At 36.5% G+C, this 72089-nt stretch overlaps 1 protein-coding gene and 1 long non-coding RNA gene across 9 annotated transcripts in view; both read right to left on the reverse strand.

The window, feature by feature from the left end:
- Nucleotides 1–330: 330 nt before the first annotated feature.
- On the reverse strand, nt 331–29831 carry LOC137862185 (uncharacterized). Of its 2 annotated transcripts, XR_011100078.1 has the most exons (4): nt 29682–29831; nt 29035–29135; nt 820–882; nt 331–506 (listed from the first exon to the last, which is right to left on the reverse strand). It is a non-coding gene; the product is annotated as an uncharacterized lncRNA (long non-coding RNA). The 2 variants fall into 2 exon arrangements; XR_011100079.1 differs by lacking the exons at nt 331–506; nt 820–882 and adding an exon at nt 9832–9952.
- Nucleotides 29832–62853: 33022 nt separating this feature from the next.
- Nucleotides 62854–72089, reverse strand: part of PHKB (phosphorylase kinase regulatory subunit beta) — a 74886-nt gene continuing 65650 nt past the window's right edge. For all 7 annotated transcript variants that reach the window (XM_068693627.1, XM_068693626.1, XM_068693630.1 and 4 more), the window contains 5 exons: nt 70231–70365; nt 68201–68330; nt 67661–67768; nt 66266–66406; nt 62854–63910 (listed from right to left, as the gene is read on the reverse strand). In XM_068693627.1, the coding sequence (XP_068549728.1) occupies nt 63773–63910; nt 66266–66406; nt 67661–67768; nt 68201–68330; nt 70231–70365 (652 nt within the window). In that variant the 3' untranslated portion in view covers nt 62854–63772. The remainder of the gene's footprint in view (nt 63911–66265; nt 66407–67660; nt 67769–68200; nt 68331–70230; nt 70366–72089) is intronic.

Raw genomic sequence — 72089 nt, forward strand, 5'->3', positions numbered from 1 at the left:
TCAGCAGCTCACTGGATTACTTCAGCATTTTATTTCTTTCAGCTTATTCCCTATAAGATGCAGAAATAATACTGCACTTGCGACTCACATAGGTATTATAAAACCCAACATTCCAAATGCTCTGATCATCTTAGAGGAAAGGTGCTAATGAGCTGAGAAGCATGATTATCATCTCAGGCATGACCTGTTGCATTTTCGCTGCTCATACTAGCATCTGCTTCACACCCATTACAGGAAGCTTTATCAGTGAAGCTTCCTACCCAGCTGTAGCACCAGTAAGGGAGCAGTGCTGTATTTAGAAGAGCACACTGCACATCAAGTCTGCTTTTTTAAAATGTAGGTTTATTTTTCACAGGCAAAAGACTTTCAATGCGCTATTTGGTACAGCTGCCTAAACAGCATATACAAGTGTGGCAGACAAGAACGCAGATCAGGTGAAAGCTACTTCCAATTCTTTTCCAGTATTTCTACATGTCACAATTTGGAACAGTTCTTGCATTTTTTACCTGTGAAGCTCCAAATAGAGTACCTATTAGATCAAAATCACTTTTAAAAAAATGAACTTGTTTACTGCAGCATGCTTTTTATGTTTAATATAACAAAATTAAAAGGAAGTTACTGATTCAACATCTATTTTGCATTTTTTTCTCTACAGATGCAAATTACCTCCGAGGCAGCACCATTCACACCAAAAGAATCATAAAACATGATACATATCCAGTACAAATACAACTGGCATACGATTATGATGATTGTATCACCTTCTCTACGATCCATTACATACCAATCACATGCATATCAAACAGCCACATCACTTACAGAAAAAGAGTAGTCCTCCAGTGCAAGTTTCTGCAATTCCAGACCTACATTACATTCTGTATTCTGGAAGAAAAAAAAAAAAAAAGAGCACATTCTTTAACAGATTATCAGCATACCTATAAATAAATAAATAAATAAATAAAAACGAAAACAAAACAAGCAGTTGCTAAAAATGCAGAGGAACGAGGAGATAACCTCAAGCAGTCAAAATCCAAAGGCTTCAATACAGAAGTCAAACTGTCAAAGATCTTGGGGCCAATATTAAATTAAATAGAAACCAGAACTTCTCTTACTTCCATTTAATTATTCACTGAAACAGAACATCATGTAAATCAAGCAAGATGGATTCAGTTTGAATTGTGGTGATCTTCAAATCTTGGTATACTCATTACTGTACTATCCACACGCACAGCCATACACTCCCATTGCAAAGGTAAGGAACGTTACCACCACGTTCAAGAAGTTCCAAGCTTGCACTTCAAGAAGCCCTCCCTAAATGCAGCTAACACATTTAGCACAGCCAATGCAGCATTCTCCAAGATTATCAATGCTACCTGTTCTGAGTAAAGATCAGCAACTCAGGATTGGCTCTAGTTAAACAGTAGCTGCTTATTGCAACATTGAGAAATCATACTTCTGTTTTGTTTGTTTGTGTTTTTTAAAAGAACTTCTTCCTAACTACTCCTCATGCAAAGCCTGCATTTCCCCTAGGCACAGTATGCTTTAGCACTTCATTAGATGGACAACATTGAGCTTATTTAAAAATAGGCAAGCAGTGTCACAGCTCATTTGCTCTGATGCAATTGTCAGAAGGTAGTTACAGCCCGCATGCCCAACCACAGGGAACATTTGGCATAAAACGACACAGCAGGAACAGTGTTTTTTAATATAACAAAACACATTGGTTTGGCAGAAGGAGGCTTTCATGCTGCAGGCAAATGGGAACCTATGCCCCTCTCGTTTCTTGCAATGAATTTCTGCTGAAGTTCAGGAGATGTGGCACTTAGCCAGTTTTAGGAGTTTTAATGAAGTCACAGTCACCCAAGTTCAGTTTCTTTTTGAGTAGTAAAAACATCCTGCATGAAGTGGTACTAACGTAAATGAACCCAAGCAGTGTTAAGAATTATCCTCGGTTACTTCAAGAGCCTCAACAAATCCCTAAGGGAGTAATAACCACAGAGACCCACAAAACAGCAGCTCAGTGGCATGGCAAACGTTTAAATTTGAAGTGTCATTATTTGGAATCAAATCTGTAACAGCGTATATACCTATTTCCTACCTGCGTTTTGTGCCATTCTTCCTTGCTTTCATTATACTACTAATGCAGAACTGACACCATCACATAACAGTACCGTGTATCTGAAGCGTCTGTGAACTGTTTAGCCAGCTCTGCAGATACCTGGCTAAGTGGATAAGAATGAATGACAGGAGAGGAAAGAAGAAAAAACAACAGAATACTAGGGGAAGTTGCAAGGATTTTGAAGACATTTAGCAAGTCTCCAGGGAGTAAGAAGATACAGATCCAAGGATACACAATGCATAAATAAATAAATATCCACACCATGGTCTACTTCACATCAGTACTCTAATAAAGAAGGGCAACACTACAATAGCTTAATAAATATTCCCTTTACACAGCAGCTTTTCAGATTATTAAAAAATCACCCTTTCAATTCAATGAACCTTCCATAATTTCATTGGGTTTTCCCACACAGCAGTACTAGGAGACTACTCAGCAGTTATGCATCTGACAAGATCAATGTAAAACTTGAAAACTTGGAGCATTTAATTGAAAAAAGCAGTGTGAATGTTTCTCTGCCCTACTATACATACACACAACAGATGTATTTCCTCTATTTCCTAATATGATTTAAAATCTATTGCAGATTCACTTTAAAATATGTATCTTATGTCCTTAATGCCTTCTGTACTATGTCATGGTACAGAAATATTGCCTAGTAAACTGTAACATCAAATTCCTTAGTAAAGTTGGTTTTCAATATCATGTTTTTTTTTTAGTACTGCCTCAGGCATTTTTTCCCCAGATTGATCAATGTGTAGGTCAGTTCCTTCATTCTGCAGTGAGCATGAAATGTCTGCCCAATGAGAAAAACATGAAGAATTACAAGAGCTTAGTAAACAGTATGAAAATACAGCTGCAGGTAAGATTTTAGACAGCAACACCAATGATAATCCTCTAAAAGTAAGTTAAAAAGAAAAAAAAAAAGATTTAAAGATATTGTGAATGTAGCTTCAGAGCAGAGAAAATACAAAGAAAAAGGAATGAAACCTGACAAAATGCAAAAAGATAGGGAACCCCTGAGGTCATGCATTGTAACAGAGCCCCAGGAACTCTTAGCATCACAGGAGGAAATGAGAGTGAACAGTGATGACAGCCATCAATCTGTAACACATTTAGTTGCCACGTTTATTCAGGCATAATGACCTGTGGTCATTTTTAAATCAGTAGTTTGAAGATCTGAGGAATAGTGAGAAATAGCTATCCGATCCAAAGCCAGAGAAGGGGAAACATTAGCAAGCTTCTCAAAATTAGAGGAAAGCATGTTAGTCAAGATCCTAAAATTCTGAAACACAAGTTCTCCTTAATACTGTTTTTTTTTTTTTTTTTTTTTTTACAACTTCAAGGCACAGATTCAAAAACCTCTCTGGGAAACACGATCCAGACTCTCCCACTCTCCAACCTTCCCCAAAACTTGCAACTCAGCAACCGTAACAGTGAACAGCCTCACAAGAACATCAGACACTTCTCTCAGCACCAATGCATCCCATTCGGACCTATAGGTCAAGATTTCTCAAGAGTTACTCAAATATACGCTTTTCATTTGTCTGGAAAAAAGTAGCCCTGGGTGATACAGTGACCCTACAGAGCAAAGAATTAGATCAAAAGTTAGCTTCTCTTGCTAAAATATAAAGCCCTATTTGGCAGCGGGAAACAGTGCTCTATCATCTTCAATGCTAATGTTGAGGGAATCAAGATGATTTCTCTTATGAGATAGCACCTCATCAACAAGCTGTCTAAACACAGGAAACACTATTTCAGCAAGGCATAAACTTACACGTTTTATGCCTGGTAAGATTAAGACTAAATACAGAAAGCATCTGTAAAGTGTTTTTAAGTTCATATTTCTAAAAAAAATGTTGATTTTTAAGACCAAGTTTGTTGTAACACTTCTACAAGTCACTAAACAGCGAAAGCTCTAACAAAAGCCAGGCTAAACCTCTAGATATTATCAATCTCTGATACAGTACAGTCTCCAATAAGGTGGGATAAAACGCTATCAATTAGAGTACAAATAGCTTGCTAATTTGAATAACCTGACTTTACATATGTAAAAAGAAAAGCTCTCTGCGCACAGAAGAGAAGGCTGAGGAGGGACCTCATTGCAGCCTGCAGCTTCCTCAGGAGAGGAGCAAAGGGGCAGATGCTGAGCTCTGCTCTCTGGGGACAGCAACAGGACCTGAGGGAATGGCATGGAGCTGGGACAGGGGAGGGTCAGGCTGGGGGTTAGGGAAAGGGTCTGCTCTGAAAGGGTGGTAGGGCACTGGGACAGGCTCCCTGGGGCAGTGGCCAGAGCCTGCCAGAATTCCAGAAACATTTGGACAGTGCTGTCCAACAGAGGGTTTGATTTTTAGACAGTTTTCTGTAGATCCAGGAGTTGGAGCCAATGCTCCCGTGGATCCCTTCCAACTCGGGATATTCTATGATTCTATAAAGATTACCCAGAAAGGAAATTTTTTGTAGTGGCATAAAGCAGTAGGACATGTAGTGCATAGGCCTGAATTTTAATTGGAAAATAGTCTTCATCTTCTTCCAGAACAAAGTTTAAGTTCAGGAAGAAACCAGGACAGAGGCTACTGATCTTAGAATTAGCATGTAACCAGTAAGACAACTAGACAGGCTTGGGTGCCTCCAGGTGTCACACCTTCAATGCATGTAATTTTACTACCTACATGTATAAACTACATTGGTATTCTTCAGTAATTCTGGCAGTAGGCAAGTAGCTTCTCCTCGCAACCACAGACTTTTGTTTTGCTGATTTACATGCCATCGAAACTACTATTAGTATATCTAGTAATATCTATATCAGAATCTAAAATTGCATCCACATATTACCTCCGTAAATATATTTTTCTAAATGTAATTTGAAGTATACAAACAGCAAGAAGTCCGAATCCCTACTGAACAGCCAACACTTCGTATATGCTGCAATAGAAAACTAAGTCATCCAAACATGGTTTGTCTTACAGCTATAGCTTGAAGTAGTACCTTTAAATTACAGCTGACATGCAAGCAAAAGACTTGCAAATTTAACCATACAAACTACCTCCAGCTCTCCCAAGTCCCAGAACATCAGCACTAACAGTGATGCTATCATCAGTGCTATCAAGGCTCAACAGATCAACAGTGAATGGTAGATCTATCAGCAAAGGTGGAAAGAGCTATTAAAACCTAAAAGAGCAAGATGTCCCAGTGAGGTAAATTGTATGCAGAGATTGAAAATAAAATAGAATTTTAGAACCAATCTTTTCACACATATTTGACCCATACTTTTAATTGCTTCCCTGAAAAAAAAATAAATCAGAAAAATAAAGGATAAGAATAACATACAGTCCAGAATATGGATTTTATTTTTTGTTAAGAACTGCATCTGACAGCAGTCACTGACATGAGACAACCCCCACCCACAGTATCAAATACTGTAAAACCTTGAAGATGTAGCCCTTTTAAGAATGTTAATACTCTAAATAGAAAAAAAAAATAAAAACCACAGGCATATGCAAGAGAAAAAGAATATAATACAAGCTAAAGGACTATGGAAGTCTTTAATAAATTCTGCAATTTACTGCTTACTTCATATGTTGATGTGTCCCGTCCCTTCCCTCCCCCCCTCCCGTGAAGCTTTTATGACAGAAGGATAGGGAAATGGAAAGAAAACAGAAGATAAATACACACCATTTCAAGGAAGGGCAAACACCCAAAAAAAGGACAGAAGATTTTTGACCATGAATCAAGAATTACCTTACTCAACAACCACTTGAGATTTTGTTTTGATTTTTTCCACTTTTCCCCCTCCAAAAGTATTCTGAAATATCTGCACAGCCTGAAGCATGGACTGAAAAGTGGCAACCGACCTCAAACCACTGTAACAGGTTTGTGCATACAGGAAGCAGCAGGACAGGCTGCAAAGACAGCGAGGCACTCCAGTGGGTGACTACAGACATTCGCGTACAAAGAGGGGAAAAAAGATTGTACTAATAAAACAAAACTGGGGGCCACAAAAGTAACAGCTGACACCTGTTTGGGCTTTGCAAAGTGTTCAATTTTGGTGCCCACCCCAGAAGTATTTAAGATAGTTAACTTCTATTCATTTTAAGGATTCTTCACTTCCTTTTCTCCTTGCATTTCTTGTCTTCAGCATGGTCATTGTGACAGTATATAAAATGTCCTCAGGAGACTTTTGCAGTGGGAAAGGCCAAGCAATTACACCTGAAATGGAAGGGATCTCGCTGTATCACAGCAAGGCAAAGTAGCAAACAAGCAAAACAGCGCTCAAGTGCTGAAGTTAAACTGAATAAATTGCTGGGTTTTACCACATTAATGTGCATGTTACCTCATCTTTAGAGTCACTAAAATTTCTCAATAATTTTCTAGGTCCTGACCTATAAGAAAAGAGATGCATGAAAAAAAAAAAATTAAGCTGTATGGGACATTGAAGAAATCAAGTCCTAGTAACTGATGAGAAAAAAGAATCTCTCAACACCAAAAACTACAGTAAAATTACAATAAAATAATTCAAAAAGTAATGACTCTTACAGATGGCATGAAAACAATTTTGACATATAATCCAACATAGCATAAACTAAACAAGATCTGTGGGATTTGGAAATGTTACTTCCATATGTCTGCTGTTACACTGAACCACCAGAGATTATTATCAAGTTTGTCAAACGACTTGTAACAATTATCTAAACAAGTAGGTTAAAATATTTTTTCAGAAAGATGAAGAACCTATCAAAAAAATCAAAATTGAATGAGTCTAACATTTGTTAAGCTACAAAGAATACTTCATTGACATTTTTATAAATCAATGCAGTTCAAAGATCATACTAAAGCTGATAAGAGAAGCAGTAACATCGAACAGGTGTTGTAGGGCACTATTACATAAATAACCTCAGAGGAGCAAACCATGTTCAAATTAGCGCAATAAAGCATTCATGCCTCATATGCTGATAACCTGTGGTCCCCTGCTTCTATATAAGAGCTTTTTGTATATGAACACATTACTTTTCCTCAGCAGGGATTCCTATCAGAATCTATTTGGTAACAAGAAGCACTCAACATTACATTTCCTTGACCAGTACATATATATGAAAATGGCAGTGGCCACAAAATTGGAGATAATTTCCCATTTCTTATAAATCCTAATAGAAGAAGAAACCCGAGCAGATTCTTTGGAAAACATTGGCATCAGAAAAGATTGCAGGCAACTACTTTTCTCTAAAAGATATTAAGTAGGTGATGGAACTATAAAGTCTGTTATGAGAGCAGCAGATGGAAAACTGCTATATTTTCTAAACAACATTTTAGATTATGTGCTAAATTGAAACAGCAGGTCAGCAACAAGATTTAAAACAAAACCCAGTCAAGTGATCAAACTTGAATCTAAATTAAAAAACTTCAATAGTTTTGAAACCAGGTTCCTTCTACATGGGAGGTTCAGCACAAAAACAAAAGTTTGTTTGTTTGTTTTTTAATAAATAAATAAAATCTTTTAATCCTCCTTTGAATTTTTCTCTGAATTCTCCACTGTACCATGGAGCACACATACATATAGACGACTACCAAAGAACACACAGAGAATATGCATATAGATGAAAGGTATTCTTTTTCAATTTAGACCTTTACCATAAAAAAGACTGAATACATTGTTTTAGAAGTGATACAAATAGAACTGAAACTAGTTTAAAAAGCCCTGTAAGATTTCAAACCAAATACACTATCAAACTTAAGATCTGCCACAGGATGAGGCCAATGAAAAGCTTTTTGTTGTTGGGTTGGTTTTTTGTTTGTTTTTAAGAGATATAAGAGATTACAGAAATGTCGTTACATCAATATCAGAGAGATAATCAGTGACAGTAACGTTCAGTAACTGGTAGACATGCCACTGTACGTAGGTGAATACTCAGAAGGAAGACAAATTCCTAAATGGGCTAACACAGCTTTTCTTATGTCATACAATTCTGGCACTGCACCATTGTAGGGAGATTTAAGTGGCCATAGATTGGGACTACTTATACAGCAAGACTGATTTGGAAGAAAGTAGAATGCTCTTGATTGATTGCCCTTATTGATCTCCCAAATTAATCCAATCAATGAAGAGCTGACCACAAGCATAATAAACAAATAATTCAAAATCATCACTAAAAACGCTCTAAATAGATCAGTCCATAGTGCCCACATTCACTCTAACTGAACAGCTTAATGTAAACAAGCACCAAGACTACATAATTTTCAGTTCTTATTTTGACTGGAAATATTCTTTCAGAATTAGTACACTGACAAAACACATGTTTAAAGACAAACTTAAGTTTACAGACAAATTTTGAACACTATCTTTGTCCCACAAACTTGAAAGTGTTCATTGATTATTCCTATTCCTTTGAAAATATTTGATTTACTTTACATTCTAGCTATTCTTATTGTCTGAAGACACCCATATTTCCATCAGAAAATCTATTTTTAATACATGTCTTGGTTACCTGGTGGAAAGCCTTGCCAATTTATCTATGGTAACTTTTTCTGCTTTTTAATCCCCTCCTCCCCCCACCCCCTCTTTTTTTTAAACCAGATTTGATGCATGTATTAAAAAGCAACACTACTAAACTTTTTATATGCAGTCTCATCCAGACATGTTAAATAGCAGATGCATGAACCCTGTATGGGATGTTCCAGAAATTAATTGTCTTGACTTCAGATTCAATTCACAGAATTGAAGTGGAATCACAGAACTCATTTATTTCAACACATATGTTGTGATTTTGCTTCTTTAACTACAGATTTAAAGTAACAGGAGTAGCATGATATGGTCTAAAATATACAGTGACTGTCAAGTGTCATCTTGGTGACTCACTACAGCATTCTCAGACATTGTAATTTGGCTGTATTTATACAGAGCAACTAAAAATTCATCTGTCTCAACTTAACAGCTGGAAAATACATGGAAGCCATGAGTAACTAATTGCGGAATGCAATTCCTCTGCCTTGAGAAACACAGTCGTTAATTCAGATAACCAGAATATGCATTCTGGAGAACAGTCCAATCACTTTGGGAAAAAGGTATGAGTTGCATACATCATTCACCACTGGCTATATCCCCAGACAGCAAGCATATTTCACACCTCCATTTCCTTTCACCAGAGAGATCTCATCCACATTTCAAAGGCTGTTCCCACAGCCAAGTGAGGTTTTATGATGCTTTCAGGCCTTACATGCAATATAAAAGAAAATACTCCCATTACACTATTTAGGCACTTCATTTGGCTAGCCAGTTTCCCTAGAATCCTGCAGTATTCATGGAATCAGAGGATCCTCCAGAGAGGAAGGCTGAACCAAGTTCTTAGTCACCATTCAAAAGATCTCTTCTATCTTGTATGCTGGTTATAAAGCAAGCCTCTGAAAACCACTTGGCTAACTTAACAGCAGGGAGCTACCTGGCAGAAGTATTTTCCAAAACATCAACCGAAGATTTTCTGCACAAAGACCAACTACCAACTGATGGGGCAAGAATATAGACAAGGGTGGTATATGAAGATATGCTCAGACACTGTGCAAAACATGGCAGGAATACAGGACAACAGAAGAACTTCTATACTCACACAATGATAAATTTGCTTAACTATTACAAATATTACCATTGCTCAAATAAGTAAACCAGACATTTCTGATAACATGTAATTAACTAAAACATAAGATATAAATTATGTTTTTACCTGTAACTTAAATTCTTTACTACAACTTTTAATCTCACATGGTAAGAACGGAGGTAGTAGAGCAGTGATTGGTTCATTTAGTTCTCCTGTAAGATGTTGTCGACATTCAGAAGTCTTGCCACTGGACAAGGAACAGAACACACATGGGATATCTTGTGATTAGCAATGTAACAGAGCAGATGTGTACTAAATTACAAAGACCATTATGCACTGGAAGCTGATCACTAGCCTGTGAGCCTGAAGTGACTCATCTGTTGAATTATGAACAGTGCTCTGATCAGGAAGCATTGGTAATTTGTTGAATTAACTTTTATTGAGAAACTGTCAGGACTGCTATTTAAAACTGTAACTTCTGATTGCTTCTCAACTATTATTTCCTCTCCCGTCCCATCTCCTCTCAAGAGCAATGACTAATACACAAGGGTCACAGAATGTAACAAGCAACAATTAGATGATGGGAGGGGGAAAAAAAAAAAAAAAGACAAACCCGGGAAAATAGAAATCATTCTCCTTGGCCTAATCTTACATTTCCTTTGACATCAAGCCTTCAATTAATGTTTCAGACTCATATCTCCTCTGTTTCTCTCTGGGCTCCTTGTGACATGAGTGACAGCTTATTTCATTTGGTAAGCCATCATCTTTAAGTGTTTTACTTGACAAGACTGAGCTGCCCTGTCTCCTCTGGTAAATCCCCCGGGGCCAATAAATAAGTGATCATTGTTGGTGAAAATGGGCATATGAAAATAGTAGGACCACAGTTGTAGTCTTTTCTCACTAACAGCTCTTCAGCACAGTGCCAAGCACCCTTCCTGAACAGAACATTATCTAGCATGCAATACAAGAAATTGTCTCCAGACACGCTTAGACTACTGGTTGAAACAACATGAAATAGCTCTTGCAACTGGATACAAATGTATCCTAAACATCTCATCCAACATTAGTGATGAAAAACCAGTAACAGAAAAGGAGACGAGAACGCAGGAATATCTAAGAAGTTTAAAAAAAAAAAAAAAGAATTAGACTGTCACCAAGAATTACCCCACCTGCATTTAACTAGTTTCTTGGAAATTTCTAATTCTGTAATGAAACGTGAAAAAATGCAGCCCACTTCTTCTCATGACATACTGAAGCAGATAAAAATAATTTAGATCCCTCCAGTAAGTAGCTGAATGAGCTCAAATGCTCATTATGGCTTTATAAACCAAAAGCATCAAAAACATTATGTGCAGATGCTTTTTTACCTTTATTTTTGTAGAACCCAAACTGCTACTTACCTATTTGAACAAAAACTCTAGTGCAGTTAAATTCCATGAAATATAAAATCCAGCTCAAAAACAAATATACCAATATCAGGGAATACACTGATAGCAAATATATATTCCATTAAACAAAAACAAACAAACAACAACAAAAAACAACACTATAGTCACTATAACCTTGTTGATTCCTTCCATATCTCTTCCTTTATACCATCATTCAGGCCCTAAGGATTATACAGACAGTGACAGAACACCCAAGCATCACAGACAGCAATAATAATAAAAAAGATAAAGAAGTTACTTTGTCTAAAGAGAGTAATCAATTTTGAAGCTCATTCAAATTTGTCTTTATAAATTCAACATACTTTTTTTTTTTTTTACTTACAAGGGTTTCAAAAATGACCTAATATAGAGAGAGTGTATTACTCTTCAGTGAGATAAGCGTTACATGATAAATTGCTCCAGTGCTGACACAAGACATAAACATGCAGCATCCATCAATCCATAAATCTGAAAAGAGCTAATGTAAGAGTTGTAACTAAGAGCTTCAGAAAGTCATTTCTTCTTCAACAGTTAATATTGCACTACATTATTTGAACATAAAAATGCCTGTCTCTGCAGATACATAACACATTGCATAACCTAGTTCTACCTGTAGGACACTGAATGACAATTTTCATTTAAATGAACAGGAATGCTAACAAAGGTCAGTCACCCATAACTCTGTGATAAAAAAAATAGAGGGTATTTGTGAAGAGACAATCAAAGTCACCAGTACCAATAATACCAAAGAATCTTTACCTTTTCTTAAATTACCAAATCTGTTAAATATTAAGAACAAAATTTCATATTAATATTCAGTTATGTAATACTGTTATCAAATTAATACCTATGGAAAAATCATCTTTAACTTGTTCTGAAAATTCTAGGTTGGTATTAACTCTATTTACACTCAAAACAGTTAATTATTTTCCTTCCTCACCCCCAACTCCTTCTATAAGTACTTGAACAAGGTCCTCTACTGTAACCGAAAAGTAAGTAGAGATTGGAGGAGAAACAAACTGATCCTACCTTCCCTTTGTTCTAGTTCTGTTACGTTGTTTGTCCCTAAAAGGTAAGGCCTTTAAGGTATAAATATTATTATACATCTTAAAGCAGTCTTAAAAAGCCTCACAATCCCATGTGCTGGTATTAACAGACAATTTTACCTACCTTGGCATCTACTGGGCATAAGCTATCTGGAATGTACTACAAAATTTGTCAATGCAAATGATTGATGTAAGAACTAGGGTAGAAGCTCTACATGTAGAAGGACCTGTTAACTATCTCTAAGGGTAGAAGATGAGCAAACTGCAGACTAATCAGCCTAACCTCAGTCCCTAGAAGGGGTACAGAGCAAATCCTCTTAGAAGCAATTTCTAAATACATGAAAATGAACACAGTCGGGGCAGTTAGCCTGGATTTACCAAGAGTCTGAACAAATCCATAGCTTAGCACAGTGAGGTGATAGGTGCTGTGAACAAGGAAGGTAAGGGCAGTGAAAGCCATTTATCTTAACTTTAGATACTCCTTCTACACAGTTTCCTTATCACCAAATTGGTGACATAACGGGTGTATGGACAATAAGATATGGGGAAAACTGGCTAGACTGCCAGGCTGAATGTGCCAGGCATAAAGTCCAGCTGGCAGCCAGTAGCAAATGGCTTCTCTCAGGGATCTGTTAATGCCTTCATTAACATCCTGGATGACTGTACAAAGTGCACTCTCTGCACATGTTCATGACCACCAGGTAGGGGGAGAAGTCAATATACTAGAGAGCAGGGCTGCTACTGAGAAGAACCTGGACAGGCTGGAGAAATGACAACAAGAACCTCATGAAGTACAGCAAAACCAAATATAATCTTTTACGCAGAATGGAATAACTCCGTGCAATATCATAGCTGGAGACTGACTGGGAAGCAGCTCTGAAGAAAAGAAGGCAGGGGTCCTGCTGGACACCCAGTTGAACAACAGCAAGCAACACACCCTCGCAGCAAAGAAATCCAATTTCATCCTGAACTGTATTAGTGAGAGTGTAGCCAGTGTGTCCAGGGAAGGTTTTTCTTCTTGAGGGAGAGCAGCCAATGGGAACCCAGGCTTTGAACTCTAACAAGGACTCCTAGATCTCTAACTTCAAACTGGGGTAATTCTCAAACAAATCCTAGGCCTTATAGAATAAAATTTCATTTCTACAACTCTTCTACCCCGTGTCTCTATAGCCTCCTAAATTTTTTTTCTCCCCAGTTTCAAAGCCTACCAAATTTAGCGTGAAATGGTGAAGTCCAATAATCCTCAGCATTAGGAAGATCCCAAGTCTGCATCTAATGTCTGACCTGATATGAGCTGCAAATATATAAAACACAATGAAGGAATTTTATAGCAACAAAGAGTGTTAATACAGCAGAAAGTAAGGGATTGTTGCCAGAGAAACAGTGATAAGCAAGGACGGCATTGCTATAGCAACCGGGTGACATCAACAGATTTTTCCTATTCAGTGCACTGGGTGATAATGCACTGACAAAACAGCAGCTTCTCTATCTGCCTGCTCCCCGGAGGTGGGCAGAACCCCAAATTTCATTGTTTCACACTTAGAGCATGTAACCTAATTAGGAGGTTTACAGGTTTCTTGACATCACTGTGTTAGATCCTCTAATGTCCATTTCCTGTGTGGGAGTCCAAAGAGAGGCACATGCACTCCAAAATAAAAGAACAGCTCTCACTGTCCCTTCAGAACAAAGCACTCTAAAGAGAATGAGAAGAGTCAAGGAAAAGATGGAAATACGGTCCATCACACAGCAGTGTGCCTCTCAGGGATCATCAGGCCACAGCTGATCAGGCAGCTGCACAGTGAAGTTTAAAACAGGATAAAATAGATTAGGTTTCAACTCCTGCCAAATTATCACTTACTTTTAAGTTTCTAAATTTTCCAAGGATAATGGTACCTTTCTGGACTACCTTATCACATTGTGCAGAATGCTTTGAAAACAGTTAAACTTTTTGGTGGTGTTGGTAGTTTTGTTTTTGTTTTCTAAGACCTTGAATAGTATTAGGTGCTTGATGAACTCGATAGAAATGAGGAAGTACATGGAAAACAACAGATGATAATATAAATAGAAAATAAAAGCTACCTAAGGCTTGGAGGAATAAGAAAAATATTTCAGCGTTTACAAAAACCTCTAATATTTGCATCTCAAATAATACATACAAACCCAGCTAGGGAAATTACACTAGTCTTGCCTGTATCAAAGGAATGAAGAAATTGCCCCTTGAAATTTGTTGCCAACAAACCCACAATGCAACCTGACATTTGTCCTACAAGAAGAAAGGCTGAATCTTTATTTAAAAGCCCAAACCTTCCATCTACTTGACCCTAGAATATCCCTGCTATTTAAGTACACAACAATAAGAAACACATTGATAAGCTGAAAGATTTGTTAAACGAAATGTTTAACTGAGTGGTTACAAGACTGTCTTCTGTGACTATGCCACAGCAAAATGTCTATCCAAGCTACTTTTAAAATGGGTTGCTTAGACACCAGTAGCAAAGCAGCTGCAGGACCAGTGCAATCTACGAACTGTTTCAAGATGCTGAACAAATATTCAAATAGCTCACAGTTAGTTTCTGGCTGAAATAATTAAGATGAGATAGACAAGTAAAATACACACACCCCAAAGCTGGCTAACCTGGGAAGAACTACATTACATCATGGTCACAGTGATGTATCTACCATAGCTAAGAGAGAGTCAAAGCTTAAAGAATTTATATTTTAACAGGATAACCAAAAGATAAAGTCCCATACAAGCCCAGCAATGATCTTGGTAAGCGAGGAACAAGATTAAGGCTTCCCTATTATTTAGATTGTAATAATACTTGGCACTATTTAAGCTTCTGAAATTTTTAATATGTTTGATTTATATGAGATTGTGCAAATGCAACTGAATTTACATAATTCCACGGTATTTGCGACAGCCAAGAGGGCAGATACAGGGAGGAAAAGTATCTGACAAGTTTTGATTTCTGATGTTTGATCTCACAGTTCTGCCTTGCGAGGAAGAAATTATCTACAGCCAGAATTGAATTTCATTCTCAACTCAAAGGTTACAGTCCTGGTGGACATGATATGAATACCTAATGATAAGTCCATCTGTTGGGATCTTGCCTTGTGGAAGAAACACTACTTTGGGGCAAAACTCTCCTTGGATCCAACTACCCTGTGACAACAGTATGTTAGCATTTCAAGCTTGTAACAGAGGTGGAATTATCTCCCATATAAAATCACAAACAAGGACAAAAGCACTTTGCAATATTAAAAATATGAACCACCAGCAGTAAGATAGTTTCAGTTTACAGATTAAGTCTGAAAGCATTCAACACTCTTGCACATTTAAGATCAGAAAATAACAAGTGGCTCTTACAAAACATGAAAAGTAGCAGTACCCCTATTTGTGCAGTTTCACTGTTTCAGATAAAATTTGGGAAGACAAAGAAAGAACTTAGCACAGAAATGAAATTCAACACTAGGACTGTACATAAACCAATTATAACTACAAATTGTTTATCAGATGCTCCTCTGTAAGCATCAACAAATTATTGTATGCTCATGTATCTCTGTACAAACCCAACAGAAGTATTGAGCTGCACTCTCTTCAAGTTCTAGTAAGAATGGTTTGTATTGCTCTATACTGCAGTTTCTAAGGGTACAAGTAAGAGGACAGGTCTCTTACATCCTAACTTCAAAGTTACTACTAAGTTACTACTAAGTAACTTTTGAAATTGAAGATTACATCCTACATCTTCACAGGGTACCGGAATTACTTAATCATAAGGGTTTAGTAATCCAAGTAAGAAACTTGTTTTTATATTTGTTCCTGGTACCATGGAGTCATTTCACTGCCAAAGACCTGGGTCCTGCCAGCACACACTAGCAAGAACCAACGTAACCACTGAATTTTAGAGGCCACACTAAAACAGCCACTAGACTAATGAATTGCCTAATCAGCTTGAGGAAAGAAAGGCTTTGCAGAGGGATCTGAAGAGGCTAGATCGATGGGCCAAGTCCACTCAGGGGGTACAGTTTGAGCAAGACCCCATAAACACAGATCACATTGAATACCATTTGTTCTCAAGACAATGCTTTCATATATAACGTTTGCACCATTATGCAAGTTGCTCAGAATAGACAGTAAACTCAAGAAGCACAGTAGAATTTATGGTTTTCTCTATATGCCTATGAAATCACGTAGAGCCTTTCAGTTACATCAACAGGCTTTTGGTCAGGGCCCTACAGAATTTCTCCATTTGTGAAGCAGGTGACACGTTGAGCAATTTAGAAAAGATGAAGCCTAGCATTCACCACCTGCAAACCATCTGTATCTAATTACCACAACACTAATTAGAATCATTATCAAGAGAGATTAAAGCAACAAACCCCTGACTCTTACAGTACACTTCACTCTTTTGGAAATTAAAAGACAGGCCACTTACAATGCAGTTTAAATTAATTTGTTTCAGTTACCTCTCTAGCACCAGACATTTACTGAATGAGTTATGTTTGTCTCTGTGCCACAGCCTCTTGAATTTTTCATTGAAATAATAACCTATACAGGCCATCTGAAAACAAAAGTGACAAAAAAACAAGTACCCAATGAATGATATCATAATTTCAGATACTAATGTGCACCAAAATGAAAATTCTCATTTTCTACAAGGAAAAATATCTTTGTAAGTTGCTAAATGAGATCCATTTCATGCATGATAAAATTCATTCTGTGTACATTTCATTAAAACATTGCCCTTTTTGACAGTTAAAAAGGAGTACAATCAAAAAAGTCGTTTAATTTACAGAGTAAGTACAGATGTAGCATCACTTTTATAATTTCTTCAAGTTCAGATCCATACAAACATGTCCAAATGCAACCTATAAAAGCACACTTACACATTGTGAACAGACCTGCACCTAAAACCTTGTCATTGTTCTGGGATATTTTATCTGCACAGGTGTTGAGTAAACACCCCACTGTTTATATCCTCCAGAACCACAGAATTTAGGTTGGAGAAGACCCTCCTGGGGTCTTCTCCATGGATCTTCTCTTAGGATCATGAAGTCCAACCATCAACCTAACACTACCAAGTCTACCACTAAACCACATCCCTAAGTGCCACATCCACACTTCAAACATCTACAGTTATTATTCAGAAGACAGTACACTATTTTTCTTGCACTTACCACACACATATTGCAATATAGTTCTAATAAAAAGACAATTTTATTTTCTGATAGGAAGCTTATTTCATTTTTATTAACTTCTCTAGAAGTGGCAGTTCAGTTAATCCTTATTCACATTTTTGAGTAAGCAAGCAACCAGAACTTTTAATAAGAAAGTTTACCCAGCTGGAATGAATCAACGGTTCTAATGCACTTACTGAAAAGGTGAAACAAAACAAAAAGCACAAGAGAAAATATCCATTAATGATGCACATATTTACTAGTGCCCTACAGCCCACATTTCTCACCTTTCGCTTTCACCATGAGGAATCCCTCTAGAACACTCTACCCAGTTTTGGAAAAATACTTTTGGCCAAGAGAATGCAATATAGACAATACAAAGAAATGCATGAGTTGGTGAGAAAAGTTTTAAAATTCAGTTACAAGTAGAATTTTAAGGTGTATAAAGGTGAAAATATACAAATTTTAACTCCTGATGGCACTTTCTGATGGTGAGCTGCAGAAAAAAAAAAAAAAATAAAAGTATAGTTTGCTCAAATGGGATAAATCATACACACACACACACACACACAAATAAATAAATAAATAAATCAGCCTCACAAAGGCATCCCAGACTTGAAATCTATGAGGTTAGAGGCTGTTTGAAGAAAAAAAGCTAAAAGAGATTCCTTGAGAAACTTCAGAACAATAGACAATATATAGTAATATTAAGCAATTATTCAGCAGTTGAACAGATGAGAAGAATTCAGTTGGGCCTTTCAAATTTCTAGTGGCTTTTATCTTACTTCTAGTTTTTCAAAAAATTACAAAATATTTATTTGCATTGGACTCTTGCTAAAGTAATTAGTATCTTGAGGATACTTGATTGTTTTTCTGTAAACTTGACCACATGTCAAGCATTTGTAGTAATAAAGATGAAATAAGAGAAAGATTTGTCTCGTGGCTAAAGCAGCAGACAGAGACTTTTTAAGATCCTGATTACTTTTTCCAAGCTTTAACAGTGCTTTATCTGTTTATGCCCAGCCAGCAACACCTGCATTTCCTATTCACCTACCCATGAGAGTTGAAACATGACTGACAGGATGTGCTCCCTTTCTAAACATGATTCCCAGAGGATGATCCTTAACAGACAAACTGGCTCACAGCTTCTCTCTTTAGAACCACTAAAAATCCTGCAATAAGGCTACTTAAATTTGGGCAGGTGCTGTACTGAAATGGTGAGCCTTACGTAGCCTAACTGGTCCTGCTCTATATAGAATATGTTTCTGTCATGGGATCTTTTCTGACTCAGACAGACGACCTCCTTGTGTAACTACAACAGTCACTATAATCACGACTAATCCATTTGACAGTATTGGACTTGGTTTGTAGTAAATGATACTGAAGAGTTTTATAAGCACCATTTCTGCCATTTGACTGCTACTGATACGATACTACTGAAGTATAGTAAAATGCAGCATACAGATGGAGCTGTTACGCACCAAAACCCCAAAGAATAGAATTATGATATTGCTTATACATATAGTTTCCATAAACACATTAGTACCAGACATACACTCTGCATTTTAATGTTTACAAGTCAGAGCTGAGCAAACTTCCCCCATTAACTTTTCAGGTTACTGTTGTAGTTTAACCCTGACAGGCAACTAAGAAACACAGAGCTACTTACTCTCCCCAGGTGGGAAGGGGGAAGAATTGGAAAGGTCAAAGCACAGGAACACACGGGTTGAAATAAAGACAGTTTACTAGATGAATCAAAAGCCACACACACAGGCAAAGCAAAGCAAGGAATTCCCATTCACAGACACATCTTCAGCCTTTTCCAGGCAAGCAGGGCTCATCATGTCTTCTCTCAGCATTAGTGTTCTTCCACTAAAGGGACAATGAGGAGATGAAAGTACCGTTTGATTCTCTCTTTCCCTCGGGGGAAGAGGAGCACACCCTGTGAAGGTCATTTTTCACCTCCTTTCATTTACCACACAATCAAAATGTGAGGCCTAATCTTACTTCTAGGTTTCTGTGACCGTATTCATAAAATAGAACTAAAGAATTTCATAGACTATCATATGAAGCTTTTGCAATTCTTGAATTCCATGCATCAGGGCCATGCACTGTGCTCAGCAGAGCACCAGCCAAAGCTCTGGCTTCATTGCAGTACAACTGAATTGAACTCGATAGGAGAAAATTTGCCTGTTGTCTTTGTCCTGTTCATTTAACTCAGGAAAAACATACAAGCTTCTGTTATGTAACTTGTTCTTAATATAGCTCCATTTCTTTCTAAGTTTACATACTTGTTAATCTATGATGCATTGAAAAGGAAGTTTTTGTCTAGTGAACTTTTCAGTCTTCTTTCTTTCTAAAAATGCATTTTTTAGACTAGATTCCTATAAATTAAATCCATATAAATTAAACTTTCTGTAACAGCAGGACTGAAACTGTCACTGAAGTGACAAGTTATATATGTTGTAGTATGATTCTGGCAGTTTAATCTTTCCTCTGCAATCAGCAGCACTCACAGCAGTAGACAGTAAAAGGAATCTGAAGAGGGTGGGAAGCAGCTATATATCCTTGCAGCAGACAGGTAAGGAATGTGTCAGTATGGACATCAGATCTGTGTGCTTCACACTGCTTTAGGCAGCACAACAAAGCAACGACAATCTTTTACAAGAGATGGCAGGCACTAGGTAATTCTTACTCATTTGGGGTCACTGCACTTAAAACTTTTTAATAGCTCTTCCTTCCAGTTTTGGTATGAAATCTACATCTACAGACCATATTTTTTCCCTTGTGTTTTTAACTTACTTATTTTACAAGCACAAATCTGATACTACTTCACTTCCTACTGTTCTCATGATCTTCCATTTACTTCCTAAGACAGTTTTGATTTCTGCCTAATAAATCATTGTGGTACACATCTAAAAACTCTATTAAATGGCAGATACCAGTGAAATCATTCAAGCAACTCATTAATTCATACACAAAACCCCTTGAGTGTCTGCAAGAGTCCTGGTACATAACCTATACTGAGCGCGGAGATCCTACCTTTCCCAGGTGCTGTTAGCAGAGCACAGTTCATAATAGACGCTCTGCATAGGATGTTATTGTGGATTACCAGGTTGCATTGTTCTTGTTCAGAATGAGAAGGAAAAAAAAGAACAAAAAACCACTAGTGCCAGATTTATGAACCATAGCAAGAAACTAAGAGTAATATCTAGACAACTCACCTGTGAAAAGCAGCATGTTTTAATTGACTAAACTTCTTTTTTAAACACCAGAGCTGTTTATATTGTCATAAAACTTGTCCTTATAAAATCCAATATAACTTCACTTGGATACAAAAGGAGGCATTTTAAACTCGTCTTTCATGCTCATTTTCTCCAGAAAATGGTATTGTTCAAAAATCTTTCCTAATACTTGCAGCCTAACAGTCCCCAGTGGATGCTTCATAGAGCTATGCGGAATTTCTCACAAATATGATCCAACTTGAATATGATTATTTTAAGAGATAAGTACTTTCTTTCCTGTCTTTTCTCTAATTGCATTATTATTATTGTTATTTTTGGACTGGAAAAGCATAAGAAAAGCAGATTTACCTCTTTAAAAAAATATATGAATTAAGGATGTTAGTTGTAGAGTGTTGCAAGGACTTTTTACTATGACTTGAAGGAATATCATCTAATAATTATATTATGTCCATGTGCTTTTTGTATTAATGACATTGCTATGGCTTCCATCATTGTCTTCCCTCAGAAGGATTTAACTCATGTATGAAATTGTCTGAAAAATGATTAGTACATCAGGATTCCATGATGAACTCGTGCAAACACAACATGTTCACCTTAGTGAAATCTCATTAGACGTTGCTTTTACTGCAGAGCCTTGGTAAGTGTCTTTGTCCCATCTTCAGTGAAAGGCCTCCATTGCTCCCAGGTCCTGCACATCAGACTGATACTGTTTCAGCTGCTACTACCACTGTTCTTCTCCACCTGGCAGGCTGACTGTACCCACAAATTTCCTTTCTACCCTTTTTTCTTTAACTGGTACCAACACTGACAACAACAGCTGCCTCCTCCCCTGCACTCCTATCTAGGCTAATGGTGAGGTTTGCTACCTTTGCAATGGACAGGCAAGTTATTATGTAGCCCAAAAACCCAGGCTACCAAAAGCCCAGGTTCTAAGCTCTATTGAGTTCAAAAGTCTTCCTCCGAGGATGCTTCATGAGCTGAATCACAAAGTGTCTATCAGCAACCCTCTGTGGCTGGATGGATATGATGCAGAACCAGCTGTACATGTTTTAGAGATTTCCCTGGGGTAAGGTAACTTAAATGGTGAGTGGAAGAAGAGGAGAAGAAAACAAAAGGCTGCCGCACTATAAGTTTGTTTCCTTCACAATGTGTTACAGTGCAGCTGCTTTAAAGTGTGATTAAAGAAAAGTAATGAGATTTTGAAAGACAACTCAGATGAGTAAAAAACTGATAACACATGAAATACTGTTTAACTCGGGCTAAAACTCAAAATGAATCACCAGTGACATACCAAGTTAAAAGCAGTTAATCTCCAGGCTTATTGAACTTCAACAAAGCAGTTTGAGAAGTACAGAGTGCTGTGCACTGAGGGTCGTCTGCCACTCAGAGTTCATACATTAGTATCTCTAACAGGTATACTTTTCTCAATTGTTCTGACAAATTTATTTTACTCTGGAAAACTGCTTTCCAGTAATTCTTCAATTTTATGTTCAATTTTGTGTTGTGTCAAAATATAGTCTAGTTGCCCTATACAAACCTTATCAACTCACTGGTGCCAGTCTCTCATATCCTCAAGATCAAGACCTTTTCCTTAAGATTTTTGATGTAGCATGAGGTATCAATTGGAAACATCGATCCAGATTGCATCACCAACCTGGAAACTTGAAGAATAGTCTGTGACTTGATTCCACTCTAACTCAGATTAAATGTATGTTGACATAGCCTGGAATGGCTTGCATCTTACTTTGACTATGTTATTTTCTTAAAACTTTGAGTATTGTTTCTGAAGACACGATTAGTCTACTGCTAGTTTTCACTGTTCCAGAATGCTCATCAGGTTCTCATATGCTCACTATTTCAATCTACTTGTGTTTGTTTTTTTTTAAATTCCAGTTTACAAGAAATTGTCACAAGGTCAGTGGCAGATTCACCTGCCAATATCAAAAGAAACAAGATCCGGTTCTTCACATACAGGAGTTAGTCTTGGTAGCATACTGTAAACAGATGATGCAGTGAAATAGTTAATGCAGAAGACAGCAAGGCACAGTCTGGTAGTTCAGTTTGTAATACTTCGATATTTTAGAAGAGAATTTCTTTTTTTTTTTTTAATTCTCTAGTCTTCTGCTATATCTGGACACACAAATGCAGTGTCATCGTATTAGAGATGCATCATTTCAGACAAGTATTTTAATGAGTGAATTAAAGTAAACTAATAGAAAATGAACTCAAGACTATGGAAAAAAAATAAAAAAATCTTTCAAAAAGGTGTAAGCATGAATTCTAAGTGTCCAGCTCCTCTTAGAAGGGTATAAACTGCTATTTTCATCTGTGAACCTTTTCCTTTGGCTTCAGTTAAAGAAAGACATAATTTTGCAAAACAGAATTTACAAAGTTTAAATACAGTTTTCCTTGTTCAGATGCTGAGATTAGATTTCAAATTTTAGGTCATCCTCCAATTCTATTTTTCAAGCATTACAATGATATATGTCAACTTACTGAGGCTGTCATTAAGGAATTAAGTAAATTTTGTAAAATGGGAAGTTCTGGATTGCTCAGTACTTAGAATTCTTCCCCTACCCATGTAAGCTTTCATGCCCATTTTAATAGGACTTATACATGCATTCTGCCTTGAGCACAATGGAGTTTTGCTCATATGATTATGTGAAGGAATAATTTCAGTTCACTGGAGTTCTTTATATGGTAAACTTGTAAAACAGAGAGCAACTGGCAGACACACAAGACTATTTTCATTAATACAATTGTGTTCAAGTTTTTTTGCTAAACAAAACAAACACATGCCCATTCTCCCTCCTCAATTTTTGTTTTTCTTCAAATTAATTCCATTTTATAGAGAGTGGGAGGGGAGACAAAACAAAGAAGTCAGTGTATGCAATCCTCTCTCTTTGGAAGCACATTGAAATTATCTTGCAACTGTAGAGTTTGAATTTCTAAAATACTTTCACGTTATGACTGAGGGAGGTAAGGAAGAAAGAAATTAAAAACATAATTTACATTCCTGTGAAGGAAATTTCTCTTTCATGTTACATATGAATAAGATAAAATGTTTAGCTAAAAAACAGCAATTTATAGCAGTCCCTGGAGACATCAGCTTAATGGACCAGAGGCGCCTCTGAACATATGCAGTCTATCATATCCGATGTATTTTATCCCTGTCTCTCAGAAACTTTATAGCATTTGACTTGTGCTTCTGTGCACATATGTTTTTAAATTAAGACTCAAATAGTAATATCTATAGCTAGAAAGATTGTAAATAATTCATTTGTCCCATTTACATGCACTGAAGGAAGCTGAGGCAGACCACGGACAGAGGTCCATTTTGATAAAACACCATGCACTACTTGAGAGTTATATACAGAATGGTAATATTCCAAAGTAATACCATTCATCCTTAAAAAATATGGGTTAACTTATGTTTCTAACATAACCTGAACAGTCAGCCAGCATAGTCTGGAAAGGAATAATGTTTTCTGGTGTATTGTTTAAGTTTGACATGCAACTTTCAAGCAAGTTCTCATAAACATGAGACTATTGACATTTTAACCTTCTTTATAAGGCTACCAAGGTTGCAATTCTGAGAAGCTGTAGATTATGCAAGAAAATACAATTGGAATATCCAACAGGCCATAAATCACACCTGGAATAAGACAAATTAAGAGAGGTATGAGAAGACAACTTCAAAATTGACTCAAACCCCCTACATCATGTGCAATCTCTGAATTTTACCTTTATTGGCTTTATACTGTAACGAAGATAAAATAAACAAGTTCCTTAATGCAGTGCAACCCACAATCATAGTCAAGCTTAATTTAACCTTGTTGAAAGAGCAACTTTAAAAACCAAACACTTTTTTTCCCCTGAAAAAGACTTATCTGCAATACAGCTCTACAAAAGCTCCATGGAGAATGTAGATGTATATAGAAGTTTCCTTAAAGGAAATTAGTAACTACTAATTTCTAACTAGTAACTAGTAATCATTAGGAAATGATTTTTTATGTGCTGATCTGTTAATTAAGAATTATAATTGTTTTTCTGCATATTAAATGCACAAGAAATTGTGTGTTAAATGGTCATTTATCATTGGAATTGACAGTTCTGTTAAGTACCATCTTCGTATTAAGAATTTTCCTGTAATCATGCTGGGAAAAATATTTCTTAAACACTTAAGGCTTATGTACTGCTTGTTAGTAACTGTACATATTAGAAGCAAATTATTTTATAAAAAACTTGAAAGAGTGGGTATACTTGGACATTTTTAATTGAGCATGCATTATAAGTAGGGCTTGCTTTCTTCTATTACCCTGTTTTGTATGCAGTCTGTGTTTGAAAATAGAGACTCCAGTGTGATTCAGCAGCTTTTTTTTTTCTTCCAACTGCTTCTCTAGCCATATTAAAATGTCTAATGGGATAGAAAACAAACAGAAGAAAAGGCCTATTTCTTAAAGGAACTGCATTCTTCTGTAAGATATATTTTTGTGAAGTTAATGCCAATCATAAAATATAATGATGCTAACTCAGTATGTCAAGACATTTTATTACTCATGTTCTTGTTATTTACTAAGGCTTTGTCTAACATGGACCAGTTAGGGCTGTGAACTATTGCATGACTAGGAAGCACAAAAGGCACTTTGCACCATCCTGTTGTTCTAGTGCACTCAAGAACACCTACCTTCAAGATTCCAGTCTGAATGTATGCAGTAAATACCTAGCAAAGTAAAGAAAGTGTTGCATAAACTTTAATCACCATTATCTGTGCTGACAAGGTCTCAGGTTCTGAATATTTTCATGACCACAGATTACCTCAGCAGAGTTTAAAAGAGATACAATGGGAAAAATAAATCAAAAGAACTATAATTAGCCACATCATCACAACCCTATTTTGGGTTGTGCAAGTGTATAGGTAAGCAGTTTTTGTCAGCACAGCTACGGTAGTCACAAATTATACTACAGATGCCATCATTGTGTTTGTAAAGGCTTGTAACGGACACATAGTCAGACCTTCCAGCTTCTCAACAATCCTTTTTTGGCAGTCACTCTGACATTAAAAGCTTCATCTTTGACGATTCAGATTTCAGCTTTACTGCCATGCATTAAATATGTTATTTTTTTTTCTCCCTGTGCAAATTCTCCAACAATGAAGGCTGTAAATGAAAAAGTAATTGCAACAAAATGATTTTAGAAAGTCTACTTTCACAAAAACAAACAAACAAACAACCCACACTATATACTAAAAGCAATTTCATCCTTTAAGGATAATGTGCTCCAAACAGTAAAAGCAATAAGAATGCCAGTCTTTGCACATCAAATAAGCAGCTCAACGGAATTCAAGTCTACTGTTACTGACAAAAACAATTTACACTAAATCATCTTCCATTTAATTTATGCCAGCCACAAACTTTTTTGATTGCAATCAACATACATGCTACATCAATTCAACTCAGATGCATTCTTTGTTTTTTGTTCAGCTTTCTAGCTGTTCTGATAGAATGCCTTCAAAGAACTTGAATAAGACAATTATAAATTGTGCTAAATGTCCTTTTCCTCAGTACTTACATCTCTGTCTAATCTATACAGCTTTCGTTACAGATAGAAGAGGAGCAGTGATCACGTTAAAGTACAAAAGTTGTATTCACAAAGGCAAGAAAATTTATAATTAAGGTTGAAGCTTTCTATTCATTCCGTTTTCCCTAGATACTACAGTTTCCAGAGCCTAAAAAATTACCCACCATCTGAAGACTCAAATTGCGTCACAAGACTCAGAGACTGAGAACAATCTCAGTCTGGATTCCTTATTCTCAGAACTGTACTTGAAACGCTATCAATAGTAGTTGCTCATGTGACACTAAGATTTGCTTTACAGTGAACCATTTTCCTATTCACAGCATCCAAAATAGCCTTCTGCACAAATAACAGCTTTAAATTCTCACTTCTAAGACAAGTTTCTAGATGCTAGGTAACACCTTTACCTCAAAAATAACTACCCAAGAATCTTGAACATACACTATCTGCAAATGCAAGTTATGATTAATGTGCAGTTTAGCTGAAGTATTATTATAAGAAGATGTTTCAAATTAACAACAATAATTCAGTAATCTGCACGTGAAGGATTATATAATTTAATATGCATCACAGAACATATGAAGAAAGTTGATTTTAAAGCATATTTTTTACATTTTTTCAGTGAGACAGCTAAAAAATTTTATTTGAACTACTGACATTAAGGGGATATTATCCATACCAACTGTCAAGGAGAAAGTCATCAATATTCACAAGTGAAATAATCAATTTCAGCACTTCACAGAATCACAGAATTTCTAGGTTGGAAGAGACCTCAAGATCATCGAGTCCAACCTCTAACCTAACACTAACAGTCCCCACTAAACCATATCCCTAAGCTCTCCATCTAAACGTCTTTTGAAGACTTCCAGGGATGGTGACTCCACCACCTCCCTGGGCAGCCTGTTCCAATGCCTCACAACCCTTTCAGTAAAGAAGTTCTTCCTAACATCTATTGAATTATTCTAAATGATAATAACAGATGGAACCTGTTTAAAAGAACTACCCTTAAGTTTTATTCAAGGGTTAAGTGTACTACTCACATAGTTTGGAGAAAAAGTCAGGTTCAAGACATCCAAAAAACAAATATGAGAGAATGACTATAATAAATTAAATGATAAAGATAACCTTCCTGAAATATCCTGAACAAAGATATTCCATTCCTTTCAAGACTGTCCAGAAATAGAAACTAGCTTCCTAAAATACATCAAAGCTGAGACTATTCTGATGAACTGATTTAGGTCTTTTTAACAACTTCTAGATAATTAATCCAAAGTGGCAGCCAAAGGAAGACAACAGCCATGAAATACCAATATCAAGAGAGAGCTTGTATGAAAATAAAGGGGGGAAATGTTTCATCTGTTAGTCTATCTGGATTTATTTTTTTTTTTTTTTTTTAATATTTTTATTTATTTATTTTTATTTAAACACAACATCTCATGGGTACCAGAGATCCAGTTTTTATTCTTAGTCAAGACTAACAAGCTAAACACTAGTGCAGTTCCGTAAGCACAAGCTTCCTGATCAAAACTATTTTCCATCCAGGGAAACTGACAGTGAGTGGAGGTCTTTGGAAGATGACACAGTTCACAACAATTTTACCTATCCATTATTAAGCCCAGCAGATGCATCAAACGTTTTCAAAAAGTACTCTACCACACATTTGCTTTCAATAAATAAATAAATAAATAAAAAAAAGTTTATGTAAGTTACGTTTAACCACACTTAAACAATGTCTATATAGGAAATCAGTCTTAAATACAAAGTAAAAGCACACTTCCACTCTTTTTCTGAAGTTCAAAAGCAGTTTTACATTTTAATTATATGTTTTCCTCAAGGTGTCATTATAGAACCATTAAAAACCTCTCCATGGCTAAATTATAAGGAAGATTAATTATAGTATTGCTTTTCCAATTATTAAGTATAAATATTCCAAACTGCATTTGTACATATGACATTTTATCATGAGGAAGAAAAGTTTTTTTGAGGAAAGAGTACCAAGATATTAATGAAATAATCCATGAATAAAGGACACCTACCTTCTCTTCCATTGCATATTTCCCCAAAGAAAACCCAGTCTAAGAACAGAAACTCTTTGCTAAAAGTAATACTTAAAAATAGTTTCAAATTGTATCCAGCAAATAACAATACATCTGTGTCACATTTTTCCCCCCTTCTACAGGCAACAACTTTCCATTCTTATTTTTAGTCACTAATGTTTTCTTCAGAACCACTTTGTTTTGCTGACAAGTGTGTCCCCTCCCCTAATGGAAAAATGTGTAATCTATTGTTCATTCAAGCCATTCTGTTTCTAACAATGACGAAGTACCTACTTTATGTCATGCTCTACTGTGTGACTAATGAGAACATAACATTTGAGCTGTACATTTGTATTCTTAGAAGCCTCAAATTAGCACCATTTTTAATATAACAATAATCTTATTAGCATAACTTCTCTGCTTTTGAATAATAACGTGCTCAAATAAATTTAAATGGTTTAAGTTATAGACTTCGTAGACCATAAAAACTATTAAAGAGATCAACCTAGTCCATTCTTGATCCAAAATTACAGCACGTTAGAGTCACCCTTACTATGGTTTGAATACTGTCCTTAATAAGCTAACCTAATGATTTCTAATTTGCTCTTTCCCATTACTTTGTAGTTTTGTGACCTCCATATTACTCTGTCACAATAATTAATTTTGTATACATGGCAGCTGACAGTAAAGAACTACATAGATATTTTTCATTTAGGGAAGTTTGTTGAAGGCACTCACAAATGGGCCATGACTGCAGGCAGCCCCCCAGCCTGTGAACCACCCTGTCTCTAGCTGTCTATCTTCTTCACTTAGCACCCACCTTCTACCTCCACAGGGACCTTCTTCCTCATCTGAGGGGTGGGCAGTATTCTCCTCAGAAGACTTGCAGGAACTCCTCGTTCTCTTCTAAACCAGGAGCTCCTAAAGAAGGAGACTGAAATAAGGCCACCCTAAACCGCTGTGATGTTCCTATACCTGAGGAAAAGCATGTTCCTCTCCCAAATTTTTCCTGAAGCAGCCCCTAAAAAGTCACCACAGCCCTGAAAAGGGGGAAACAGTAAACAGCTGACACAAGGGGGTAAGGAAAACAGGACCTTTTCATACCACTTCCTCAGGACAGTAGCAGCACTACAGTGCACTACAGTGGAGGAGGAAGTACGAGGGCAGCTTCCCTCCACCACAGCCTCCCTCCCTGCCCCACTGTCTTTCTCCTCAGCCGACAGCAGCCATGAGGGCAACTCTTCACCTGAGGCAGGCATAGCATGGAGGGTTTCTATTTCCCCCTCAGTGCAACCACCCAGGTTCCATCCCAAAGAGGGGGGCTGCTAGAAGCGTCAGCACAGCTCAGCACTGGCCACAGGCACCAAGCCCTTCCAGGTATTTTCTTCGGCTTTGCTGAAGCAACATTTCTCAAAATGGAGGGTGGCCCACATGAGACCCTGCTGCGTCTCACACTTTCCCACCCACCTCAGGTGGGGCCCCATGAGAGCCACACTAATTCCCTTTAGTCTGCTCTTTCTTGTAAAGAATATCTTGCTGCTATATTTCTTCTAAAATAAACATAGTAATAGATCTGGTGGGCTTTTTATTCTCCTTGGGTTGTGGTTTGGTCTTATGTTGCTCCACAAAGCAAGCAAGAGGTCTGGAGCTTGCTTCATCCACAGCAGCTGTTTCTGCTTGCTCAACTGAAACAGGTGAAATGACTTGGAAAGAGTAGCATTAAAGAAATACGTTAGAGGATCTGTATATAAAAGTGCTGATCTTTTGTTTGTCTGATGTCAGCCAGGCAGATGACCACAGAAGTAACCAATTATGTATGTAAGGGGCCGTTTACATTTTGACTGAATAGGATATATATGCAAATGAAGTTTTTTGAACTTTGGGGACAGCTAGTAATGGAAAAGTCTAAAACTGAAAACTGATGTAGCAGAAAAATGGACTTGAGCTTCCTGAATAAATCTGAACAAGTTTTACCAGGGCTGCTACAGGCTGCTTCCCTGCAGGCTGCTTGTGCTGTGATCCCCATCTGGGCACAGGACAACAGCACCAGCTGCACTTTCCACCCACCTGAGGCCCTGCCTTGCCTCTGCTGACATGCAGGTGTAGGAGGCCATGGCCTGTTCTCCCACGTGACTGGTGACAGGACGAGGGGGAATGGGCTTAAGTTGAGCCAGGGGAGTTTTAGGTTAGATGTTAGGAAGAATTTCTTTACTGAAAGGGTTGTTAGACACTGGAACAGGCTGCCCAGGGAAGTGGTGGAGTCACCATCCCTGGAAGTCTTTAAAAGACGTTTAGATGTAGAGCTTAGGGATATGGTTTAGTGGGGACTGTTAGTGTTAGGTCAGAGGTTGGACTCGATGATCTTGAGGTCTCTTCCAACCTAGAAATTCTGTGATTCTGTGACTAGTCTCCTTCCTATTCTCCTGCAGTTTGCAGCACTAAGCCCATCTGCAAAGTTATTTTCTAGTTTCTCAGGCATTCAGACCCTACCAATCTCCTGCTACCCACCCACATGGGCAGCCCCTCATGCAGTCTATCTCGTCAGTTTGCCTGAGCCAGTATCCTCCACTTCCAAGCATGTTCATTTTCCCTAAGCCCCAGCTTCTGCCTGAGTTGTGGAGATTCCCTAGGTACAGTTCTTGTATTCTCATTACTATGTACATACGTGGTATTTTACTTGTCCTGATGATAAGATGATTTTTTTTTTAGATGTATAAATATGTAAATCTCAGTAGATAGCTTGCAGAAGGTGTTTTACAGAAAACTGTAGAAATTGACGGCGATATTCTAGCTGCAATAAAATGAAAGCTATTTCTGCTAGTAATAGAAAAGAGGTTTGTTTGTCTAGCATTGCAACAACTACTGCTTCATTTAGCTTGAATAATTCTAGCAACAACATAACCTCATGAGTAGTTAAAAATCTTGACTTTTCCCCCTTCTTATAAGTTAAGCAAAAGTTTTGTGCTGACAAAATCATAAAAGTTAACAAAATGCAACATTTTGTAAAATTTAAAATTATTTAAATATGCTGTTTATTTATATATTCCTTCTGATCAAGACTTGGTGAATGTACTTTCCTTCAATTACAAAAAGACTGTACATGCCCTTCATTATTATAAAATCACTGAAGAGAGAAAAACTAACCTATGTCTCCTGGATGCTAGAGCAAAGTGACTTTATTTTTAATATACTTTCACTTGTCAGATTATTCCTTCTAACAGACTGGTTGGAAAAAATCATTATGGGACACCAGTGCTGTTCATGAGTAACCATTAAGTAGCGTGCACATATCTCATAGTCATATAACAGTCTGCAGTTATGCAAAACAAATGTATTGACTACATGAGTGTAGTGGGTTTACATGGCAAGGTTTTGGTAGCAGGGGACCATAGTGGTGGCTTCTGTGAGAAGAATGTAGAAGCTGTCCCACTGCTGACCAGAGCCGAGCCAATAAGTGATGTTGTTTGCACCTCTGTGAGAGCATATTTAAGACAGGGAAAATTATGCTTTCCTCCAATTATACTTTATGTAATTTTTATTCATACAGCAAGGAAAAATACAAAGAATATTCTAGGTTTTATTCTTAAGTCCTTGTAATAGTAGTATTTGGAGATTCCAATTACTACAAGAACATAAGGTAAACTGCAAGTGAAGATCACGAATTTAGAAATATTGATTCTTTAACAAATACAGGGAAAAATCTAATTCCCTCACGTATAAGTACTACTTTGCTTCAGCTAGTATCTTCAACTTAGTAGAAATAAATGTGGTCTGTGGCAACGTTTGAAGCAAACATACACTTTGATTCATTTATGGTAAGGGGCAAACGTTGAAGAAGAGCATCCTTCAAAGTAAATAGCTTTTCCTTCCACAGTATTAGTAATTTATTTCTTTGTCCAGAATAATTTTAGTGGAGAAAAAAAATAAAGAAATTAACAAACAAAAACTAGTATCTTTTCCATACGCAGGTCATTAACTTTTACTTACAATTTCATTTATTCTTACCTTGTTGCTATTCTAGACTCCTTATACTCTGACCTTTCTTCTGACTTTTTTTTTTTTTTCAAAATCATGTATTTTAAAAAGGCATAAAGCTTCTTCTGACAATTCTTGGACGAATGCTTTTTCACAAAAGGGAATTGAATGAGTTCCAAAATGTGGGCTGTGAATTTGGTTTTTGCTTAGGTGAGCAGTTGTAGTAGTGGAAAGTGCTATTGGCTCTCTAGGCTAGAAAATTGAAGAGTGCTCGTTCTGAATTTGCTAAACTTCAAATCTCTAATTCATGTGAGGAAGCCTTCATTATGTTTTCCCAGGGTGATTCAAGTCATTTGGATAAAAAGTATGCCTGCTGTGCTTTAGATTACGTTGGAGGAACTCTTCAATTGAGAAAGAGGTTTTAAATTCAAGACCTACCTCTCACAGCCTGTGATGCATGTCTCAACTTAAGATAATGAAACCAACCTGTTCTAGACAAATTCCATTTAAATAATTAGCAATTCAAAGTTGAGAAAGTTATTTCAGGCTATAAAGTCCATACAACTCTCACATCAACCATTTGTGAATATTTACAGCAAAAATAATATTATTTGATGGTACTAACCAGATAGCCTAGGAAGAATTCATCTGTATATAGTTCTGCAATAGTATTTTGAAGAGTCTGACTGAAATGTTTAGGACTAAAGAAAATATTTTGTATGTGGTAGTCAGATTATATATAAACGGCAATACAACAGTTGTAACTGGAATCTTTAAAGAAAAATATGTGTTCTCTAGAACAGACAAGTAATGAGGTAAGTATTCTAACGTACTTGTGCATGCTGATACTATGAAAACCAATCTGTGAGGTAACTGAAGGATGAGTTTTGTTTGCTTACCTGTAAGCAGTCTAGTTTTCCACTTGAGCAATCTCAATAGAGTAACTGCCTTTAGGAATTAGACATGGAAATTCAGTATGACCTGGAAGGAAAGCAGTAATATTTTGTCTCCAGAATGTGGACTTAATCCTAAACACGCTTGAGTGACAGCATATGCTAACACCCTGAAGAACTCGATTTGATATGGATATTTCCCTACCCTCCTTAGCCTTCTTGATAGACAAGATTTTTATATATATTAAATGGAGAGGTTGACAATACAGATTGTATAAATAGCTCAGATAATGAATACAGATTTTAAAAGAAAATAATAAAACACAGTTCTAAAAAGAGCTGTAGTGGCTGTAGAATTATTATGTAGAATGTAAGCTAGTAAAATTTTTTAAAATTACTGTAATTTTCTTTCAAGTCTATTCACAGCACTTTTCTATTTTGTGGGAATATTTTGTTCTTTCTCCAAGACAGAATGCTTATTCCATTCCTCTTATTTCCATTGTTGCTCTTAGTCGTATTTCTATGATGAATGCCAGTTTTTACAACCGTACCTGTAAGTGCTTGACTTAGAGACACAAAGAAGTTGCAGGTGGAAAATGAGCTTTAGACAAAACAAAAACACTGAAGTTAAAGATTAAATCTGACAAGGTTTGATGTGCAGCTCAAATTGGTGGTGGATGGGAAATGGAGAAGGTGTTTCTAGTTTGCTTTTAGTTCTCACTGCTCTGACCTGTTGTTAGTAAACAACAGATTACATTAATCTTCTTTATGTTATGCCTGCTATGATAATTGGTGAGTGATCTCCCTGACCTAAGTTCTGTGTAGTTCAAAAGGATCATATTTTTTGGTGCCTTGAAGTTGTGATCATGAATCCCAAAAGAACTTACTGAAGCACTCCTAGTTTGCGGAAGTTAGACCTGAATATCTTGTGGAGACATTTAAGCAAAAGACAAGGCCATGTAAGAATGATTCTGATCATTCCAGGAGGGCTGGGAAGGCTTCCCATGATACCCTAATCAATGGGAATTCTTGTTTTTGGAGACTGAATGTTCTGAATTGTTGTTTATTTCCTCCATGTCGACTTTCCAGTGCCAGATTGACTAGTTATAGACTAGCAATTAAACCACTTGAGGCAATTGCATCCATATGGCAATATTTACCTGGCTTATTTATTGGCTGTTCCTGATACAATGTAGTGTCTCTGAGTAGCAAACTTGTCAGATGTGCCATACGTATATAGAGCTGCGTCTTTTGCTATGTCAGCCCTCCATATAGCTTGTGATCCTATTAAAAAATAAATAAATAAATATTCTAAATATTAAGAAAATGTTGGGCTTATATAAGACTGTGCCAAGGTAATTATGGCAATTACTTGGCAATTATGCATAGAAGACTTAGTATAATCTCATTAAACATAATTGTTATGTTCTTATATTGAAAATATGCTGTTAAGAGACTGTCCTCTGTATTTCCTACAATGTCCATTGTTGTCACTTCCTAAAGAGTAGCTGCAGAAGAGTAAGCTCTTCTTGGAGGTCTCTTCTAACTTAGGTGATTCTGTTCCTTACTGAAAGCGTTGTTAGGCATTGGAATGGGCTGCCCAGGGAAGTGGTTGAGTTTTAAAGACCTCCCTGGAGGTTTTTAGTGGAGGGCTTGTTAATGTTAGGTCAGAGGTTGGACTAGGTGATCTTGGAAGTCTCTTCCAACCTAGATGATTCTGTGAAGTTTTCATGAAAGCTATGGATTTGAGTGCAAGCCACAGCTCTTCAAATAAGTGCAGGTACAGAAAAGAAACAAGCAGGTATTTATTTGGCTGATGTTTCTTTTGTCTCTTTGACCAGGAGATGTGGAGATGTTTTTCTAAAATCCTTCACAAATTGTTAAGAAACAGCTAGAATTAGTGTTGTAGAGAAAATTAAGTAATAAAAACAAGAGAGAGAATGCAGTCACTTCAGGAAGGCTGTTAGCTCCCTAGGTTTGGTGGCTTCTGCTAGCAGTATGTTATTGCTAGTGGAGTGCCACGAGAAGGTTAACAAAGCTATCATCATCTGTGTTGTAGTTATCTTTTTGCTAATGTTTGATGAGCCGTTTTTTTGCTGCTGTTGGGGGGGGGGGAGGGACAGAGGGGAGGACACATTGAGGGAGTATACTGTATATTTTTCCTCTTATCTTCTTGTAGATGATCCATGATGATATTTAATTTTAAAATATTCCATCCCCTCAGTATGTAAATTGCATTTTGGCACCTGCAGCTTTTCCAGGACTAATTTTGGAGCTTTATTTCCTGATGCTTTAATTAATCTTGGGTGAGCTATAAATGTCACTACATATTTTAACAGCATCTCTGCTGTTGGGGAGTGAAAGAATTGAAGGAATTTCTTCAACTAAGGAATAGTTTCCTTTTCCATTTCAGTTTACCATGTATAGATATATATTATATATATAAATGCAGTAGCCTGAAACTACTTCAGTGATTTTAGTTGGGTTCCACGTGCATAAACCCCGTTTCTCTTGCATACGATCACTCACTGTTTTGTTTGTTCTACAAATTGAGATGCAAGGCACTCAAATGATACAAGTTTGTTCAAACTCTATATCCTCTCACTGCTAGTTATAATACCTTCAGGCTGGAGTTCACTTTCTGGAATTGCTGTAACCTCTATTTTGTCCTGTCACATTCAGAACAATTCCTGGCCTGAGTACTGCATATAAAATGATTTTTAACCTTGTTTCCCCTCTGGCTATGTAATACCAGAGTTAGGATAACTAAAGGAACAATGCCTAATAATGAGCTGCTCTTTTATTATTATTATTATTTATTTATAGTGAAAATTAAGTACAGGTCTCACTGGTAATGCTTCCCAGTCATTTTGTTAAAGACATTTGATCCCTTTCTATTGTAACTTAAGCTTTCAAATTCTATGTAGTATGCTTTTTAAACTTTTCATATGCAGAATCCATGAAATATATTTTCCTCTGGATTGGTATAGTAAAGATGTTAATATGTGATCTACTGATGATCAATAAGTTTTTAAGTAGTTGGAGGTATGCATTGTCCTTCTAAGAAAAAGAAAAACAAATGCAAACAAATTTACTTTTTTCATGTTTTATTTGAATAAAAGCTTTTTACAAGAGAACAAACCTACATTAAACAAACAAAAAAAATCTTTGGCTGTCTGGAAGCATATTAATATTAATGGTGCCTTTCCCTTCAGATACTTTTTGAGATTTGTATGCTAGCTCTAGGGGCCTCTCTGCAATGAGTTCTCTCAAAATCTATAGCGTCTGTATTGTGGGCAGAAAATGTCAATTTTCCTTTGTGAGCATACATGCACAGGGTTTTGCTTTAGACTCAGAGGAAGAAAAGTTGCCTTAACTGTAGGATATTGGTAATAAATGTCCCAATTTAAGAACTTTCATAGTGAGGGGTAGGTGTGGTACAGTAAAAGGAAGATCGAATTAATCTTTTAAGAATTATTCTTTCAACTTAAAGGATTGTTTTGGATTTCAGCTGGGCTATTTCCATTCATCTAGTATGTTTCTTGACTGCTCATTTTACTTTTCAAAGCTGGAAAAATAAGGGAGAAAATAAAACAGTGGCTTTTAAAAGAAGCTCTGTAAAAAGATCTCACTGTGATGTATTTAAAAGAGAATCAGATGATTTTTAGCACCCCTCTTCAAGTCCTCTACATTCAGATGTGACAGGTATGCAACATCTCCAAGGAAAAGTACTTGAAGCTCATTTTGGTCATAAAAAAAACCTCCCTCATTAACTCCAAATTTTACTGACAGACCCATTGTGTATATAGAGTAAGTCAGACATCATGCTAATGCTACTAGTAGAGTAGTTGAATTGCTATATCAAGACATCATTAAGTTATGCTTATGTGTATATAAGAATTTTTAGCTGTGTCATGAAGTCTAATAATGTAATTTGTTTATTTGTCACACAGTCTAAATATTTGATTTCTTTACTTTGAAGTAATAGTATTCGGAACACAAAAGTAAAATTGTGAAACAAACGTGTGAGGAAATGTTCCTTTTCTAGCACATAACATTTATCATTTAAACATTCCTGCACTATAATCTGAAATGGTTTTGTGACCTTTAGTTTTAGCTTTTCTGATCAGTCATGCACCTAAATTTTATCCATAGTAGTATCATGATGTTTTACTGTCCCTTATCACCTTGATGAGTTTTGTCAAGTGAGGATTGTGTGTTAAGGTGAGACAGCAGTATGAAGGCAGAGTGTAAGTGCTACGTTGGAGAGTGGTAATTAGATTGAAAGTTCTTCTGAAAAACTCAACATTCAGTGGGTCTGTTGTGCCGTTTCTCAAAGTGACACCAAAGTAATAATCGGCAGACTTTAAAACTACTCTTTTTTTTTTTTGGGGGGGGGGGGGGAATCTTCCCAATGCCTGAGAGAAATGATGAAATTACTTGATACGAAAATGCATGCATCATATGAAATTGCTGCAATGAGAACTGTCTAAGAAGTTACCTAAAAATTCTACTCAATGGTTGGTGCCAAACTGGGTGGCTTTAAAGGAAAGATATTTATGGTTTCAGGTTGCTCAATGTCTCCACTTTGATTTTTGGACTGGAAATAAGATAACTTGATAAACACCAGAATGCAGAGATGTATGAAAAGGAATAATAATCTGAAATCTATCTTATGATTGAAGATGTAACTTGTGGTTCTAGAAAAGTATCACAGATCATTTCTTTCACACCTGAATAGAACCACTGAGACATAATTCATATGCAGTATCATCTAGTGTAGTGTGTAGTAGAGTAGGACTTAAAAAAAATCCTAACAAGAGGTGGGATGAGCACAGTGGACAGGTCAATGTACTAAGAGTCAGTGCATTGGTGACAGGGAAGGAGTCTGAATGTGAGTGTTTCTAGTATGTTACTGTGTACTACACTTATATTTTCCCAGCTGATACTAGAATCTTGTGTTGACGTAGTGGAGTATGATATCTATTGGGATTGATAAAATTTGATAAAATTACCATAGATTAGTGTTTTACCAGCTGAATATATTGCTGTCAGTTCCGATCATGTTGTATGTCTTAGATCAGGGACCATTTATGAGATTCTAATGGGATTATAAACTTTGCCATTCTTATAAACCATGCCTGCCATATAATATGGGATTGCAGTTACTGCTAGGGAGAAAAATAACATTAGGAAAAGGCCTTATTGCAAATGTTAGAGGCAAATGCTCGCCTTTTTTAAATAATCCTTTATTCCAGCTCTTCTTTCCTGGTTTTAAACTGAAGGCCAAGTTCAACTGGGGAATTGAGAATTTGGCTTGAAGTTTTTCCCTTTTCTATTGCCATTGTCACCTAAATAGTTTTCTGTTTGGTTGCTTTATTCTATTCTATCTTTATTCTATTCTGTATCAGCCATTTACTGACACTCTGTCATGAAAACAAATACTAGTTTAAGGTAAAATTAAGAAAGGTTTGTGCTTTCATGTCATAGATAGCAATGGGGTTCTGACCACATATGGAAGCGGCATAAGACCAACTCAACCACTAGCCAAAGATGCCAGAAGTAGTTTGCTGTTTTATGTAAGCAGTGATTTGTCAGGAGGTTCCCAGATTGTTACATGTTATGGGTTGATATCAAAACATATTCTAGAACTGAATATTTTAATGTCCATATTCAGCAGATCTGAGTGCTTAAACAGTTCATCGAAGTCTTCTAGTATATTCTACCAAACAATCAGTTGGTTTGAGCCTTTTTAGGTATAACAAAGGAGTTCTGGAGGACATTGCCATGCAAAAACTATTTTAGCATCAAATATTTCAATAGCAAGAGGAGCCCAAAGGAATGAGATGTAAGATTTCTTTTGATGCAGTGAGGCTAGGAGTCAGACAATGTTTTATGGCTCACATAAGAATGAGAAAAACATGACAGCAACTAAACATGAAGAGCTGATCTCTGTTGACTGACTTCAATTTTAGATGAAGCATAGTGAGATACATCATTGAGCCATATTACAAAAGAATAAATGGATGGCCAAGCCATTAAACTTTTATCACATACATGAAATCAAAAGTAGTATTGTTTCTCACTTTGTTTCTCATTCCAAGTCCCACAAAGTTAGTTACATTGACACATTCAGAATGTCAAACATATTTTTAAATAACAATGATTTGGGCCAATGTGTCTGAGAATTACCAAAAAAAAAAAAAAAAAAAAGATGATCACTTGCAGTTTTTTTAAAAAATAGTATGCTTTATTACTCAAATTACTTAATTTTTTAAGTGTTATTCCAGTTCCCCCCATACTGGTTGTCATTCCTATGTTCCTTTTTCTAACGCTTATTTCCCATTAAAGCCTGTTTTCCTTTCTTTGATGCTTTTCTCTTAATTTTTATCTTACGTCATGAAGGTTACCCTGAGCAATTGAATTTCTCACTTGTCTACTTTTAAGGCAGTGGTTTAGAACACAGTGTTGTCATCCAGAGACATCTTTCTCTTCCCTTCCCTTGGCTGCTACACTTCATCAGTTGTTCTGACATAAATACCTATATAACAAGGCAGTGAACTAAATCGGGCAACAGGTCAAGGTTGAAGCTAAGGTGGCAGTTTCTCAGATGGCTGATCCAACCCAACTGGCTTAAGGCAGTGCTACAAGAAGGGTGTATGTCATTGTGAGCATACTTGCATGCACCCACATGCTTCTCTTCGTTGTGACTATTCAGCTGCATGCTGCGTATTCAGCCTTATGCTAGACCTAGTGGAGAATGTTGGACCCTTCCCTGAATCAGTAGTTACGGATTTTTTTGCTGGACTAAACTGGTGTGTGGAGAGTTGAAAATGCTGTGACCTAACAAGAGATAAAAAAGGGGTACCGCATAGTACAGTGGGGTGGGATTTCCCTGTTTCACAGGGCATGAGCTACTATGCTGCTTGCTGAGTTTTCTGGAACCTCACAGTTTTGATGAGGTGTCAAAAATTGTCTAAACTGAAATGGCTGTTTGCCACCAGGAAGAATAGTACTGCCTCCTATTTGGATTGGTTTTAGCATTTATCATCATGAGCTAATTCATACAATTAAATCAGCTGAAATTTGCCCACCAGAATCTTAAAGAAATGTAATGAATCTATGAAGAAATATCTTGTTGAACTTGTTGAAATATCTCGTTGAAGTGTTTTGTGTCACTGCAGCATAAGACAAGAACTTTTACCAAGTTCACAGATGACAACTCAGGTTCTGTCAAGGCAGGTTGGATTGTGTCAGTCTCACTCTGTTTCATAACAGGCCATGAGCAATGAAAGCTGACATTATGCTGCAGATGAGAAATAAAATCGAAGATTTCCTCAAACCTGGAACAGAATGAACACAAATTCTCACAAAGCAATTTGATACTCAAATCGATGCAGAGAAGACTCTTAAACAGAAGTAGCTCTGCTGATATAGTTAGAACTGATTTTCTGCTCTATTCAATGAAAGTGATTCTGCACCAGTGGTGCTAGAGAGTTTCTTTTCACCTCTATGTCTTTACGGTAGTCTTTTCGATACACACATTTTGGTTAGGAGTAGATTTTAAAACAATGATCCGCAAGGAGGATTGTATGAGTTTCTTGTGTTTCTGGATAGTATTTTCAGGATTTTGCCTTAGGAGGAGAGGGGATGAGCCTGTAATTCCAAGGCACCTTCTTTTTCTTTGTCCTAGTACTTGAAAGGCTTTGTGTACAGATGTCTGTTGAGAGAGGAGTGTCCAGAAGGCAGATTTGCCTAAGAACAGATGAGAAAGGAAAAGAATGAAAAGTGAATGTATCAAATGGATCCAGTAAAGTCCCAATTGAATGAGATGGCATAAGCTTTTTCTCACTCTTTCTTCTTTGAACCCTTAATTGATCCCTCTGATTCACCTTTATGTGGAATTCTTTCCTGGAGGTACAAGGACAGTCTCCTTTCAAGGTTAATTCGGGACTTAGTGAGAAAGAGACAGGGCAGCTTGAGGCAGCAGTCGTAATTAGTCTCAGAAGGAAAGCAGAAGTGCAACTGCAAGGAAAAGTGTTCCCAAGTCTGCAATGTGCTTAAAGCTCTGCATTACGCGGAAGACTTTGGCCATATTGCAAATGTGGCACTCATATTCATTTTCAGAGTAAGCAGGAATGTGTGTATGTGCCTATGTGGGGCAGTCATGGCAGCCCCCTCTTTCCTACCTTTTCCCCTCTCCTCTTCGGCAGTCTGGGGCTTTGTTGTACATTGCATCAAAACAATATAAGGCATTTTTTGGTAAATAAATTATCTTAGTGTAAGCCAAGTAAGCCCGTTTACAATGTGTAACAAATTGAGTCAGCCGTAATGGGTGCTGTAAATTACAGATCACAAAGATGGGTTGCTTCTGAAAATGTGCTCTTTCTATGTTTAAAACTGTAATTTGACAGTTGCAGTTTAATATGCAACATAACAGGTGCTACAGTTTGGGTCATTTTCAGTCTCTGCCATCACATGTAGGCAGTGATGGAGGTTGAGACATGGTTCAGTGCTGCAGCATGTTAATTGTTTTGTCTTTTGCTTTAATCTACTCCATGTTGCTATTCTTTATCAAGCTGCACATTCCAGCTTTCTTCCTTTATATTCTTAAGAAGCTTTTTAAATTAAGTTTTTGGTCCATGAGAGGTCAAACCCACATGTTTATAGATTTGAATTATTACTGTCTTTTACAGTGGTCGTTTCAAACATGGATACTATCTCTGTCAGTCTTCAGGAATTTTCTCTCACCATACCAAGCTATTAAAAGTGTCTGATTAAAAGAGAATAGAGACTGTGTAACAAAAATGTAGCATGCTTCTGCACACAATGCATTGTTTACTTTGTACCATTTTTCCCCATTTATGTCTTCCCTTGTCCCCCTTCCTTTCCTTTTTGTCCCCCACTTTTGAGAACTAGCCCATTCCTCTGGTATCGAGTCTTCACTTGATTTTAGCAACTATATGTAACAAATAGCATGGAGAGAATGAAGGTTTAATAATGGAAGGAGGTTCTGAAGTTTTTCTTCTGAAATCTAAGAAAAACATCACTGAATGTATGGTGGTCTTCATTTATAGGGGTTTGTCTCTTTAGGTTCATTTGGTTCAGTGTGGCATGTTTTTTTCTCATTCACATATCTGCTCACAATATGTATATTTTCATTCATTTATTGTTATGCCCAATGGCTAATGAAAAATACTCCTACACTTTTTTATTTTGTGCTAATACATATTTCAATCTCCATTATTACTTCCCCTGTAATGATGCAAAACCTGATGTGTTTCCTACCTCTGTTTCAGGTATCTTAATTCTCACAAACTTATTTGCCCACACAGAAGAATGGATAAATCAATGTGTAACCAAACAGTTAATTCAGGCTACTTAAATATTTGGATTGTTAACTGGTGTTGGTAAAACAGGTAGCCACTTCTGGCTCTGTGCAATGTCCTTGTCAGTGCCTAAAATAAAAAGTTCATTTATACCCTTTATCTGCATGTCACTGTGTCTCTTCCATGCACCAATACTTTAAAAAGCGCTTTTTTTTTTTTTTTTTGTTTTGTTTAAAGCAAAAAATGCTTTTCAATTTACGTATGAAATATACTAGCATATGTGTTCCCCATAGATTTTTTAAAGTCTTCTATTGGATACTCAGTTGCGCTTCCAGTGAAGACAACAAGCTTAAATAATGATGTTTTTCATAGTAACACCAAAACATCAATTCTCAGTGGAATTCACTGAGAATATGCATAACTATAACTTCCTATTTTTGTACAGTAAACTAACTGTTGTAGAAATGTCACAAAGCAAATTGGAGAAGAAGAAGTAGGATATTAAAATAAAACTATAAAGGTAAATGTTATCTCACTTACCTCCATAGAACAGGGATGTTTAAATGCATGTAGTACTTGCTTAAAGTACCTGTGTTAATGCAGTAATAGCCTTAGCAACCCAAATCAAGGAAGAATATTGTAAGATAAGGGGAAAAAAATAGGATTGAGATAACCTCAGATTAGAGTTCTTTCATGGAGAGTTGGGTTCAATTGTGCTGTTTTGCTCTTGTGTTTGAAAGACATAAAATCATTAAGCACATCATATGGTTTTTCCATCAATGTCATACTTTCTGTTCTGAAATCTTAACAGTTTGCCATCAGGTTCCCAAAGTTTGGGAACAGACTAAGATATAGCTTTCAGAAGTGGTGTGTGTCTTTGAAAATGATTCTGTTGTAACAGATATCCAAGAGCAGCATTTAGACATGAGATGGAAGAAGATGAGCTTACTGAAGGCAGACTTCAGTACTAAATGGACTCAAATTCCTTAAGTATCATGGATGAGGAAAATCTTTTCAGGATGATTGCACCTCATCTACTATAGTGCGTACGAGTACCTAATGGAATCTGCATAATACACTAGTGACCAAAATCACAGCACAGCACTAGTGTAAGGGTTTACCTCGCATACTGGAAAGAAAGCAATGAAATATATATATAAAAAATCAGAATCCCTTTTAAACCCAACCTCTTCCCTGCCCTTCTCCCCCCACCTCTTTTTCCCATTATCAGAGAAAGACAAAACCCATGAATGAATAAATCTGTATAGGAGAAAATTGAAACCTTCAAGGATAACCAGAGTATTTTTGGATATAATATGTCAAATGTGACATTGAGGATAGATTTGTTGTTCTGCAAAGTATATTTTACTACAGGAAGTGCTGCTATTGCTTCCGTTTAAAGGGTAAATACTTCCAGGAGACACCAGCTGATTTGGGAAGGGGGTCTGACTTCGCTGACCATTAGCTACTCACTTTGAGAGCAAAGACTGTGACTTTCTGTTTTGTTTTGACAGTCATTCTTTCTTACCTTGGAGCACAGTCTGAGCATTCCACCTTCTAATATACTAGGGAAGCGTATGCTGTTTTCTACATTTTCTAGATGCCTAAACAGAGGCACAGAGAAGGCAAGTGGATAGAGCAAAGCTTTACAGAATTACCTGGACTGGTGGTATAGTAAACAACTTAACTTCATGTGCTGTTTGCCTGAAAACTAGCGGGGTGGTTTCTAGAAATCATACACTGACTCGGCTCTCATCGTTTTGATGAGAATTGGAATGTTCAGGTCAAGTTATAAATTAATTAAACTAGATTGTTTAATTTGAAAAGCTTTTCTTTTGCTGCATCTTAAAAATAATTATATGAGAATGGGATGCATTTGATCAACAATGAATCTGAAACATGTTGGCTCTTTTTTAGTGTAATATATATGATTTCATTATGAAAAGAGGCCAAGTTTAACATCCATTTGTGGAGTATATTTTTTTAGGCTAAAAATGGATAGTGCTTTGTATGGAAACAATAATAAAACAACTAAAATGACTAACATAAAGCATTAAAACAGTTCTTGCCTGTTTAGGTGCTGAAAAAAGAATGCATGTTGTCAAGATAATTTTTGGAAGTAGTAGAAACCCATGTCACTGCTGGGTAACATTGCCTTGGAGAAGCACTGTCTGGGTCTACATGTTTTGTAAAGAAATGCATTTGCTGACTAGCTTTCCCTCTCCTCCTATAACTTTTTATGTTGTGGAATATGAAAAATCCTTTCTGGAAGAAGTAGTAAACAAGCAAATTTTTCAAAGCTTAAGCTTTGAATCCCCCCATTTGTCTAACTGATGTAGCCTGGATATTTACTAATACAGCATGCCATAATAGATAAATTATCCTTATGTGCTTCTAGGTATCCCCAGCAATCTATAATCATAAACTTTATAGTGACAGCAAGCTAGTAACATAGTGTGTGGCAGGATTATACAGGGAAAGGTATCTGGGTTACAGAAATAAATTCAGCTTTCCCAGCATAGCTTGATTTTCTTTCAGTCTTTGAATCATTTAACTTCAGTGGTTCATGTCTTGAGTTGTTGATGCTCTCCACATTAATATCTTACTTGGTCTTTAAACTTTGACATGCAGACTTCTAAAGAATATGAAGAATATGTATGTATATCCCTCTTCCTCTGGCTATGTGGGATAGACACTAGAAAACTAGCAGTAAACTGTAAGAAAAGCCTTGAAAATTTAGTATTTACAGAATCACAGAATTGTAGGGTTTGGAAGGGACCTCGAGAGATCATCGGGTCCAACCCCCCTGCCAAAGCAGGTTCCTTAGAGCAGGCTGTCCAGGTAGGCATCCAGACAGGCCTTGAATATCTCCAGAGAAGGAGGCTCCACAACATCCCTGGGCAGCCTGTTCCAGTGCTCCGTCACCATCACCATGAAGAAGTTCTTTTGGGTGTTGGTGCAGAACTTCCTGTGCTCCGTCTTGTGGCCATTACCCCTTGTCCTGTCCCCGCAAACCACTGAAAAGAGGTTGGCCAAATCCCTCTGTCTTCCACAGCTCAGGTATTTGTACACATTGATGAGATCCCCTCTCAGTCTTTTTTTCTCCAGGCTGAACAGCCCCAGGTCTCTCAGCCTTTCCTCATAGGGAAGATGCTCCAGGCCCTGCATCATCTTTGTGGTCCTCCGCTGGACTCTTTCCATGAGATCCCTGTCTTTTTTTGTATCGGGGAGCCCAGAACTGGACACAGTACTCCAGGTGAGGCCTGAGCAGGGCGGGGGGGGGGGGGGGGGGGATCCCCCCCTTGACCTGCTGGCCACGCTCCTTTTAATGCACGCCAGGATCCCATTGGCCCTCTTGGCCACCAGGGCACACTGCTGGCTCATGGTCAAACTATTGCTGGAATAATTTTTTCAGCATATTATATAGATTCATCCTCTTTCTATGGCCTTTAAAAAAGAAATGGAGAGGTGTATATTCTTCTGGTTAAACTGCATGGACAGGAAAAGAGAATACAGTTGTGCTAGTCATTTTCTCTTGGGAAATAGTCCTTGCCCTTTCCTGTAGCCCTCCTGCCTTTTCTCTTCTTACTGATACTTGTTGACTTTTATAAACCATGAATATAGAGAAAGTCATTTAGAGGATAACCTCAACAGTTCTTGTTGTGTAAAAACAATTTATGTTTGAACCTTTTTGTCATTACAGAATTAAGATTTCACGTTTCCCTATTTCTCTCCCAATTATTATATTGAATATGTCAGCTCTTCTAACTCCATTTTTGTGGTTTCCTTTGAAGTGTGTGTTAGGGGGCTTGTTTTTGTTCATTTCATGAAAGCTGTTCTGATTTCAGGTAGATTGGTTGTCAATCTTAGTAGGAGTGTTTGTTGCTGTTGGATTTGAGGGAGGAGCTTTTATGGAACAGGCTACTCTGCCCTGAAGTATGTACAAAGACCAAGTTCGTAAGTACCAAGAGAAACTAATTGCACTAATTGAGCTTTGAGAAAAATTGAGTTTTGAGAAAAGGAGACAAAGGTCTTTAGAACTGTGGTTGGTAAGTTTAGCTACCTTCCTTGGCTAAGACCCCAGAGGAGAAGTAAACTAGAAGCAGGACCTATTTGCACTTCTCAGCTGCTCTCTCTTCCACTGCTTTCCAGCGTGGGTTGCATGCTCTGGAGATCTGTATGTGCAAGGAGATGGTGGTAGGGGTGGGCAGGAGGTGAACTGTACCACCTGTAGTTGGTCCACTTGCTGGCTTAGTCCAACAATTAAAAAAGCTTGTTTTGCATCAGTATGTAGTTACTTTTCTATGATACATGAATCTAACATACTTGTAAATCTAATTTGTCTCTTAATTTAGAATGAGGTAGTCAGTTCATACCTACATGTATGCATGCCGTGCTAATCACTTAAAACTTGGTTCTACCAGTCAGTATACCATCTGCTCTCTAGGGTAGTGCATGTTGCCCACCAAAGCATCAAGAACTTTGATTTCTATTATTTCCAAACTGGAAAAACAGGTCATGTTTTATTCTTGTAGAGTTCAGGGCCCTAGTTGTGGATTAACATGCCCTGAAAAATGTAAACATAATTCTTATCCCTACCAGCTCAGAATTTGAGGTATAAGACAAGCAAACAAAAACAAAACAGACAGACCAGGCATTGTTAAAGAAGCAACGGGATTATATTCATTAACTTGCTACCAGCCTAATTGTTGTCAGCCTGTGAAAGAGTGATAATAGAAGCTAAGGGGCAGATTAACAGACTGATCTCTGCGGAAACAATCTAAATGTGCAGCCTTACGATGTGACACTCACAGTAAATGCCTGAGAGCTAAGAGAGTGTTTTATGGATTCTCACAAAGTGTCTCAGGGTAGGACATGAAGGAGGGGTGATTAATTCGTGTCCCTATCCAGTAGCTGAGAAAAGTCAGAAAAATCTGAATCCACTAGTATACATGTAAGTATTCATTTCACACAGTATGAAGGAAATTTATTTTTTAAGATTCACATTATATTACATCTTTTATTTAAAGAGTTTATTAATATGTTAGGTCTAGCTGGTTACTGAATATAGGCTTGGAATTTCTGAATTACAAACGTTGTCATGAAAGAATTATTAACACACCTGTCACGAAGCATCTTAGGAGCTCAACAGCTCTTCTCAGAGCAATTAATAAATAATATTGAATCCATAAGATAAAATTGTTTGCATTTTGAAACAAAATTTAGAATACATTAGTACAGAAATCTCTCCTGGCAAACCTTGCAGCATTTATTAATCTCTGCGAAAATAGTCTGTGTTAGAAGGAAAATCCAAAGCTTCCTTCCTTACATTTAGTCATGTGTCCCCACATCTTTAAGATGAAGGTTGAATTATATAGCTTGTTTCCTTATCAGAAAAAGAAGGCTTTAGGTTTGCTTATGCAATGATACAGAAAGCATAATGAGATGTTAAAAATGAGGTTTCCTACTACACATCAAAGCAAATAAAAGCTAACAAAGCTTGTAATAAAGTTTATCTCTGTTACCCGAGAGTGCACCTCCTCTATCACATTTTCATTCTGCCTTCTGTCTTTGTTACCTGCTTGCGGCCATTCTTGTGTTTTCCAATAATTTGTCTCACTGTATTAAGGATTTCCAATGAGTCATGTAGGCAGATGAATTGGGAAGTTTTCTTCCTTATTCTAGAGGTAGCACGTAAGGTCTTCCTTTTTTGTGTGTTTTGGTTGGTTAGTTTGTTAGTTTGGTTTGCTTTTCCTGGCCATTATTTTCTGTTTAAAAAAAAATGTTCTAGATTTATTCAGAATTTGTCTTGGAGTATCATTTTTTGGGATCATCAGAAACAAGCAAAAATATAACTTTTATAGCTATCCTAAAAGCAAACTTACATGCTCTGTTTGTTGGTTTTCCCCAGAAAAATGGCTAGCTTCATCATAAATTTATTTTGTGGTTGCAAAATAATTAGCTACTTGGAAGACATTTTTCTTATGGCTATTACCACTCTTTTCTCCTTGTATTTCTTCTTACCTAAAATGGAAAGGGAAAACCAAGGTTTTTTTCTTCTTTTACATAAACTTTGCTTTAGCAATGTAGCAACTGTAGGTGGCCTTTCAACCCAAGAATTTCATGATTTCTAGCACATCTTTTGTCATCAGGATTTTTGTGAAATAGGGGAATTTAAAATAATACTTATTTCAAAATTTCATCTGCTTTGTGCTGACCTAGGTTGCATCCATGGAAGCTGTGGGGGTAATGCCAGGCAGTTGCAGAGTTGTTTGTTTTTTCTCTTCTAAATCTTAGGTCTGTCAGAATTTCCCAGGCCATTTCCCAACCTGGAGGCATGGGTATTTGAGATTTTCTGTAAAAGATACATGTATTGGTCATAACTTCGTGCCACTTTTTTTGTTTGGTTTTGTATTTGTTTTATGAGAATATGTAAGACATTGTCTTTAGCAGTCAGAAGTGGCCTTTACATTAAAGGACTCTTCTTTCAGAAAAACTTTTAGGAAGGCCTCAGTCCCACTAAGACAGGCATGGTTTTATTCACTAGTAGTCTTAATTAAATCTAGCTTTGTCTCTTGCATCCGTCAGCCTATCCCAAGATACTCAATACTCTTTGTAATGCAAATGCACAATATGAAGGTGCAGTAATTAGAAAGTGTAAAAATGGTATCAGTGAGGATGTGGAGTCCATGACTGTATGGGATTTTTTGTCTGTAGTGTCATGTTGTAAAGATTTGGTGGGAAAAAAATGCATTTGGATATAGATACAGTTTTTAGAGTGGACTAGACAAAGGCTTGTGCCAACCCATGTGAGAATTAGTTGGGTCATCTAACAGGGTTGCCACTAACCTGAGAGTGAGACATTTAGATTTTGCCTATGCCTGTCCCTGTAAGCCAAATATTTTGATGTTTGACCTAAGTATTTGCATGTAAAAATGAGATGTTTGAAATTTGAAAGCTGGTGTTTGAAAATATCTAAAAATCAGATAAAGTGCACACAGGAATGCAGATCAGGTGATTATTGGTCTCTTTTTGAGTGAATTCAATCTAAATGGTTTGAGGCTTCCTTTCAGTGTCTTGACATTGCCACTAACCATGTAGTGGTTGTGTAGTTGTCAGTTCAGTCATAGCTGATTTTATTTCAAAGCAAGGGGAACAATAAAAAAAAAAAAATAATAATAATTTGAAAGGAAGAACTACCTCTATCTGTAGAATAGTGGAGTTAGATAACTAATTCTTTAATTACCCTTGTCTTCCATCTCATCTCTCATGTGTCATACAAACATGTCGCATCCTTGCACAAATGGAACTGTAAAATATTTTTGAAGACATAATTTCTATTATTGAGGCTTGGTACAGAACTGGATTCCAACATAGCAGGTCATTTAGATACAAACTAAACAACAGTGTGTAATAATAGAGTAAAAGAGACAACTGACATCCCACATACAAATATTTACTTATGCTTTCCTCATTTTCAGGCAGATTACATCAAATTAATAAACCGTTGTTGTCTTTTCAGGCTTATTCATTCTATATGCAAATTGCACAGTAGTTAGGGTAGTGATGGTGCACTTTGGATGTGTCAATTTACCACATAGCACTTAATTTCCAGCTGTCTCTTAACCTTTATTATTTACATTCAGTAATGTACAAGGTATTTTTCATGACAAGTAAAGTGTTCTGAAATAAAAGCATTTAAAGCAAATGAGAAGGTCAACTCCAGTACAGGACTTGAAATTGTAATTGGGTATTTTTTTAGCTGCGATGGGATGATTGACAAAAGGGCTCGAAGATACAAAACGAGTTCTTACAAGTATGTTTTTAATCTCACTGAAGGTAAGGAATACTCCAGTACTGGGGACCAGATAGTGATAAGAAAAAAAAAGTCTCCATAGGCAGTAAATTCATTTTGTCACTTGATGCTTGACCCAAAGCTCCTGTGAAGTCACAGAATTGATATAAAGACTGACAGGACTGGATCTGAAAACCTGTTCTGTGAAGAAAGCTTACTTTTACAAGAGTTCATGAGCTTTCTCTCTTGGTCTTGCCCAATACCATCAAAAGACAGGAAAGTCAAAATGACAAAGTCTGAATAAGAACAGGGGTTCAGAAACCAGTTTCAAAGACAAATGAAATCCAAATGTGAGAAACACTCTGTAGTGTAACAGGCTCAAGCGAGGATCTCAGAGAAGTAGCATTTTTATTCGTGATTGCAATGGAGGCCATGCCACAAGCAGGACGGTGCCCACCAGTCACACAGTACGGTTTATATACTTTATTTCTTGATGACTGGGACCCTCCCCTGTTCCCCATTGAGTGGGTAATCCAGGTTCACGACCTATCCAATGCTTCAGGACCATCCGTGGCTTCAGTTGCTGGCCTGATATCTTTCAAATTTCTTTTGACTTCTTTACTCTTTGAAGTGGTAACATTTCTTCACTTATCTGACTTGACACCTTGATTTTTGCCTAATTGCTGTAAGGAGTCTGGTTGTCTGCTAAGCTTTCTTACCACTGCAAGCATATTTCAATACTACATTCCTTCACTTTAAACAATGTAACTCTACTCAAAAACATTTGTGTTCCCACACACATACTATCACATGTTTTCATGTTCTGATACCTCTTGCTATCAATTTTTTTAATATAAGTACAACTTTCTCAAAAAAAAAAAAAAAAAAAATCAGTAAAACAGTCTTGAGGAGCAGGTCTCACAATAATGTATTTGAATGTTCAAAAAACTCTGAACAAGCTGTGTCATTCTATGCTATGTAATATTATAATTATTCCAGTAATGTTTGTTCATGAGTGCCATGGAAAATCTAAGTAGAAAATACATTAAGAGGGACTCTTGTCTCCTGAGTTTGCTACTTAAACAAGTATCTGCCTACTCATTGACGAGTTACAGGAACCTACTAGAGCTGCTTCTGGGAGTTGTGGAGCAGAAGTCTCTTGCATGTTTGATGTAAGACATCTGCACTTTGAAGAGAGATTATTTATTTATTACAGCTGGAAATGTGACTTCTTTTTCTAGGTGGTAAGGGTGTAGTTTTCAGTTGTTTCTTGTGGGGAGAAGAATCCTAGCCATACTTCAGGTTCTTTCCAGCTGAGATCAAAAAATCAGACTGCCAAATCAGACTTGTTTTGCAATCATGTTGAAGCATTCTGGTGAATACAGTAACTTATCCTTTCCAGCATCATATCAGTGATTTGTGTACATACTTCTGGGGGGTGGTTTTGGATGTTACTGCCGTGGGTGGAGTAAAATCAGACGTGAAAACAACACTGTTTAATGGTAGCATCTCCACAGACCACATATACAATAAAAGCTTACGAGTATCTTCTGATTCTGTTATAAATCTTTGGGCCTACAACACAGAGAAGGTGTCAGTGGGACCCATCACTCATGTTAAATTCCTCTGGGGAGGGAGGTAAAGCATGGCACAGACCCTAAGTAGATTTGTACAACTGAGCACCTCCGCTTTGCAGGTTCCTGTAGTTAGTGCAACCACTGTTTGCGACGTGCTGTGGTAGGTCTGGCTGCTGTAATACAAATTACAACTGAGGGATGGAAGGCTGCATCTAAAAGATTAATTGAAACAAAAGTGATAGCCATATGGAGAGGAAAAAAAAAAACACAACACACAAAAACATATAACAAAAAAAAACAACAACAACAACACCTTTTTCATAAGTGTTTTATAACCCCAAGCTGTGTCAATTTGGGTTTAAGAGCTGACATAAACCATATCTTGCACATATATTGCTTATTATGGAATGGACATGCTATCCTTCGGTACTTCTATCTGATATTGTTCTTCTGAACAAATAATTTTGTGAGAATTGAAGAAATGATCTTCTCTTGTCAGATGTTTAGCAATGGTCATTAGAGGCCGAAAAGCTTGTTGACAAAGCTCTTCAGCTATCTGCTAAGTGTAATCAGTCCATGCTTTGTTGATAATAGCTGTTATAGAAAGGCATATTATCTTCTGAACTGACCTGGACAATTGATAACTTTTGAATAAAATATGCAATAGCTTGAAATTAGAACAGAATATTTACTTGATTACTTTAGCAGTCTTCAGGGATTTTTTAGGATTTTTCTGTATCAGCTCTAAATGTTGTTTGTTTTTCTCCTTCAGTCTTTAGGGATGCTCGAAAAGAAATCATTCATAAATACCAGCAAGAGTATCCTAGCCTGACGTTTACTAGAAGAGCTGTAAAAGAGTGTTTTGGCTCTGAGAATATGTGCAATGGTTGGACTGAAAACTTACATCACGGTGAGTAAAATACCATAAAAGTAGTCCTAAATAATACCCCTGTTTCTCCATTTAATAACTGTTAATGTTTGTTTTGCATTAATGTTTGGAGGCCAAACAGCATTATAAATAGCAGTAAAAAATGCTTTTGTAAATGTGTAGAAAATGACTGTAATTATCCACAATATCTCATGATCTCCCAAAGAGAATGCCAGGAATAGGGGACTTGTGGAAGGTAGAATGTGAAAATAATGGGTGAAGGATGGAGAATTAATATGAATGTAGTTTTTAAATACCAAATGTAATTTGTTGCAAGACATGCTGTATTTGTTAACGAGGATCTCACTTTTTCCAGGCAGCTTTCTGCTTTCAGTAAAAGCATTTGCACTTTTAAATGCAGTATGATAGGAAATGTGAAAGCACTTGACATAGGAGAGAAAAATCTGGTGACCCAGGCAAAGCAAAGTAGCTATGAGGTTTAAAACATAACACATGCACCCACAAATCTATTTAATTCTATAAACTATACTGTTTTCATATGATGTGATGGAAATGATTTCATGTTTAGTGATCTGAGAGTTCCTTATGTGGGGTCAGAAGAATTGTATGAATGACACAAAAAGTTATTGTGTAAGTGTTGCCCTATTTGCTTAAGTTTTGTGTGGTTTGTATGTGCATTTTTTGTGTGCTCACTTTGTGCTTGCTGCCTTGATATAATATGGACTACTATCTATGCCCCTTTATGGCAAATTACATGGTAACTCCGTAGTGTGTATTCTGGTCCATAAAATAGAATTATGGTCGTATACTTACACTTGATCCTAATGAAACTTAATGGTGGCAACTGTGGTGGGTATTGAACGTCTCGGTGATTAATTCAAAGTTTTACAGAGCTGGTATCCTGAATTGTGGAACCACAAGAGGAAAGCAACAAAAACCATCTAACAGTAAAAAAAAAAAAAAAAAAAAAATCTTCTTTAATGCCTGAAACAGGTAAAATTAGAAATTTTGAAAAGTATTTTTGGGTATTGTATAGTAGATGTGATCAAACAGTTTGAGCATTCTAAAAATTTAGTATAGACACCTGAGAAGCAAGGAGATTACAGCTCTCTAAATAAATGATTATTTTTCTACCTTGTAATGCAATGACACCATTTAATTGAAACATCTGAGCATCTGAAGTGAGAATTCTGTGTGTTGTGTTGAGCTGATTTTGTTTGAGTAAACATTTACATGTGAAATGTTTTTTAATATATCTGTGCTTCTGTATATCAAAAAAAATCTTCAGCTAACAGCATTAGTAGCGTTATAAATGAAGTCTCAACTCAATCTGAATTTAGTAATATTTAAAAGGAATATTTCTAAAAGGTATAAAAGCTATAAAAGGCAAGTAAACAGCGCTGGGTGTGCGGGGAGTCTACACTCCACCAACACGCACACATGAACATCAAATATTCTAAATATACAGAGCATTGCTTTACATACTAAACCCAAGTATGCCTATACATACGTACAATCAGGAAAGGTAACAAACAATCTTTTAAGTTCCATGACTTAACAGTCTCCATTTTCCATTCCTTTTCTTGCCTACAAACAAGTCTCCATTTTCCATTCCCTTTGAACAATATGTCTTGCTTTAAGTTGTCGAGCAACTTGGTCTTCGGGCCTTTTGTATCCTAATCTTCCTGGATCCAAGAAAAGCATCTCCTTTTCAAGGACAATAGGGCCTGGGTCAAAAGGCACGTCCAGGTCACCAGGGGGCAGAACAGCAAAAGCCTTCGATGGAGCAGCAGTCGGATCAGTAAAGGAGCCCGCAGCTCCCTCACTGTCCGGCAAACCACGTTTCTGACTGTGGTCCCACAGGGCTCTTTAAGGCCTCAGAGACTGCTCGCCAGGTGCTGAGCAATCCCACTGCAACCTTGTTGTTTTTGGTTGCAGAGTCCCACACCTTGACCTCAATTTGGTCCCAGGTTTCAGGCTCATAAACTGTCCAATTGTTAATAAGGAGAATAAGCTGTAAGGTTACCAGGACAGTCTTTGTTCCTAAGGACGTGTGATTCCCCATAATGCGCAACTGCTTACCAGCGAGAGGCAGTTGTGTGCGCAGCTCTGCTTCTCTCAGCTCAAGCTTCTCTGCAGCTCCAGTGCGCCTGTTTCCAGCAACTTTCTGTACGAGCTTCTCTGAGCAGTTTGCTGAGTTTGGCTGAACCTATCTTCATGAGGCAATCAAAGTGCCTGTTCCCATCCTGGTCTCCGTTCTGCCAGCCTGTTCCTTTTCATTCCTTCTTTCTGCTTCTTTTTTGATGACATAACTTCATCACATCGTGTTGCCTTCTTTTTTATCTTGAGGACAGGCTCCCCTCTTATATCCTTCTCCCCACAGCAGTTCTTTTCATAACAACTTTTCATTGGTCAAACAACTTTGAATATAACAACGGCAAACACCCAGAAACTTTGTAACCCGAGACTGCATGGCATGCACATCTCCCCCTTCTTTATTAATATCAACCATTTTCTCGACACGAATTACCACTCCATATATGACAGTAGTCATTGATTATTGTACATGCTATAGATGTTTGAGTTTATACTTATTTATTTGTACCAAGATCCTTATGCTCTCTCTTTGCGTTTACTCATTCCTCACTTAATGAGAAACAAAGTCAGAAAACTTAAGCAAACTTGTAAAAATCTTCTCATCTAGGAATGAGTGTGTTAAATCTAGTTAAAGATAAATTTTGCATTCCCATGTTATCCATTTTACAGAGCCAAACTTCTACCTGAGTATAGTTTTAAAATATTTTGAATGGTTCTAGGTATTAGCATTTGCTTTGTGAGATTAAGAGGCTGTCGTTTAGATCTTGTTCTCCTCTAAATTTACTTTTTTCCCCTCTACACTGTAAAAAAATAAAAATAAAAAATAGCTTCACATTTTAAGAATATCTGACTATTTAAAAATCAGTTAATAAGGTAAGTTGAAATTCTTATCCAAACCCTAGGGAATTTGGCTAAGCAGCAGTAATACCACCTTGTAAATTGTATACAACTTCTGTTAATAGATGCTCATCTGATTTAAATAGTGTGCTATTCAATTGCTCTAGAACACTTCCTTCCAGTAGTCAGTCTTGACCATCATTATGGTAGTTGCTTCTGTTTTTCTGTAGCATGGAAAAATGAATTCATTGATGTCAAGTACCTGTAAACTCTGAAAATACTCAACTGACATTTTGCTGCAAAGCAAGCTTGCTTACAGGAGAACATGGAAAAATACCAAAGTTGGTTCCTTGAAAATACTGTCTGTTCCTCTGTCACTTGAGTTGACTCCTATGCAAGCCATAAAAGTTGAATGATTCAAATGAATGGCATTGGGCTCATGTGACATGTGAAACTCCTGGAAAGTGACACTGGAAATACTCCTATAAATTTTCTGATTGTTCATGTGCAGGAGGCATATGGAATTCAAAATGGAATTCAATACTAGTTAAGTAGAAGATTCTTTGGATCATTTAGTACTTCCCTTTCCTTCACAGAAAGTCATCAAAAATGCAAAATAACCTATTTTGGTTTCTGCTAGCCCTGTTTCTGATCATTTCTTTCATTTATTACTGATAAAGAAATGTCTAGTGCATGTATTCTAAAGTAACTGTGGAGTGCAGGGACAAGCAAAAATACTAGTCACATTGTCAGTGCTGTCAGCCAAAGCAGATCTGGAGTAGAACATCAGGCAAAAAAACAAATTAACATGATAAAATTAAAAATAAATTAAGAGAAATATGAAATTACATTGTTTAGGCTACTTAGATACATGTATCTCTAATTGTGTATCAGTACTCTGTGATCTACTGATTTTTATTTTTATTTTTTTTAAAAGGCAGTATTGAAGCAATTAAGATGAGTACTTGTCTTGGGAAAAGTCTTAGGTACTTCAGTAGTTTCATGTGTCAGCTACATCTGTGCCAACCATAGCTCTAATTTAAACTTTCTGCTGAGTATTTGACATTTTACAAGGAGAGTTGAGCTAAGATACAAGCTTCAACAGCTATTTGTTTTGTATTTTTAACACTTCATAAATAACGTGTAATTCATCTTCTTGAATGTGATGCTGAGATCAAGAATTTATGGACCTAGACTCAAACATTTATTGTAAAGCATTCACAGGTAGAACTGTAGATTTGTCTCATTCTCCTGAAACCTGTTGATTTTTAGAAGTTTTATAGCAGCTCTAGTTTCATTGGCTTTGTAATAAGACAGTTGAAATGAAAATCACCAGTATTAGTAAATCCCCTATTTTGTCTGTCTCTGGAACACACAGAGACAGTTGTTCTGTGAGTCACTCTTTGCCAGGAAACCTTCTTTCTGTCTGCCCAGTGTGCATCTTCATTACTGATGTTTAGTATAGCTCTCATTAGATTGGTTAAGTTTAATGTTATTCTTGGATGTAGCTCTGGGAATCTGAATAAATCTCACAGAACTTGTACCCTGCTGTAATTGATTTCAGCAGGAGTTATAGTACCGATAGCGAAAGGAACAGGAATAAGCCTGATTTATTTTTTTTATTATATATATATATATATGTATATATATATATATATAAATTAGTAAGCTTAAAAAAAAAAAAGAACAAAGGACTCTGTAGATAAAAGGCCATTTGGTCTCAGAAGCACACTGGTCATTTGTCATATTAACATCATGATAAGACGGATCTGTGTTATCTTCTAGGCCCTAATATTAGGAAACTTTTATGTTATGTTTGAGATACTGCTACCAATTTAGGACTTTGTTGGCCAAAGACCTCCTGTGTAGTCCTGCTGTTGCTCCCCTAATCGGTAGTGGGAGCACAAATGATCATGAGGTGAAACTGCTCATTGATATTTTTACCATTGTATCTTCTAGGTGTGCTTTGAAATAGTAACGAGGCCAGGAAGCAATTTTTCAAGTAGATTTTCCTTTGCCTGCTGCTTGCAGGGATTACAGCAGTCACACCCACTGACACCACCACAAGCCTTTCTTGTGTTGCTTTCCCTGGTTCACTCTGTCTGTTTTCTCCTGTGTTACACTCAGATAAGTTCTTTGAGGAGGATGGCATTTTGTAAAGTACAAACACAAGGAGAATGAGTGCTATTTTAAGCCCTCTAAAGATACATGATAACCATAATAAAGAGTGAGTAGCAGTGTGATAATTATTCTTTTTCATGAAAATTCTCTGGTGAAAAGAATAAAATAAATACTCTTGAAGAACACAGGCAGGTGGAATTACAGAACTAAGAGCTTGTTGAATTTTTCAGCGTTGATATTTTGATATTCAGGTAATAAAACTAAAATACAGAGTAAAAATCTCCAAAAGACTAAAATGCATCAATTAATCAATAATTGCACTTATTTTTAAACCCTTGAAGTTTCTAGCCCTTGAGATAAAGCAACTTAATAGTGAACATTGGTTCACAAAGAAAATAATTTTGGATTTAGTTAGCTAGGTGCCAGCAATCTGGAGGCATTACTTGAAGACCTTGTGATCCCTAATACTATTCCTTTTTTTGTGTTTCACGTAAAGACAGTTTTGTTTCTTCTTACTTGTGTATTATTAAGTCCTAGCCAGCAACATTAGATACCTTCCAAGTATATGTGAATCTGCTAATATTTTTTATATTTTCTTATCATAGGTAATAGAGTAGAAGCATGTAAACGCTGTAAGTACAGCAAAGGTTCTAAAATTTTCTCTAAGCATGTTGCTTACGTTTCCTTTATAAACTTTGCAGCACGATTTATCTTCAGGAAACAGAAGCTCAGCTGTGTAACACACCTAACTAAATACATACTGTCTACCAGTGGATCAGAGAAAATTGTTGGGTTTGTTTGCCTATGCGTTAGATTAGTCATCTCCTATGAGAGTCAGAAGTGCAGCCTAATGACTCATACACAAGCAAAATCGGTAATTTCAGATTCTACAGGCATGGCTAACTGACAGCCCTGTTGCAGATACCACTTCGCAATATAGTAGCCTTCCATAAGCAAAGCAGGAACTTCAGCTTCTTGCATCGGGATTAGGCAATGATGTCAAGACACAGTTCTGTACTTTTCCTATTCCTGTTTGAATTGGAATTAATGTGCATTTTAGTTTCTGGAACATAAGCCATGGGGGGACACACATGCATTGTCTGAGTTTAATCACTCTTCAGTGATGTAGAAAGAGGTTTGGTGTGTTGTGGATTTTTTTGTTTGTTTGTTTTTTTATTTTGTTTCATTTAACCAACAATTGCTTTCTCTAAGTTATATATTTACTACCTTGATGTGATATACAAGTGGATATCTTCCTATATCCACTTGCACCCGAGTGATTTCTTGCAATCCAAGCAGTGAGTCTCCAGGCCTCTTTTCATTTGAATGCTTAACTAATGTAGAAGTTGCGTAAGAAATGATTACAACATATTTTATTCATTTTTTCTGTATGTCATGTCACGTTTTCCCCCCTGTGCTTGGCCTCAACTTCTGCTAAAAATTGTAGCTAGTGGCACTATGAAAGGGCTGTTCATGCCACTTACCTGTACAGATCAGGTTCAGATTAGCTCAGACTTTGCTGTTTTTTACCATCAGGAAACATTTATTCTATACAGCACCTCTTTCACCTTTAAGTTTTGTTGTGTTATGAATAAGAGACTTAAGTGCAACTTATTTTCAGATTAGGTCAAAAATTATCCCGTGTGCATTTAGCTGATGACTGGGGATGCCATCTTTTTTTTCCCTCTCCCCGTTCCTTTGCTTGAAATGCGCACTTCTACAAAATGTTTTTGTAAGGAACTCCTGCAAACCTTTTAGGAGAATGTTTCAGATTCAGGTAAGACTCACCACAACTAGATTTTTTATCTTCATTATACCTGGTGTTTCTACATTTGTTTTTCTTCCAAGTGTTGCTAATACCTGATATGAAAAACTTGCCCAGGTGGAAAAAATACCTGTCTGACGTTTTTAGTTCCTAATATTACAGTGCTACATAATGGAATACAACTTCCTTAGTTAAATCCCACAAAAACCAACCAAAAAAAAAAGCCCACTAAGCCAAGAGAAAATACCTTTTCTCTCTAATTCAGACCCCAGCTATGCTTCACTCCTGCCTTCTCCCCATATTCAAGCACACAGCCCATGACTTCTCCCACATTTCAAATAAGAAAGGTGTGAAGTAGGAAAGAATGGTGTATGTAACCAAGTACGTTTCCTTTGAACTATAAGCAATGTTTCACAATATTTATTCTCTGTGTTTATGGCAAAGCATAGACTTTTTTTTTTTTTTGGCTTTTAATTTTCATTTCTCATGCTTCAAGACTTGTCAGGGTGTAGTTCAAAAGATTGTCACACTTTTGGAGAACAGAATGTGTTTGGCAGGATTTTTTTTGGATCATAATAATCTAAAAATCCAATCAAGTCATTTTCTTGGGATGAGATAGATTTACAGGCTTCAGTGGAGTTAATTGCACCTCTGTATTTTCTTAATTTGTATTTTAGGCATCTGACTGCTCCACCACTCCCACTTTCAGGTTTTTTTTTTTTTCCTCTTACGAACTTGAGACCCAATTGTAATCATTGCTGGACAAGCTTTACAGCGTTTTGAATCAGGACTTGAACTCTGAATTTTTTTCCTATCGGAGAAGAAAAAGTAAGGATGGCAGAAAGAGATCAGAATGGTGATCTAGAACAAAAGTTGATGTATTGGTACTTCAAATTAACCTTTTTTTTTAACTTTTTTTTTTTTCCAGATAAAGATTGTCTTGTTCTCTGCACTCATGTAGCTGAAAAGCATTTTTACAGAATGATTAAGAATTTTAAGTCTCAAAAATACTTTTGGTCAAGTAGGTAGACTTTTGAAAACTGTAGGAGGTATGTAAATATTATTTTATAATGACACTGATCATAAATCCTGATGATTCCTTGAGGAGTTTTCATGTCTTGAAATCCATGTGTAATGCTCAAGAAAATATTTTAAATAGCAGTGAAAACAAAAGTATTTAAGATCTAAGTAACAAAAGCAGAAGGGTAGCTATCTAATGGTATTATCATATGGATACTAAGCTTGGTTTTATCAAATATGCTGCATGCTGACAGACCACGATTAAGAAAAATCCCCTAGCTGCCATTGTTTTTATAGCATCACATTCAGAATTGTTCCTACAACAGCCTGTTCAAATCAAGGATCTCTTGCTACATTTTCTGCTGTGGTGGATTAGAATGTAATGAAGAGAAGTTCTCAGAGATGGATTTTATTAATAGTCTGGTTGTCTGTTTCTTTTAAATATAAAGGAGAAGTTCTGTGTCATTTGCACAAACTGATAGCAGGCAAAACACGATGCATAATTCATACAGAAGAAAGCAACAAGCTAACAGCAAAAAATGTCAAGAGAATAGATTTTGAACTGCATCAGCTTTTTACCATCTGAATTCTCTCAAGGAATGGAGCAGTTTGAAATGTCTGATATACTGTGAACATGACACCTATTAAGTGTCACAGTAATCCAATGTGAAGATGATGGCTTGGGCAAAATTCAAGGTGAGTTTGGGGGTAGGGAATGGGGTGTTATGTTTATTTCAACAGGAGTTGCCATTGCAAGGTGGTATTTCCACTACTGTTAACAGCAGAGAAAAATGTGGTTTGCTTAGGTGAATTTATTAAAAAAACAACTTAAGTGTTATATTTAAAAATGGAAAAAAAAGTGGATGGTTTAAGTGGGAGATGAGAACAGGTAGGAAAATAGGAGTGTGAGATAGTACAGAGGCACGCGTATGGTCTGTTTGTCATTTGCTAAGAGTTACCTCTCTTCTGTCTCAAAGAGTTTTACAAACAATCTACAGTGCTGGTTAAGCAGCCAGGCTTTGGGGAGTTTGCAGAAATCCACTTTTTGTTCTTTCATCCATATAAAATATTTTAACACAACATGGACATATGTTGTGTTAAGTAGTTTAACGCAACATAGACATATCAAAGGGAGAAACAGAAGGGGAGGGAAGGGAACAAAAAATAGGTTGCTAAACAACTTGTTTCCTATTTGTTCTCATAAATGTAGGAAAGAGCTTCTCAAACAGCACTATACTTGGTCAAAGGGTCCATAAGCTGCAGTGGGAAGAACATGCCAGGCCTGCTGAGGAAACCGCCTTTATCTTGTTAGGTAAGCTGCATCATTCTCCATTATTTTTTTGATTATGTACTATTAAGAAATATGGTCACCTAAAGAAAAATAGAAATGAAGATAATGAAAAGCATCTTCATAATGCAGAGCTGTGGCTGATTTCTACCTGACACGACTGTAGTCCTTTAGGTGACTGTGTGTTGTGTTCTGTATTTGTATTGCAAGAGATGCATCAGTTTTAGAGTATTCTTAAAAACACTAGGAAGACACATGCTTACTACCTATGTAATCACTGCTCCATAGCTAGTTATAGCTTTGTAAGCAATATAAAAATTAACAAACAACCCCAGTAGGTAGATTTGCTGTACTTGGTAATTCTTAAGACAGTACTAAACTTAAAAAAAAAAAAAAAAAAAAAAAAAAAAAAGTGAGGATATATTGAATTGTTGTTTAAACTAGTAGCTTGTTGCCAACTGATTCTGCTGTTTGTTACCTTCTTGCTGTAGATAAAGCAATTCTATAGCCCCTTACACAATATTAAACATACTAACACTCAACGCATCCAGAAATCACTAACTGTGTTAGCCTTTATTCCCATGAACCACCCTCCACTGAATGGTTAAGTGCAAGGATGAGTGGTAGGACCACTATCCTGACTATTAACCCAAAATTAGCTTTTCCGACCTTCCTAATTCTCTGCATCCCTTGGCAAGGTATTTCTTAATAGCTTACTGTCCTCCTTCAAAAGCAAATTCTGCTACCATTTTGGTTTAAGAAGGATTGATTCTGTGATTGCTAGGGAAGTTCTGCAAATCAGGGAAGTACTAATCACTGCCTTTCTCAGTACTTCTCTCATACTGAGCTTCACTCCATCACTTCTGACATTAGTTTTGCCCTCTGACTTGAATTGCCTGCCTTTAATATCAAAATGGCAACAGTTTATTGACAGTTGAGTTGTAGTCCGTCTGTAAATTCCATTATTAAAATGTTTTAGGACCAGTTCTAAAGCTTTAGAAATGGTTTTCACCCAGTAGCGCATTAAAAGGTTGCCACTAAACTCAGTGAGAGTCTGTGTATAACTCTAAAAGTATTTTTATTGAAAGTTCTCTTTTTAAAGCATTTTATTTTTATTACTTTTACCAAAATAAAGCATTTAGCATACAATGTTTTCACACATTTGGGAGACAAATAAATTTATCTTGAATTCTTTCATGCATTAATAGTTCATTTAATACAAAGCTTTTTCTTCAGTGATACTAATTTTAAATACAGTTTGCTTGCTTTTTTTTTTTTTTATAAAAACTATTTGTGTTGTTATCATGTGTTTCCCTTTATACAGATACTTAAACTGGGAAACTACAGTGATGTGTATTGCTAGAGCTTAAAAAAAGCCATTCTCTCATAAAGAAACCTGTGTATCAAGTGGTAAATTAAAACCCAAACAACGAAATGCCTGCTGTTAATTGAACTGATTCTTTTTTTCTAAGAATAAAAACTTCTTAATTATTTTACTTCTATTTTGTGTGCAAAATCAAAAAAAAAAAATCTAGGTTTTGCATTTCCACAGTTTGGTATGCATTACCTAACTACAGTATTTTCTGAATTTAATTTAGAATTTACAATAAACTTGTTTGTAATTATAAATAAATAAGAGAGAAATACAGTGTAAGATTCTGTCCTTATACCTAAGATACCAGTTATGGTGAATGCATAAATTTAATATCAAAGGTACAATACCATTCTACTTAATTAAGATATCACAGGACTAACTTCATGTGCTTTCAGTATCATGCTGCATAGTTGAGAAAGGAAAATTAAGGTGCACTTCGTGTCTTTAATGGCACTTTTTTTTTTTTTTTTAGCAAAGGATGGTATACATATTTGTATTACTAGCCAGGGTTACTCTTCAAAACAGTATTTTAATACGTGCATGCAAAATACATAGAACCCTAAATAAAGCAGCAACTCCTATGCTGTATTTGAAGCTTTAGCTAACAGTACAAGGATCATCATTGCTTGATTTCACTTCCCCTTCCAGCAATAAGGTGATCACAGCCTTACTCAAGTAGCTGCATGTTCCCTTTTTTCCGACTGGGTGAGTGTTATAGAATGCAGTCAAGTCATCCTGCAGGAAAGAGAAAAGATGTTTCTGTTAAGTGTTGATTATGTAAGGCAGACAAACTCAAGTGAACAGGAGAAACATCATGGATATGTTAGAAATGCAAATGTATTTTTCAAACTGTAAAGTTATAGTATAATTCTGCTCAATTTTCAGATATTTTCTACATGTACTATCTGAACATGTGGAAAACATTAATAAAGCATATTGTAGTATTTATATCCTTTCTGAATTTTCCACTGCTACTTTCTCCGTATTGTTCAATTGTAATAGAACAATTGCTATCTTAAAACACGCAGATAAACGACTACTGTGTGGTAACTTATTGTGCTACCACAATATGATTGTGATCCAGGTCCATGAGTGCATGTGCAGGGATACTGACTAAGGGTTTATTTAAAAATAAAAATTGAAGAAGTAAACTAAACCACAGGTAGCATTTCGTTAATCAGATAAGATTAGCAAATAGGTTTTCTTCACTGAACACCTGTTTTGCTAAGTTAATGATGTTAAAACAGCTGCTTTTTCTCCAATTACATATTGGCTGTTATAATAAAGGTTCAACTCTTCAATTCAGGAAATAGGTTACTTTCCAATTATATTATTAAATCAAGGGTAGAAATTGTGTGATGAAACTATGAGACTTCTGTAGTTTTAGGGTGTGTTTGAAATTACTGGAGTAATCACTTTTAATACTAATTACATGTTCAAAGGGGGAAAAAAAATCAAAATATTTGCAAACCAGTTGAATGGAAGAACACCTTTCAGACAAATTAGGAGTTCTTCTAGCAGTATTTGCTACGAAAACCTGAGACAGAATATCATCAGATAGGCTACAGTTAACTTCCACTGGGCATATACTTGGGAATAAGGACGCTAATGTTTCAGAAAATTTTCATGTATGTTGTTGTTGGAAATTCCAACTCTTTAAACATACTAATCACAACTCTAAATTGGGATTTCTCTTTAACAGACAAAAGGCATCATTCTAACTAGGTCTGGGTTTAGTAAAAAAAGAAAAATCATCACTTAAATGGAAGCTAGGGCAGCATCAGTACAAATCATTTTTTGCATGGGATTTTTCTTTCAGTTTACAGCCGTAGGGATTTCCAGCCTGTCACTGTAATTGGTAGCATATAACAAGATAGCGTGCAGAGCTGGCACTTAATAGCCATTTGTGTGGATGATATGTCTGGTTTTGCTATGGCTGCAACCACAAAATCATTACCCTCACAAAATGATGAGGCCAAAAGAAACATAATTTAAAGAAAAATATGTCCTTTTAAAAACAAAGGTATGGTGCAAGGTGACGTGTTGCTAAGGCTAACTATGTGGCTTTCTTTCAAGTCTCATTACACAAAAGTAGTTACAAGAAAGTGAACCTTAAAACTTCTGAAATAATACTTGAGGACCACATTCTTCCTCATCTCTAAATAGCTAAACAACAGGCAGTGCTTTTGCATATAAGTGTTATGAACCGATAGGTTTTTCAGGGCTAGCACAGATCTCTCTGAATATATTGTGCACAATACAATGCCAGACTGAGCAAGTAAGAACATCCTCAGTAGCAGAGGGATTTGTCCTACTGCTTGACTCATTTCTTTCTTCAACCAGACAAGTGAACCTGGCTTTACTACAGAATTACCGAGCTCTGAGGCACCAAAACTTGTAGTGAGACTGCTTACAGCCCTTTAAAGCATAAAACCTGAAATCCTAGTGAAGTAAATCTTAAAAACTACTTGATGATCAAGTTTTGTTTATTTGGTTTTTAAGCCTTAAAGATTAAAAGCTTGCTAGCTTGTGAATGCAACCATAGTGGAAAAATCAGTAGCTAACAGTTTTGGCTTTAAAATTCTTACATTAATATTGTCAATGAGTTCTTTGGTTAATAAGTTTTTCTTAGTATCTTAGTAACTAAGATCCTAAATTCATACTTGCTGAGCATTAGGTTTTGCTTCCTTACAAATTTCTGGTATTCTAAACTAGAAAACTATTCTAGTTTTGCGCCGCAATTACCTCTTTACTGTTTTAGTGAACATCCTAAGCATTTCAGCTTTATCCGTTTCAGAGCTGGCTAACACTGTGAGTGTCCTTACTCTATTGCTTTGAATTCACAATTACAAATAAAACAAATAAAGAAAGCAAGTGCATGTTTTACCTCTACTTTTAGGCTTTTGGCAGACTTATGCAGCATTTGGGTATATTCATTTGTATTTGTGTTCTATTCTGAACTCCTTATCAATTTGCTTTTTATTTTTTCTCTGCACAATATTAAAAATAAAGCAAACTTCAACAAGAACAGTAAATGCTATAAGACACTTACTGTCTTATAAAAGTCTTAAAAACAAGTATTTTACTCACTTGTTTCTCATCTCCCTTTGACCTGTTGTGATCTTTCTGAAAGTCACGAAATGCTTCTTGCACCACTTTGTCCAAGTCCACTTTGTCCTGGAACTCTAACTCTGGATTTCTCTCCAAAATAACAGATATGACCATCAACAACTAGAAGGCAGAAGAAGAAGATGGTAAGACTTTAATTTGTTAAAATTCAGGTTATACAAAAAGCATTGTAAATAACTGCATATACTTGTTTCAAGCAGGAAGCAATTTAATAGTGGCACAGGTAAGTGTGTGGATAAAAGAACTGTGACTTTTATCAAAGAGTCACTGAAAAAAAGCTGACCTTCATGAAAAGTTACAATTTCTGGTGACTACTTAGTTAAGGACACTGCAGAAAAGATTGACATTAACATCTCACGTTGGGAGTCAGGAAGTTATTTTCCAGTTTATTCAGTTAAGTGAGAGGCTGCACAAACAATGGTGCTCAGACAATGGAGAGAGTGAAAAGCAGCAGTGAACCTCAACTATTGATGTTTTGATGTATACACATGGGATAATTGCTCTATGGCAAAGTTCATAAACAGCAAAGCCAAGAGACACAAAAAATGTTGGTTCAAGAAAATGTACAGTTCTTATATCTGAAAGATTTAAAATAGGAAGATGAGTATGAGTGACCTATAGAAGTAGGCAGTAGAATCTATATTGGTCATCTTTGTTTTTGATAACTTTGTTTTCTTTTAGCAAAAATTGGAGATGTTCCAGCAAGCAGCATGACCATTAGCTGTTAGCCAGAATTGAGATGGATTTGAATTAATTTTACTGTGGGAAAAAAAACTCGCAGCCATCAGAGACACATACTTGGGAACTAACAATGAACACTGCTGACAGCACAGATGTCAGTTACCAAAGGTACATATGCTCTTGATCTGTTCTAAAAGTATCCATTATTAGCTGCACTGGTGGGGGAAGGAGTTTAAAGAAGTCTCTTGCTTTAAAACCCTAGGAAACTGAAAGTTGAGTCAGTAACACAAAGCAGCTTGCTAGAAAGCTACAGCAAAATGGGAAAGAAGAAGCTATTGCAGGGCAAACTGATGTTTTAGACCACATTTTTCCCTAGACTTGGAAAATCACTAAGAAAAGGCACAGGCTAAGGACTTAATATAACAATTAGTCTTCGTAAGTATATTGGCACTCTCATTAGTATTTACTTATTTGCCAAAGAAGGAAAACAGTGAAAATTTAATATATTCTGAGCATGCTAACAGTAATCAGTTTAATCACACAAAATGCATGGAGAAAGCACTGAAGCAATTGTTTGTATTTAAAATTATATTTCTACAAATTTGATTTATTTATTTATTTTAAGCAGTAACACACATGCACATTATGAAATTCCTTCCACTGTAGGCCACATACCTCTACAATAATTTGCCTGTATTCTGGCTGGTCAATATTTTGCAGCATATCTTCAACTAGGAGGGAAAAATTCATTTCGTACATCGTCATATCCGATAAAGTTGGTTGCTGAAAAATGAATAATACTTTTACAGAGAAAAGATTGTTTGCACTAAGTCACTCCCCACCCCAATACAGCCTGTGTGCTTGCTAAATAAATAATACACAACTAAAAAAATATGACCACTGCAGCATCAAATACGAAGCAGATTTCAGAGCCTGTGACAGCACAGCTTTGGACTCCATGACTTGGAAAGGGCGTCTTAGACTTATAATCCTACAAAAATGTTTTAACAGAAGTAAATTACTTACATTCTATCCTATTTGCACTTTACTCAGAACCAAAAAGTAAGTATGATTTAAAATATGTATATACATCAGAAAAGGAACAAATTATCCTGAACTCATATATTATGGCATACAATAAATATTACAATTAATGGTGAATGGTATTATTGTTAATGTAGAGCAGAAATAATTGAGCACCTGTGCATGTTTTACCTGTGGTAAAAATTTCCCTGCTACTATTAAACCATTAGGAGTTCTCTCCAAGATCTGCCACACCCTGTCATAGAATCCAGCAGGAGTTCGATTCAGAGAACCGTCTATTTGTCGTCTGTTAAGCCAGCCTCTGTGGACAAAGGAAATTGATAATTGGAAACAAAAAGCTGTTTTAGATTCTGAACCAAGTCACGTGTTCTGTCGTATAAGCCAGTAAGGTAAGCAGTGACAGCAAACACCTATTAATGATGCATACACAGTACACGTTGTGCCTGAGATGTTAGGCTCTAAAGAGAATAAAATCACAATGCTCAGAAAGTAGTGGTTAGAACGTCATTCTTATATGTGTGTTTGTGCTTTATGTACCTGGAGGGAAAAAAAAAAGCCACACACACAAAGAAACTGTGAAGTCTATCCATTGCAGTACAGTAAAGGTAATAGACTGAACTCGTCATGTCTGTCAATTAAGTCGCAGAAGACCAAAACATGCATAAAACAGAAGCCACTGTGTATTTAGCAACAAAATTTGTTTGGTTCCCATGACAGGCAAATTTATAAGCTCAGAAAAAAAAATCCATTTTATTAACTACCATAGTAAGACTTGTTTCCTCATACCATATAGGCAAAACAATTGATTATATAAATATAGCTCAAAGAAATTCCACATTCATAAAATATAAAATGTGGTAGGTAGTGGATTAGAAAAAGCTATCATTCTACTTCAAATACCAGGTTAGAAAAATGCATTTCAGCACAATTGCTAAAGGTAGATTAGCATGGGACAAAAACGCCTGATAGAGCAGCAACAGAATTTTAAGAACTGGCAGCCATCGATATGATTCGTATTGGTGGTTTCAAAGTACAGGATTAGTCTTGAGTAGCAGTACTGCACATACTTAACAGAAAAGTTTTCCCAAATGTTGTTGTCCACTGTTAGTTTGCAAATTTTTAGTAGAGGATCTGTTTTCATAAGGTAAGAGTACTGACAACTCCCCTTTGAAGCAGAGCTCTGATTACAAGCAAATTAACACTTTTGTTAAGGTTTTGAGAGAAATAACATCAACATCAACATGAGACAGCAACTAAAAAGCTGGTATTAATAACTGCAACAGAGACACTGAAAAGTATGTGAGAAAATACAGAATATATAGTATAGTGGCCTATAGAGAGATTGCACATCATACAAATTAAATAAAAGGGAACAGACACCACATTAAGAAGTTTGTCTCTCAAGCGTTAAAAGACTACAGATCTAAATAAAATGGATTTAAAAAATAGAGTGGATTTTGAATTGGGCAGGAACAAAATAGTATGATGTGAGGAAAAGTTGTAGTTGCCATCATCTAGTCAGTGAAGGACTAGAAAAATTATCAGCAGTATTATGTGCCAAAGTTTAATCTAATTTAACTAGAAGTAAAATCTATGGGAGGACTTTTTACTTCAGTCTTTTCAATATAGGTAAGTGGAAATATTGTAATTTTAACTTTTTTTTTTTCTTGCATGCCTGCATCACAATGAATGTTCTTTCTGGCAACTTATAATCCTTTCTCCAAACTGTAACTAGTTTCAGTCAGCAAAGCTCTCTCTTCAGTATTCTAGAGAAAATCCATTCCTAATTCACATAAGCTAGAAAAAAAAGGCCCTGAACAGCAGACAAACTTAATTTAGTCTTCCTTAAGATTAGTTACTTAAGTAGGCAGTATTGACTAGTTCTGACTCCTTTCCCTACACTGAGGAATATAATGCTTCACAGTATTGCCAAATCATATAGATTATTACTCTAAGTTAAGGCTTCCACAAGGATAAGGGTGAAAAATTAAGCTGCACTACAAAAGAAACAACTGTAAAACTTGGATACAGATGAAAGAATGAAAAAGTGCACCTTTGCTACCTCTTCTTAAAAAAGTGTTACTACTGATTGCAGATACCTGCTGATTTAAGATGTATACAAAGTATTTCAGAAATGCAAATTACTTGAACAGTCTATTAGGAATGAGGACAGGTGACATGAACTCCACACATCTCATTACCTCCCCTGCTGCTGTGGTTGAAGAATATCCAGCAAAAGCTGCTTCACTTCACTAGGGGACATCTGGTACAGGTCCTTGGCTGGCATATCTCCGGCACGGAATTTCAATTCATACTTCATAGCATGGATAATCCATCTGCAGTAAAGAGAGGAAAACATTCATTAATTAAATACAACATTTGCAAAGAAAAAAATTTAGTCCAGTGAAATACCTCAGGAAAATTCCATGTCATCCTGTCTGTATTCTTTTGCTGTCAGGACGTGGTTATACTATCAAATACTCTACTGTTCTTACTGTTTTGTGGCATTTGCTCAGATTTTGCCTTTGTTTGCCTTATGACTTTCAGTTTATATCATATTGCATAGTTTTTATGAAATAGGTTGTGAAGCATAGTTTTCACAAGGAAGATATATTTACTACATATCTTCCTACATTCCACATTCATTAAAACAAAATTTACCTGATTTCTGATGTTACAATTCCTACTCAAAATTATGGTCTTGACAGTATGTGCATTTTGCTGATGAGCTTAGGAAAGAAAATTAAATTGTTTTTACACTGAAAAAAACTTCAAGGCATATTATAATAGTTTTAGCCTTTGAAGCCCCTTTTTGCAGTCTATCACAGTTCTTTTGGTACTCCTTTTTGAAAATACATTGATTAAATAAAACCTTAGAAACTGATGGTTTTTCAACCTTAGGGACTTGAGAATCAGGACTTTGCAAGTTATTGAAGGAAAATGCTGGTTTTTCTTCTGCACATACTATAAAACAATGCTGCAGCTTCAAATGTAATATTAAAGATGAAATAATACATATGAAGCAGAGTAACTGAACATCCACATTGTTTTAGTTCAAGTAGCTATTTCTGTCAAAAGGGTAAAGAAACTTCACTAGTTTTTGTTCACATGGCCTACCACACAACACACAATCAAGTCTGGGATATGTCAAAGAGCTGTTTTACTCCCTTTATCAGAGAGAAAAGTGAAGTATTGCTAAAATGTTTACCTTGTCAGCAATATAGCCACATTCTGAAGGTATGTTATTACTTGACCTACAAAGACTTTTTGTTTCCCTAAGTCAAGTCACAGACTTTTGTACTGAAGGATTTTTTTAATATAACTGCATAGAATTTTGTCAGGCCAACCAATTCCATGTTGTTTTACATTTGAGGTTTCTAGGATCATTCACTGAAGGTACAAGATGTGAGGAGAGTATGAGGCAACACGGGCATACTACATTGTCCAGAACACACTGCTTCCACTTAGTTTACTGTGTGAATAGCATTCGTCTCTTGTTACTAAGATTAACAAACAGAACTGACTGGAATTGTTGTGTTTTTCTCAAATCTTTATGCAAGTCATTCGGTAGTCTTTTCTGTTTACACTGGGCTATGTGACATCGCAAAGAGAGGACTGGACCTCCTACCAAACTTCACAGATAAGGGGTGGGTAGAAGTTGGTTGATTGGAGGTTTTTACAGTAATAGGACTGTCAAGAACTTGATCTATTTCAACATGAAACCCTGAAAACAAATCAATAACAAGACACTAAATCAAATCATTATCAAACTGGAACACTCATTCTGTGAGAAGGTTAATAATTCTGCTCACTGGAGTGGGTGATAACACTAGAATAAAAGGAAATTGAATCTCTAGAATTAAGCTTGGAAGAAAGAAAACAAAAAACTGCAAAAAGGGATTAGTTGCAGAGAATGAGGAAGAGGAAGAGGAATAACATGGACCTATAGAGGCTACAGAAAGTGTATTTAAGTGAAAGATGTACTTGCAGTTAGATGTAACACAGGTGATTTGACTGAGAAGTTTTTGGTTTTATAATGACTGGGGAGTACTTCTAATGT

The sequence above is a fragment of the Anas acuta genome, chromosome 10 (assembly GCF_963932015.1).
Source record: "Anas acuta chromosome 10, bAnaAcu1.1, whole genome shotgun sequence".
NCBI classification, from domain to species: domain Eukaryota; kingdom Metazoa; phylum Chordata; class Aves; order Anseriformes; family Anatidae; genus Anas; species Anas acuta.